A 72089-nucleotide genomic window follows, 5' to 3' on the forward strand; every position below is an offset into this window, starting at 1 on the left:
AAAGATCAAGAAAGGACTAAGAACATGCAAATTCGAAAAATTAAAAGAAAACAAAAGCATGCAAAAGACACCAAACTTAAAATATGAAACTAAACTCAAATAAAAGACTCTAAATCAATAAAAATAAAATATTCCTAATCTAAGCAACAAGATAAACCGTCAGTTGTCCAAACTCGAACAATCCCCGACAACGGCACCAAAAACTTGGTGCACGAAATTGCAATCACACTTTTGCAATTCCGCACAACTAACCAGCAAGTGCACTGGGTCGTCCAAGTAATACCTTACGTGAGTAAGGGGCGATCCCACGGATATTGTCGGCTTGAAGCAAGCTATGGTTATCTTGTAACTCTTAGTCAGGAGATCAATAATTCTCAGGTTTAATTGTGAAAAGTAGAAGAACATGAAATAAATACTTGTTTTGCAGTAATGGAGAACAGGTTGAGGTTTTGGAGATGCTCTATCTTCTGAATCTCTGCTTTCCTACTGTCTTCTTCTTCATTCACGCAAGGCTCCTTCCATGGCAAGCTGTATGTAGGGTTTCACCATTGTCAATGGCTACCTCCCATCCTCTCAGTGAAAATGTTCAACGCGCTCTGTCACAGCACGTCTATTCATCTATCGGTTCTCGATCATGTCGAAATAGAATCCAGTGATTCTTTTGCGTCTGTCACTAACGCCCCACAATCGCGAGTTTGAAGCTCGTCACAGTCATTCAATCCCTGAATCCTACTCAGAATACCACAGACAAGGTTTTGACCTTCCGGATCCTCAAGAATGGCTGCCAATATATTCTAGCTTATACCACGAAGATTCTGGCTAGAGAATCCAAGAGATATCCACTCAATCTAAAGTAGAACGGAGGTGGTTGTCAGTCACACGTTCATAGGTGAGAATGATAATGAGTGTCACAGATCATCACATTCATCAAGTTGAGGAGCAAGTGATATCTTAGAATGGAAACAAGCATGTTTGAATGAAAAAATAGTAGTAATTGTATTAATCCATCAAGACAGAGCAGAGCTCCTCACCCCCAACCATGGGGTTTAGAGACTCATGCCGTAGAAGGTACAATATGAAACGTGTAAAGTGTCATGAGGTACCGATACAAAGTCAAAAGATCCTATTTATAGTGAACTAGTAACCTAGGATATACATAAATGAGTAAATGACGTAAAAATCTACTTCCGGGGTCCACTTGGTGTGTGCTTGGGCTGAGCATTGAAGCTTTCATGTGTAGAGACTTTTCCTGGAGTTAAACGCCAGCTTTTGTGCCACTTTGGGCGTTAAACGCCAGGAATTCTGAAGATGATTTGCAATGCCGGTTTGGGCCATCAAATCTCGGGCAAAGTATGGACTATTATACATTGCTGAAAAGCCCAGGATGTCTACTTTCCAACGCAATTGAGATCTCGCCAATTGGGCTTCTGTAGCTCCAGAAAATACACTTCGAGTGCAGGGAGGTCAGAATCCATCAGCATCTGCAGTCCTTTTTCAGCCTCTGAATCAGATTTTTGCTCAGGTCCCTCAATTTCATCCAGAAATTACCTGAAATCACAGAAAAACACACAAACTCATAGTAAAGCCCAGAAAAGTGAATTTTGAATAAAAACTCATAAAAACATACTAAAAACTAACTAAAATGTACTAAAAACATACTAAAAACAGTGCCAAAAAGCGTATAAATTATCCGCTCATCACAAAGCCTCTATGGTCACCCCACCAAAAACCGTGACCATAGCCCCTATCGTCACCCCTTCTTAAATCGTGACCATAGCCTTATCTATGGTCACGGTTTTCACCGTGGCCATAGCTTATCAATGGTCACCCTTCCTTAAAATCGTGACCATAGCCTTATCTATGGTCACAGTTTTTACCGTGGTCATAGATTATCTATGGTTACCCTATTTTTAAATGGTGACCATAGCCTGTTTTATGCTATGAGATTTAATTTTTTTAAGCATAATCACATCCCAAAATGATGATAATCAGAAAATAAATCTAAAAATGAAAAATTTGATAAATCCAAATCATAAAAGTTTAATTAAAAACTAGATATCCATTACAACACTAATCAAAATAGGGTGTAATTTATCCGTTACATATAATATCGGATATTCTCTTAGCAAAAAGTAAAGAACACATCAAAATAATACATTTAGATAACCAAACTCATTATAAAACCCATCCCATCTTATATTTGTATAGAACATATTTTCTTCACATTATGTCCTCCTGCTAGCAAAAGAAATAAACAAGTTAGAACAGAGAAAAAATGTTTTTGATGATGCAGTACAGTTGAGTAATGAATATGAAACACAAGTTTAATAAGTCAATCAACATGAAAATTTCATTGGTGCACAAAAATTACATTCACACTATGTAATTCCGCACAACTAACCAGCAAGTGCACTGGGTCGTCCAAGTAATACCTTACGTGAGTAAGGGTTGAATCCCACGGAGATTGTTGGGTTGAAGCAAGCTATAGTTATCTTATTATTCTTAGTCAGGATACCAATAGGGTTCTTTAGTTTCAATTGTAAAAACTGAAAGGGCATAAAATAAGTAATTGTTACTCAATAATGGAGAACATATTGGAGTTTTGGAGATGCTTTGTCTTCTGAATCCCTGCAACATAATGCTTTCTTACTTTCAAACATGCAAGGCTCCTTCCATGGCAAGCTGTATGTAGGGTGTCACCGTTGTCAATGGCTACTTCCCATCCTCTCAGTGAAAATGGTCCAAATACTCTGTTACAACACGGCTAATCATCTGTCGGTTCTCGATCATCTCGGAATAGGATCCATTGATCCTTTTACGTCTGTCACTACGCCTAACACTCGTGAGTTTGAAGCTCGTCACAGTCATCCAATCCCTGAATCCTACTCGGAATACCACAGACAAGGTTTAGACTTTTCGGATTCTCAAGGATGCTACCGATGGATTCTAGCTTATACCACGAAGACTCTGATTAAAGAATCCAAGAGGTATTCATTCAATCGAAGGTAGAACGGAGGTGGTTGTCAAGCATGCGTTCATAGGTTGAGAATGGTGATGAGTGTCACGGATCATCACCTTCTTCATATTGAAGTGCGAATGAACATCATAGATAGGAACAAGCGTGTTTGAATAGAAAACAGAAATAATTGCATTAATTCATCGAGACGCTGCAGAGCTCCTCACCCCCAACAATGGAGTTTAGAGACTCATGCCGTCAAAGAGTACAAAGTTCAGATCTAAAACATCATGAGATACAAAATAAGTCTCTAAAAGTTGTTTAAATACTAAACTAGTAACTTAGGTTTACAGAAAATGAGTAAACTAAGATAGATAGTGCAGAAATCCACTTCTGGGGCCCACTTGGTGTGTGCTGGGGCTGAGACTTAAGCTTCTCACGTGCCTGGGCTGTTTCTGGAGTTAAACATCAGGTTGTAGTCTGTTTCTGGCGTTCAACTCCAACTTCCAACCTGTTTCTGGCGTTCAACGCCAGAATGCAACATGGAACTGGCGTTAAACGCCAGTTTACGTCATGTATCTTCGTGCAAAGTATGGACTATTATATATTGCTGGAAAGCCCTGGATGTCTACTTTCCAACCCAATTGAGAGAGCCCCAATTAGACTCCTGTAGCTCCAAAAAATCGATTTCGAGTGCAGGGAGGTCAGAATCCAACAGCATCAGCAGTCCTTTTTCAGCCTGAATCAGATTTTTGCTCAGCTCCCTCAATTTCAGTCAGAAAATACCTGAAATCACAGAAAAATACACAAACTCGTAGTAAAGTTCAGAAATATAAATTTTGCCTAAAAACTAATAAAAATATACTAAAAACTAACTAAAACATACTAAAAACTATATGAAATTACCCCCAAAAAGCATATAAAATATCCGCTCATCACAACACCAAACTTAAACTGTTGCTTGTCCTCAAGCAACTAGATAAATAAAATCGGATAAAAGGAAATCAAGAAGCAATAGTATCTCAGAGTTTTAAGTGAAGCTCAAATTCTAATTAGATGAGCGGGACTAGTAGCTTTTTGCTTCCGAACAGTTTTGGCATCTCACTTTATACTTTGAAATTCAAAATGATTGGCATCCATAGGAACTCAAAATTCAGATAGTATTATTGATTCTCCTAGTTTAGTATGTTGATTCTTGAACACAGCTACTTTATGAGTCTTGGTCGTGGCCCTAAGCACTTTGTTTTCCAGTATTACCACCGGATACATAAATGCCACAGACACATAACTGGGTGAACCTTTTCAGATTGTGACTTAGCTTTGCTAAAGTCCCCAATTAGAGGTGTCCAAAGTTCTTAAGCACACTCTTTTGCCACTCAGTCTCAATATTTTCACTTGGACCTACATGCCACAAGTATATGGTTAGGGACAGCTTGATCTAGCCGCTTAGGCCTGGATTTACTTCCTTGAGCCCTCCTATCCATTGATGCTCAAAGTCTTGGATCCTCTTCACCCTTGCCTTTTGGTTTAAAGGGCTATTGGCTTTTTCTACCTCTTTTGCTTTTTTTTTGTTCACTGCTTTTTCTTGCTTCAAGAATCAATTTCATGATTTTTCAAATCAGCAATAATATTTCTCTTGTTCATCATTCTTTCAGGAGCCAACAATTTTAACATTCATAAAATTCAATATCAAAAATATGCACTGTTCAAGCATTCATTCAGAAGACAAAAAGTATTGCCACCACATATAAATAATTAGAATTTTCCTTATTAAGAACTCGAAAAAAATATTGCCTCTTTATTCTAAAAATCTACTATTTTATTCATGTTTGATGATGATGAGAAAAATAAATTATAACTTAATTGGGGATAAAATCAAAATAGAAATACTAATTACTACTACTCCTATATAGCTTCTAAGGTAACTTCCTAATAAGAATAATTATCACAGAGTTAAAGCTAAGATTAGGACTCAACAACCTTTATTTTGGGAAATGGATGTTTCTCTAGTCTGTGGGGTGCTTGGTCTTTCAAGAGATAGCTTTTGACGTTTTAGTTCCTTCAAGTCACGCCTTTGCTCTTCTTGTTCCCCAAGCAGTTTGCAAAGCATGCTATTTTGATTTTTCTGTTCTTCCTTTAGTTGGTCCATAGCTTCTTGCAACTTGGTGACAGATGCTTCAAGACGCTCCCAGTATTCAATTTGAGGGATTTCTGGGAGGAATTCCTGTGCTTTCCTATTGATGGGGTCGTCCTGCACTTGTTGCCCTTCCATTGACTTTTTGGTGATTGGCCGCTCAACTGAGATATACTCAGTTACTCCCATCTTCACCCCAGCATCTTTACATAGCATAGAGATTAAGCTTGGATAAGCCAATTTGGCATCTTTGGAGTTCTTGTTTGCAATTGTGTAAAGTTCACAAGAAATCAGCTGATGAACTTCCACTTCTTTTTCCAACATAATGCAATGGATCATTACTACTCTTTTGATAGTGACTTCATAGCGGTTGCTAGTGGGCAGTATAGAACGCCCAATGAAGTCCAGCCAGCCTCTGGCAACTGGTTTGAGATCTTCTCTCTTGAGTTTATTTGGGACACCCTTTGTGCTGGTTGTCCACTTCGTTCCAGGGAGGCATATGTCCGCTAGAATTTCATCCAAGCCCTTATTTGTTCTCATTATTCTCCTGTTAAAGGAGTCTGGGTCATTTTTCAGCTGAGGTAGCTTAAAGACCTCCCTGATTTTGTCAGGGTGAATGTGAACAATCTTTCCTCTGACCAGAGTTTGATAGTCATAGAAGGCGGCTCCAGCTAATCTCTGCCTGTCTGTTTGCCACATATTAGAGTAGAATTCCTGAACCATGTTCCTTCCCACCTTTGTTTCAGGATTAGCTAGGATTTCCTAGCTCCTGTTTCGAATTTGCTCTTGGATCTCCGGATATTCATCTTCTTTCAGATCAAATTTAACTTCTGAGATCACTGACCTTAGACCCATTATTTTGTAGTAATGGTTTGAATGTTCTTTGGTTAAGAACTTCCCTTGATTCCAAAGTGGTTTTGGAATATTCTCTTTTTTGCCTCTTGGAGTGGTTTGTTTTCCCTTAGGAGCCATGATCTTAGTGAGTGTTGGCTTAGTGATCACGGATAAACACACTAAACTTAGAGCTTTGCTTGTCCTCAAGCAAAAAAAAGGAAAAGAGAGGGATAGAAGGAGAGCCAATTTCAAATTGTGGAGGAGAGGAGGGAGGCCGAACGTGGATTTAAAGGAAATGGGGTGGGTTTTCAAAAATTTTGAAAAAGATAAGATAGAAGATATGATTTGTAAAAGATAAGTATGATAGAAAAAAGATGTAATTTAAAATTGAAAAGTTATGGAAGATATTTGAAAAAGATAAATTTGAAATTTAAAAAAGATTTGAGATGAATTTGAAAAGATAATTGAGTTTTGAAAAAGATTTGAAAAGAAGTTGGAAAGGATTTGAAAAGGATTTGTGGTTATGAATTAAGATACATTTGATATCTTTGAAAAAGGGTTTGAAAAATTAGGATTAAAAATTTTTGGAATTGAAGTTGAAAGATGAGAGTTTGTAACATATTTATGCAAGAAATCATGAATTGAAACATGAAAAATGGAAAAAATTTGAGTTGAAAACGAATTCACCTCCTCCCCACAATCTTGGCGTTAAACGCCCAAACACTGCATGTTTTGGGCATTTAACGCCCATTTGTAGCTTCTCCTGGGCATTTAACGCCCAGCTATTGCTTCTGGCTGGCGTTAAACGCCAGGAACTCCTTTGTCACTGGGCATTTTTCTGAACGCCCAGGACGCTGTAAATCTGGCGTTAAACGCCCAGAAGATGCTTCTTTCTGGCGTTTAACGCTCAGAAGATGCTTCTTTCTGGCATTTAATGCCCAGATGTCTATCTCCACTGGCGTTGAACGTCCAGTAGATGCTTCTTTTGGGCGTTCAATGCCCAAAATAGCTCTTACTGGCTTTTTCGCATTAGTGAGCATCTTTTTGCTGTTTTATCCTCTGAATCCTTCCGTAACTCTGTATCATTCACTGAAATGTATTATCTAATTTTAAAATTAAAATTACAAATAAAATAAACTCATGACTGGGTTGCCTCCCAGCAATCGCTTCTTTATTGTCTTTAGCTGGACTATTATTGAGCTTTAATCAAGTCTTAGTTTTCAGCATTCTTGCTCAAAATTGCTCTCAAGATAATATTTGACTATCTGTCCATGAACAATGAACTTGTTAGAATCATTATCCTGAAGCTCTGTGTAGCCATATGGTGACACGCTTGTAATCACATATGGTCCTCTCCACCGGGATTTTAATTTCTCGGGGAATAATCTGAGCCTAGAATTAAACAGCAAAAATTTCTGCCCTGGCTCAAAGACTCTGGATGACAGCTTCTTGTCATGCCATCTTTTTACTTTCTCTTTGTAAATTTTTGCATTTTCGAAAGCATTGAGTCTGAATTCCTCTAGCTCATTTAACTGGAGCAATCATTTTTCTCCAGCTAACGTGGCATCAAGGTTTAGGAATCTGGTTGCCTAGTAGGCCTTATGTTCCAGCTCCACTGGCAAGTGACAGGCTTTTCCATACACAAGCTGGTATGGAGAGGACCCTATAGGAGTCTTGAATGCTGTTATGTATGCCCACAAAGGATCATCCAAGCTTCTTGCCCAATCCCTTCTACGATTAAGTTCTCTATTAGAGACTTCAGTTTACCCATTTGTCTGTGGATGATATGGAGTGGCCACCCTGTGGCTAACTCCATATCAAACCAAAGCAGAGTAAAGCTGTTCATTGAAGAAATGAGTGCCCCCATCACTGATTAGTACTCTAGGGATACCAAATCTGCTGAAGATGTATTTCTGGAGGAATTTCAGCACTGTCTTAGTATCATTAGTGGGTGTTGCAATAGCTTCCACCCATTTGGATACATAATCCACTGCCACCAGAATATAAGTGTTTGAGTATGATGGTAGGAAAGGCCCCATGAAGTCAATACCCTATAAATCAAACAGCTCAATCTCCAAGATCCCTTGTTGAGGCATGGCATAACTATGAGGCATATTGCCAGATCTTTGGCAACTGTCACAATTAAGTACAAATACTCGGGAGTCTTTATAGAGAGTAGGCCAGTAGAAGCCACATTGGAGGACTCTTGTGGCTGTTCGCTCACTTCCAAAATGTCCTCCATACTGTAATCCATGGCAGTGCCAGAGGATCTTCTGTGCTTCTTCTTTAGGCACACATCTGCGAATTACTCCATCTGCACATCTCTTGAAGAGATATAGTTCATCCCAAAGATAATACTTTGCATCCGTGATCAATTTCTTTGATTGCTGCCTACTGTACTCTTTGGGTATGAATCTCACTGCCTTGTAGTTTGCAATGTCTGCAAACCATGACACTTCCTGGATAGCAAAGAGGTGCTCATCCGAAAAGTTTTCAGAGATTTCAGTAAGAGGGAGGGACGCCCCTTCTACTGGTTCTATTCGAGACAGATGATCTGCTACTTGGTTCTCTGTTCTTTTTCTGTCTCTTATTTCTATATCAAACTCCTGCAGAAGCAACACCCATCTGATGAGTCTGGGTTTTGAATCCTGCTTTGTGAGTAGATATTTAAGAGCAGCATGGTCAGTGTACACAATCACTTTTGATCCTACTAAATAAGATCTGAACTTGTCAATGGCATAAACCACTGCAAGTAACTCTTTTTCTGTGGTTGTGTAGTTCTTCTGTGCGTTATTTAAAACACAACTGGTATAGTAAATGATGTGCAGAAGCTTGTCATGCCTTTGTCCCAACACTGCACCAATGGCATGGTCACTGGCATCACACATCAGTTCAAATGGTAATGTCCAGTCTGGTGTAGAGATGACTGGTGCTGTGACCAGCTTAGCTTTCAGAGTCTCAAATGCCTGTAGACACTCCTTATCAAAGATAAATGGCGTGTCAGCAACTAGCAGATTACTCAGAGGTTTGGCGATTTTTGAAAAATCTTTTATAAACCTCCTATAGAATCCTGCATGCCCTAGAAAGCTTCTGATTACATTAACATTGGCAGGTGATGGTAATTTTTCAATTACCTCTACCTTAGCTTGATCCATCTTTATTCCCTTTTTCAAAATTTTGTGCCCAAGGACAACTCCTTTAGTCACCATAAAGTGACATTTCTCCCAGTTTAAAACCAGGTTAGTCTCTTGGCACCTCTTTAGAACAAGTGATAGATGGTCAAGACAGGAGCTGAATGAGTCTCCAAATACTGAAAAGTTATCCATGAAGACTTCCAGAAATTTTTCCACCATATCAGAGAAAATAGAGAGCATGCACCTTTGAAAGGTTGCAGGTGCATTGCACAGACCAAATGGCATCCTTCTATATGCAAATACTCCAGATGGACATGTGAATGCTGTTTTCTCTTGATCCTGGGGATCTACTGCAATCTGATTATAACTTGAATATCCATCCAGGAAGCAGTAGTATTCATGACCTGCCAGTCTTTCTAGCATCTGGTCTATGAATGGTAAAGAAAAATGATCCTTTCTGGTGGCTGTATTGAGCTTTCTATAATCAATACACATACGCCACCCTGTAACTATTCTTGTAGGAACCAGTTCATTTTTTTCATTATGAACCACTGTAATGCCACCCTTCTTAGGGACGACTTGGACAGGGCTTACTCAGGGGCTATCAGAAATAGGATAAATAATCCCAGCCTCTAGTAATTTAGTGACCTCCTTCTGCACCACTTCCTTCATGGCTGGATTTAGCCGCCTTTGTGGTTGAACCACTGGCTTAGCGTCACTCTCTAATAGGATCTTGTGCATGCATTTGGCTGGGCTAATGCCCTTAAGATCACTGATGGACCACCCAAGAGCTGTCTTGTGTGTCCTTAGCACTTGAATTAGTGCTTCCTCTTCCTGTGGCTCTAAGGTAGAGCTTATGATTACAGGAAAGGTATCACCTTCTCCCAGAAATACATATTTTAGGGATGGTGGTAAGGGTTTGAGCTCGGGTTTAGGAGGTTTATCCTCTTCCTAAGGGATTTTCAGAGGTCCTATTATTCTCTCTGGTTCCTCCAGATCAGGCTGAGCATCTTTAAAGATATCATCTAGCTCTGATTCGAGACTCTCAGTCATATTGACCTCTTTTACCAGAGAGTCAATAATATCAATGCTCATGCAGTCATTTGGGGTGTCTGGATGCTGCATAGCTTTGACAACATTCAACTTAAACTCGTCCTCATTGACTCTCAGGGTTACTTCCCCTTTTTGGACGTCAATGAGGGTTCGTCCAGTTGCTAGGAAAGGTCTTCCTAGAATGAGAGTTGCACTCTTGTGCTCCTCCATTTCCAGCACCACAAAGTCAGTGGAAAATACAAATGGCCCAACCTTGACAATCATATCTTCAATCACGCCTGATGGGTATTTAATGGAGCCATCAGCAAGTTGGAGACATATCCGGGTTGGTTTGACTTCTTCAGTCAAACCAAGCTTTCTGATAGTGGATGCAGGTATTAGGTTGATACTTACCCCAAGATCACATAAAGCTTGCTTGGTACAAGTGCCCTCTAATGTGCATGGTATCATAAAGCTTCGGGGATCTTTAAGCTTTTTTGGTAAGTTTTTTAGAATGACTGTACTGCATTCTTCAGTGAGGTAAACTTTTTCAGTTTCTCTCAAATCCTTCTTATGACTTAAGATCTCTTTCATTAACTTAGCATAAGAGGGTATTTGCTCAAGTGCCTCTGCAAATGGAATCTTTATTTCAAGAGTCCTGAGATAGTCTGCAAAGTGGGCAAATTACTTATCCTATTCTGCTTGGCAAAGTTTCTGAGGATAAGGCATTTTGGCTTTATATTCCTCAACCTTAGTTGCTGCAGCTTTATTGCCTACAGATGGGGGTTGAGAAGCCTTTTTATAGGGGTTGCTATCAGCACTTGTATGTGTCTGATCCCTCACTGGCGTTTGAATGCCAGGGGTAGATGCTGGAGTGGCATTAGACACCAACTCCTTACCTGTTTTTGGCGTCTGAACGCCAGAACTGAGCTTCCTTTGGGCGTTCAACGCCAACTTCTTGCCTGTTTCTGGCGTTTGAATGCTAGAACTGAGCATGGGTTGGGCGTTTAACGCCAGCCTTTCACCCCTTTCTGGCGTTTGAACGCCAGAATTGTTCCTCTCTGGGCTCTTACTGTCCTCAGAGGGATTTTGGGTAGCAGTTTGTTCATTTTTTGGCTTCCTGCTGCCTTGAGGTGAGGTATTTAATGTTTTCCCACTTCTTAATTGAACTGCTTGGCACTCTTCTGTTATTTGTTTTGATAACTGCTGTTCTGTTTGCTTCAACTGCACTTCCATATTCATATTAGCCATTCTTGTGTTTTGTAGTATCTCCTTGAATTCGGCTAGTTGTTTTGTTAGAAAATCTAATTGCTTATTGAATTCAGTAACTTGTTCTGCAGGACTGAGTTCAGCAGTTACTGTTTTAGCCTCTTCTTTTATGGAAGGTTCACTACTTAGGTACAGATGCTGATTTCTGGCAACTGTATCAATGAGCTCTTAAGCTTCTTCAATTGTCTTTCTCATGTGTATAGATCCACCAGCTGAGTGGTCTAGAGAAATCTGAGCTTTCTCTGTAAGCCCATAATAGAAGATGTCTAACTGCACCCACTCTGAAAATATTTCAGAGGGGCATTTTCTTAGCATCTCTCTGTATCTCTCCCAGGCATCATAAAGAGACTCATTATCTCCTTGTTTAAAGCCTTGGATACTCAGCCTTAGCTGTGTCATCCGTTTTGGAGGGAAATATTGATTCAGGAATTTTTCTGACAGCTGTTTCCATGTACTTATGCTAGCCTTAGGTTGGTTATTTAACCACCTCTTAGCTTGGTCTTTTACAGCAAATAGAAACAGTAATAATCTGTAGACATCCTGATCTACTTCCTTATCATGTACTGTGTCAGCAATTTGTAAAAACTGTGCCAGAAACTCTGTAGGTTCTTCCTGTGGAAGACCGGAATACTGGCAACTTTGCTGCACCATGATAATGAGCTGAGGATTCAACTCAAAACTACTGACTCCGATGGAGGGTATACAGATACTAGTAGGGTTAGCATATGACCCCAAAGTCCTTCTGAACTGTTTATTTCCACTTAGGTCCATGATGGAGAAAGGAAAATGATGTGGATTTATTTTATTTATTTTATTATATAAGAAAAATAATTTTTGAAATAATAAAATGAAATAAAATAAAAACTAAAATAAAAAAGATTTTGAAAATATTTTATGAAGATTTTCGAAAAAGTGAGGAGAGAGAAAGTGGTTAGGATTTTTTTTAAAAAGATGTGATTTTTTTAAAAGGATAAGATTTGAAAAATTTTGAAATTGAAATCTGAATTTTAAAAAAAAAATTCGAAAAATTGCTTAAAAATAGTTAGAAAGGATAATTTTTTTAAATTTTTGAATTTTTATTATGAAAGAGAAAAACACACAAAAGACACAAGACTTAAAATTTTTTAAATCCAATGCTCCTTGTTTTCGAAAATTTTGGAGGGAAAACACCAAGGAACACCAAACTTAAAAATTTTTAAGATCAAAACACAAAGAAGACACAAGAACACTTTGAAGACTCACAAGAACAACAAGAACATGAAGATAGAATACCAAACTTAAAATTTTTAGAAAGCTAAAAATAAATTTTTGAAAACTAAGGAAAAATTAACAAGGAAACACCAAACTTAAAATTTGGCACAAGATTTAATCAAAGAAAAATTATTTTTGAAAAAAAATTTTTAAAAGAAAAATTCAAAGGGGCAACTATTCCCAAGAAAATAGACACATTCAAAAAATGCATGAACTAAACAGAGAAAAACTATTTTTTTTTTAAATTGAAGGAACACAAAAAGCATGCAATTGACACTAAACTTAAATCAAGAAACTGGACTCAAAGAAAAACTAACAATTAATGAAGAAAAATAATATTTTTGAAGAAAAAAATTTTTAAAGGAATAATAAAAGATGCAATTCTAGTGATTCTAAACCAAAAAAGACAAATTTTTCCTAATCTAAGTAACAAAATAAACCGTTAGTTGTTCAAACTCAAACAATCCCCGACAACGGTGCCAAAAACTTGGTGCACGAAAATTACACTCACACTATGTAATTCCGCACAACTAACCAGCAAGTGCACTGGGTCGTCCAAGTAATACCTTACGTGAGTAAGGGTCGAATCCCACGAAGATTGTTGGCTTGAAGCAAGCTATGGTTATCTTATTATTCTTAGTCAAGATACCAATAGGGTTCTTTAGTTTCAATTGTAAAAAGTGAAAGGGCATAAAATAAGTAATTGTTACTCAATAATGGAGAATGTGTTGGAGTTTTGGAGATGCTTTATCTTCTGAATCCCTGCAACATAATGCTTTCTTACTTTCAAACATGCAAGGCTCCTTCCATGGCAAGCTGTATGTAGGGCGTCACCGTTGTCAATGGCTACTTCCCATCCTCTCAGTGAAAATGGTCCAAATGCTCTATCATAGCACGGCTAATCATCTGTTGGTTCTCGATCATGTCAGAATAGGATCCATTGATCCTTTTGCGTCTGTTACTACGCCCAACACTCACGAGTTTGAAGCTCGTCACAGTCATCCAATCTTTGAATCCTACTCGGAATACCACAGACAAGGTTTAGACTTTCCAGATTTTCAAGGATGGTGCCGATGGATTATAGCTTATACCACGAAGACTCTGATTAAAGAATCCAAGAGATATTCATTCAATCGAAGGTAGAACGGAGGTGGTTGTTAGGCACGCGTTCATAGGTTGAGAATGGTGATCAGTGTCACGGATCATCACCTTCTTCATATTGAAGTGCGAATGAACATCTTAGATAGGAAAAAGCATGTTTGAATAGAAAATATAAATAATTGCATTAATTCATCGAGACGCTGTAGAGCTCCTCACCCCCAACAATGGAGTTTAGAGACTCATGCCGTCAAAGAGTATAAAGTTCAGATCTAAAATGTCATGAGGTATAAAATAAGTCTCTAAAAGTTGTTTAAATACTAAACTAGTAACCTAGATTTACAGAAAATGAGTAAACTAAGATAGATAGTACAGAAATCCACTTTTGGGGCCCACTTGGTGTGTGCTGGGAGTGAGACTTAAGCTTCTCACGTGTCTGGGCTGTTTCTGGAGTTAAACGTCAGGTTGTAGCCTGTTTCTGGCGTTCAACTCCAACTTCCAACCTGTTTCTGGCGTTCAACGCCAGAATGCAACTTGGAACTGGCGTTAAACGCCAGTTTATGTCGTTTATCTTCGTGCAAAGTATGGACTATTAAATATTACTGGAAAGCCCTGGATGTCTACTTTCCAACCCAAATGAGAGCGCGCCAATTGGACTTATGTAGCTCCAAAAAATTCATTCCGAGTGCAGGGAGGTCAGAATCCAACAGCATCAGTAATCCTTTTTCAGTTTGAATCAGATTTTTGCTCAACTCCCTCAATTTCAACTAGAAAATACCTGAAATCACAGAAAAACACACAAACTCATAGTAAAGTCCAGAAATATGAATTTTTCCTAAAAACTAATAAAAATATACTAAAAACTAACTAAAACATACTAAAAACTATATGAAATTATCCCCAAAAGCGTATAAAATATCCGCTCATCATTCATTCACTAAATAACAAGGAGCATTTGCTAAGATTTTGAGCCAGATAAAAAAGACATACTAGGTATAATAAAAACTAGCAACCTTTTGTTCACAAACTAGATTCTATTGTAGATTCATTTAAGACCAATAAATCAACAATAAAGTTAACATTAAATTATTTTATATAACAAGTATGATATAAATTTAGTGCTTAGTTCCTTCATTTTGAGATGCCATTTAAAGTTGTTATACACGGTGCCACAACAACTAGTCAACTCATTTTGTCTTTACCAGTCCAAAAAAATTATCCTATATATAAAATAAAACAAAAAATTCAGGAGAATGTAAAGAACATTCAAGAGTAGGTAGACAAAATAATCAATTAACAAATATTAATCCTGAATTAATATAAAATACAAAATAATTTTTATTTTAAACTTCCTAAAAATAATCAGTTTTAAAATGAGACATAATCAAGCATGTTTTGGAAAATATTTGCAATTTAGCAATTGAAGATTTTACATATCAATAACTAAAAATATCTTGAAAAACACATAGCTATTTGAAAAATCAAAGAAAATAGATAAAAACATTTAAAATTTTTACATACTAATCACATAAATAAAGTTGATGCATGACCTCTAAAAAATAAATAAAATTAAAATTCCTAATCTATCATTAAGACAAAAAAATAATGATATCATATCATCTACATGACATTTATAAAGTGACGTGTTTTGATTGAGTGAAATCAAAATGATTTAATAGTCCCCATATATATTTCTTTGGTAAAATTGGAATGAGAAATTTCATGCAAAAATTTACTCTTAGTGCTTAAATTCATCACTGTTACAACTCATTATATGTACCTTTTGTTTAGTGTAAAACCTTGCTATTACCAATTTCAAAAGAAACAAGAAACGCTAACCCTAGGTTAGTTCAAAAAACCCTAAATTCACGGACTAGTTGGCTGTTCATCTTCACACACATGAAATCATCATTAAGTAAATAGAAGAATATAGAATCTTTCACAATATTAATAAAGATGCAAAACCAGCAAAACTGAACGTCTCTGCACACATCAAATGGAAAAAATACATAGAAAAATAAAACACTTATATTTTCCAAAAAACATTATCTGAAAACATGTCAAATCATGCACACATGAATATGAAGAAGAATTAGCAATTTCAATAAAACAAATTAAACAGAAATCTCACAGAGTCAAATTATAAAATAGATTACATGCTCCTTCGTTTGCATTTAATTACAAGATTTTTTGAATTTAGAATTATTCTTGTGTTACTTTATAATTTTCAATTTCATCAATAAAGTTTAATAACAATAAAAACACAACTAGATAAATAAATACCAACCTAGTTAAGCAATTTAGCTACTGTGTCCATCAAAAAGTTCTTGCAGTTGCAGCAGCAGCCATAACCTTCAAAAGCCACTAGAAATATAAAAAAAAAAAAAATTAAAATTCGGTTAGAAGCCAAAACTCAAAATTCGGTTAAAGGCCACCAACATATACTAATAGCTTGAATAGTCATAAGCTCTTATTACTTGGCTTTTGGTACATATTCTATTCATAATCACAATGCCTACAAAAGTTTAATATTTTAAGATTCAACCTTTAATTCCTCTCAAAATCAATTTCAAACAAATACCAACCAAGCCCACCACCATTATAATGTATCTAATAACTAGCTCAACAGCAATCAACCAATAACATCAAGCACTCTCAACAATTATTTATCAACAATTCATAAATCACACATAACCAATCAATCTCATAAAATCAACAAGCTTAATCATATTCAACATCCATATAGTCAATCAATTATTCACAACAATTAAACCTATTTGCAAGTACTCAATAAACCTTGTGAAAATTTTTAAATTAAAACTAATTAAATTAAACCCCCTACCTCGATGAAGCAATCGCATAATTTAACGCAAAAAGCCCTTTTATCCCCAATCGAGGCAGCAACAGCGACAATTCCAACGTAACTGGGACAGAGACAGCGACACCAACTATGATCACACTCGCAGCTACAATTTTGACATTTCCGGCAGAACACAACAGTACTAAAACAAAGATATTGGCTACCGTAATTAAAATAAGAAAATAACATAGAAACAATGCTAAACAGAATAAGAGTGAAAGCGTTACAGGATTTTGAACGGGAGAATCGACGTCAGAATGAAAAGGATGGCGCAACAATTTGTCTGATCTCTGATGACAAGCTTCAACTGTGATAATTCCATCAAACCTAATAGAGTCAAGAACATTAGAAGCAAGCGCATGGTTGTTACAAAGCAAATAAGGTTGAAAGGTGGTGATTATGGTAGCTAGGCACGATTAACTCACCATGAATTCCAGCAGTAATCAGGAATTCCAGCAGCGGCAGAGGAACGGCTCCTCCTCTGTTGCGTCACTTCCTCAGTTGTAACAACCCCGATTTTCGAGTACGTGAGATCTTTTCTGAAAGTACGGATTCCTCCGGAAGATCAGTAAAGGGAACACCTCTGTTATATCATCAAGCATCTCAATCCTCATTATCATTATGTCATCCTTAAGCTAGAACCTCTTTTGGGGCAAACTTGACAACACAATCACGAGGAACCTAGTTTTTGAACCGAATCGGTTAAGAGTTTTGATTCTGTTTTTTGTAAATAGTCTTAGTTTGACGAACCGGACTCAATTCATGAGAGAAGAGAGATAATAGGATAATATTATCATTATATTAGTATTAGAAGCTTCTTGAATGATATTATAAGGTTACCTGGTCTGTTTTAGTTAAAAATAGAAAATCGGTTTAACCAGGTTCACAGTTTACTGGTGCAACTTAGCACCAGCACTCTCTGATGACTTTAGCAATGCTAAGGGCTCATTATACATATTTTATTCTCACAATAAATATGTTACTAGTGTCATTTATGCTAGTAGGTTAGAAAATAATTTTTAGAGATATTTTTACAAGTGCTCCAATACACCTAGTTTTAGTAGTTATACACCTGAGATATTTTAATATTATTTTAATCCACCTCCAAGCCAACCAATCACAACTCACCCTACACCCCCAAGACACTCCAAGGCTGGTCATTTACTCCCTTTGGCCGAAAATAACAAGAGAAAAAAGAGAGAAACTTTCATGAACACTTAATATTCAAAGCTTGATTTCTTCTGAACTAAAACTCAAATCAAAATTCTGATTTCACCAAAATGATCCTCTCTTCTTCCTCTACATAACCATGTAACTTATCAAGGCTAGAAATAAGGTGAGATGGCTGTTCCTTTCCCCTTTCAATTTGATTTTCAAGGAAACATGCTTAAACATGTATTTTCTTGATGTTTTTCCTTAGGAATCATGCTTAACTTGACTTGAGGGCCAAGAAATGTTAATTTCCAGCAAGTCTAAGGTGAGATATCCCTTCCTAACATGTTGAGAGAGATTTGGTTAGTTGAGGGTTTGTGGATTTAAAGTTGTTCTTGATGTGATTTAGGAGGAAAAAGTGCTTTAAGAACACTTCAAAGAGTAACCGGATTTGGAGAGGCAAATCAAGGTAGGATTTGACGAATTTAATCTTGATTGATTGTGTTTGATTTGTGTAATTATGATATGGTTTGGCTGAGCTTGAAATTGATTGTTTATATGAGTGATTCTTGTTGAAAATTTGGTGAAATTTTGATGAAATTTGATGAAATTCAAGCTATGAAATTGTGTTCTTGTGGCTGCTGGAAAACAAAACCCTAACCCTTAAATTGGGGTTCAATTTGTGTTAAAATCATGTAGAAAAGATGGGTTTTATTGGATGCTAATTTATTATGAATTATGGTAAAAATCGGTTGCTGAAAAGACTGAAAAACAGGTAAAAATAGAGAAAGAATATGAAGAATTTACGAAGAACACGAAGAACACTTTGAGTGTGATGAAGAACAATGAAGAACATGCTTTAGATCCTTAAAAGGGAAAGGAAGTAAAATTTTTGGTGTTTAAGGGGTTATTTGGTAATTTCTGAAAGTCAGGATGGTTAAAGTAGAAATATTAAAAGTTATGGATGGTAAAAAGTGAATTTTAAAGGTTGAAAGTAAAAGGTAAGTTAATTTTCGAAAATTAATGATAAAATAATAAATAATAATAAAATATTAAATAATAATATTTAATTAAAAATAATATTTTAATAAAAATAATAAAATAATGCGGAAAAGGCAGTTTTCTGTAAAAGGTTTAGAAAGACAACTTTAAGCGCAGAATCTCATAATTACTTTCATAAAATACTTAGGGGTTGGTAAAAACATATTAGTGAGGCAAAGATAAAGGAAAGATAAAAAGTTACATAAAAGATGAAAACTAAAGAAAATTCTATAAAGTTTTAATGACAGAAAATAGACAGAGATTAGTAAACGAATTAGGGAAACATAGTTAGTCCTTGAGTTGCGACTAGGGTTAAGTATTATATGAAAAATTAAACTATTTCAGTATAGACTTAATGAACCTATACTTGGGGCAGAATAACTATTCATACCGAAATTTACATAAGCTTTAAATACATACGATAAGCAGAGAAATCAGAGTAAAGTAAAGAGATAAAGAGAAAAAGAGTGATATGAATACAGAAGAAAGAGTAATCAGAGAAAAGTAAAGAGATACAGAGAACAGAGTAACCAGAACAGAGTAAAGAGATACAAAGAGAAAAGAGTAATATGATAATGAGAAATGGTTTGAGCCAAGAAATTGTAAAAGTGAAAGATGTAAAGTTTGTATAGTATAATTGAACAGAGAAAGAAAGAGATATTGCATAAGAATGTGAATGTGATGACGAATAATGAGAATGATAATGAATGATGGTAATGAGAATGATTATGTGATGATCTGCTGCGTGAAGGCAGTCAGATAGATAGTGGTTCGACCACAGAACATTTTCCAGTACTACACAGCTATTGAGAGCTATACCTGCAACTGATAACCTGGGATCACTTGCAGAAGATATTAATTCATACACGGCTAGAATGCCGCACCTGTAAGGGAAGGATTGCTTACAGAGGATATGATTTCATACACGGCTGGAATGCCGTCACCTATAAGGCAGAGTCTGCTGATAGAGGATATGACGCATACGTCAGTTTGTGAGAACTGTACCTATGCTGACTGGAAAACCATACCGTTTTAGCTGCTTCGGGTTACATCGGGAGCGGGTAGAAACTGACAAATGAGCTCATTACCTGCGCTAGGGCTAGACATGCATCATACTTGGTTGTGTATTTCCTTTGTTATGATTGTGGTATGAATGTATGCTTTCATTGTTTGTATTCTATTCTCTGTGTTTGTGTTGTATTTTCTTGTATTCTTCTGCTTGTGTTCAGTTTTCTATTTTCTCTATTTCCTCTATTTATCTTCATATTCTATTTACTGCTTTTTGTATTTTTGCTATTCGTTTGCAAAACAACATATAATTAATGAACTTAACTAATAACCCCGACCCTACTAAGAACTCCCCAGTTCTTACCGCTTCTCTCTCCCTTCCCCCTTCAGATAGAAGCATGAGTACCCTTTCGTAGTTTGATAACAATCGTTCCCAAAAAAGATTCTGCCCTAGGTAGTCTTCTGAGTCTATGGTGAATCTCATTTTCTATTTATATGTATATACTGTGAGACCAGCCAATGTCTGTACCCCATTTGTACGTGAACTTTAACCTAAATCATGTGTACGAGACTCCTGTTGTGTGGCTACTTGATGAGGTACCAGAGAGACGTCATATGGCAATGTCTCATTGTGCAGAGGAGTAACAAATGATGTTCTACCTTTTGATGATGTTCCACCTGACTTAAGTTTTGAAGACTTAGAACGTACTTTCCCTCACTTTAGTAGTTTAGAGGGACTAGGTGAGTATAGAGTCTAGACTAGCCTGGGTGCTAGCTTAGGGACTTCTTGAACAGGTCAGGGCCTGAGATGTTGTATGTATATATATGTATATAGTTATTATCTAGTTATATCTAGAGGTGTTCTAACTAACAGTCTATACTCTAATAAAGGCTAAATCACTGAATGTTGTCTACTACTTGTGATGTATTTATGTGTGGTTGTATATAACTGTTTTATCTGTTATTATTTGTGAATTAATTATAAATGATTCTGTTTAATAATTCAAACATTTTAAAAAAAAAGTACCTCACAAACTAACTACATTTTTAACAATGAATCCGGCTCATATAATAAATAATAGATAATAAATAGGATGACAAATTGGTAGCACTCTGTTTCCGGTGTGTCCTAGGTGTACGGAAAATTGGGTCATTACAATTTGGTATCAGAGCAGTTCGTTCCCAATAGAGCCTTGGGAGTGGACTGACTATGCTTCATTGCATACTCTGTTGTGTGTCTCATGCGTATAGGATATCCTAGTGATATATGTTGCATGATTGTTTCTGTGTCTTCATTTTGGAAATATTCACACTTGACTTGAAGTGTTAAGACTGATCACCTTAACAATGATTGTTTGGGGTGAACAGGACCACAATGGGTTCATAGAGACGAGGCGTACGGGAAGGAATTCCTAATGTTAACTACGAGGGGGAACAGGAAACGTTTATGGCTAACATGAACAACGTGGCTGAAGCAGTGCGTGAAGCTGTGGTAGTAGCGGCTAGGGTTGTTGAACATCTTGGTGTGAGAAACGGGAATGAGAATGAATACAGAGAAGATAATGGGAATGATGAGAATAACTTAGGGCATCCTGAAAGACCTATGACCCTTGCGACCTTTCTGAAAGTTAACCCGCCTAAGTTCAAGGGTACACTCGTCGCGACTGACACTGATAACTGGTTTCGAGGTATTGAATGATCACTGAGAGTGCAGCATGTTCTAGAAGGACAACACGTGGAGTTTGCTACTTATATACTCGAGGGAGAAGCTGAGTACTGGTGGCAGGGGATACAGCGACTGCTACAACGTAATGAAGGTGACATTCCTTGGGATATTTTTAAAGATGAATTCTACAAGAAATATTTCCCAAGAGCAGTGTGTGATGCTAAAGAGATAGAGCTTATGCAGATGAGGCAAGGGGATATGACTGTTTCTGAGTATGCTCATAATTTTGATGACTTGTGTCGTTTCTCTAAGATTTGTCAAGGGAATCCTGTTGACTTTGAAGAATGGAAGTGCTTGAAGTTTGAAGGAGGCCTTCGTGATGATCTGATGAGTTCAATAGTTCCGCTGGAGATACGTAATTTTGCTGAATTAGTTAACAAGAGAAAGTTAGTGGAAGAATGTATTAAGAAAGTGACTGTGGCCAAGGTGAGTCGCCAAGAATTTCCACCAAGGCGTCTTAGCAATCGTCAGGCAGCTGAGAGAAGGGTGCATTTTAAAGCACGTGGTATACGACAGCATAAGAACTTACAAGTTCGTAACATTACTGATTACCGTACGGGTAATAATGGAGGTAAAGTAAGGCAAGGCAATGGTAAACGAGCCCATCAGGCTTACATAAACACTGCATGTAAGCAATGCAGAAAAGAGCATGATAACAGGTCTTGCCAGTTTGGATCACCTAACTGCTATGCTTGTGGAAAACTTGGACATATTGCCAAGGATTGTCCGAAGGGATTACTCGAAATTCAGTCAGAACCCAGCAATAAGGACGAGAGTTTGCCATCACTATTGATGATGTTGTGCAATCAAACGCCCTCATTCATGGTCAGTGTTATGTCAAGAATCAATTTCTAACTGTACTGTATGATTCGGGTGCATCACATTCTTTATTTCTCTAACTGTTGCTCACAAGTTAGGATTATATTTCTTTAAATTGAATTTTCACTTGATTGTTCATTCACCTGCATCCCAAAATACTTTGACCAGTTTAGTGTACCTGCAAGTACCACTTGCTATTAGGAATAGGACTTTTATGCATGATCTAATCTGTTTGCCTCTATGTGGTTTAGAAGCTATTCTAGGATTAGATTGGTTATCTAAGTATCATGTTTTCCTTGATTGCTTTGAAAGAACTGCTGTTATTCCATCTGACAGTCTACATATTAAACCATTTTTATCCCACACCTTATATCTGAATTCTGTAAGAGTTACCTTAAACGGGAGTGATTGTAAGGGGTACGTTCTGTTGGCGGCTAGCTCGAATGATAGTGAATTAAGCCTAGAACAGATCTGAGTGGTGAAGGAATTTCCTGATATTTTCCCAGATGACATACCTGAGCTTTCCCCTCAGTGAGAGATAGAGTTCAGCATTGATCTAGTACCTGGAACCGGACCAATATCTATAGCACCATATCGGATGTCACCACTAGAACTTGCAGAGTTGAAGAAGTAGTTGGATGAGCTACTTGAAAAGAAGTTTATTCATCCCAGTGTGTCACCATGGGGAGCTCCGATATTATTAGTAAAAAACGGTGGAATAAGTCTCTGCGTGGATTACCGACGGTTAAATAAAGTTACTATCAAGAACAAGTATCAACTTCCAGGGATTGATGATTTGATGGATCAGTTGAAAGGTGCAACTGTGTTCTCAAAGAGAGATTTGCGATCGGGTCATCACCAAATTCGAATAAGCGAGCTAGATATACCAAAGACGATATTCAAGACTTAGAAATGATGATGATGCTGAGACGTATGGGAGTAGAAGAACCAAAAGCTGTGAGGTAGGATCGTAGTAGCCTGTGGAGGTACATGAACAGAATGTGTGTGCCTAACTCTGGAGAATTGCGACAAAAGATTCTTACTAAAGCTCACCAAAGTAGATTTTCTATGCATCCTAGAGTGACAAAGATGTATCAAGATTTGAAACGAATGTTCTGGTGGCTGGGCTTAAAGAAAGAGGTAGTTGGTTATGCCTCAAAATGTTTAACCTGCCAGAAGATGAAGGTGAAACATCAGAAGCTGTCAGAAATCCTGCAACCCGTAGAAATACCACAATGGAAATGGTAGCAGATCACTATGGATTTTATCACGAGATTGCCAAGAACCTCAACAGAACGTGATGCCATTTGGGTGATTGTGGACAGGTTGACAAAATCGGCGTGTTTCTTTCCGATTCTAGTTGACTATACTTTTAGAAAGGCTGGAACGAATATATATTCAAGAAATCGTATGACTGCACGGGATACCTTCATAAATTGTCTCAGATCGAGTTTTGAGATTTACTACTAGATTCTGGGGAGCTTTTCAGAAAGCGTTGGGAACATAATTGCACACGAGTACAACGTACCATCCTCATATAGACGGACAATCAGAGCAGACAATCTAGACGTTAGAAGACATGTTACGATCATGTATGATAGACAACCAAAGCAGCTGGGATAAGTATTTGCTGTTGGTCGAATTCGTCTACAACAACAGTTACCAATAAAGTATTGGGATGGCACCATATGAAGCTCTCTACAGAAGAAGATGTCGGACACCATTGTGTTGAAATGACAATGGAGAAGCTAGTGTCTTAGGTCCAGACTTAGTGTAAGAAACTACTGAGAAGACATAGGAGATTCCTCGGATGATCCGGACAGCACAAAGCCGTCAAAAGAGCTATGCCGATAATAGATGTAGACCCTTAAATTTTAGTGAGGGAAACCATGTCTTTTTAAAAGTAACTTCGATTATTGGAATAGGTACAGCCCTTAAGACTAAAAAGCATAACCCACGATACATAGAACCTTTCCAAATACTTAAAAGAGTCGGTCTAGTAGCTTATCAAATAGCACATCCTCCTTATTTATCAAACCTTCATGATGTTTTTCATGTCTCGTAACTTAAGAAATATGTTCCCGATGAGAGTCACGTTTTACAACCAGAAATAGTACAGTTACGAAATGATTTGTCATATTAAGCATCACCAGTTCAGATCGTAGGAAGAAGTGATAAGCAGCTGAGAGGTAAGACTATTCGCTTGGTCAATGTAGCTTGGAGTCAAAGAGAAGAAGAAGATGACACTTGGGAATTGGAAGATAAAATAAAAGCTGATTACCCGCATCTATTCCTAGGTAACTGAAATTTTGAGGGCAAAGTTTTCTTTTAGGAGGGTAGAATGTAACAACCCCAATTTTCGAGTACGTGAGATCTTTTCTGAAAGTACGGATTCCTCCGAAAGATCAGTAAAGGGAACACCTCTGTTATATCATCACGCATCTCAATCCTCATTATCATTATGTCATCCTTAAGCTAGAACCTCTTTTGGGGCAAACTTGACAACACAAATACGAGGAACCTAGTTTTTGAACCGTATCGGTTAGGAGTTTTGATTCTATTTTTCGTAAATAGTCTCAGTTTAACGAACCAGACTCAATTCATGAGAGAAGAGAGATAATAGGATAATATTATCATTATATTAGTATTAGAAGCTTCTTGAATGATATTATAAGGTTACCTGGTCTGTTTTAGTTAAAAACAAGAAATCAGTTTAACTGGGTTCACAGTTTACTGGTGCTGCTTAGCACCAGCACTCTCTGACGACTTTAGCAATGCTAAGGCCTCATTATACATGTTTTATTCTCAAAATAAATATGTTACTAGTGTCATTTATGCTAGTAGCTCAGAAAATAATTTTTAGAGATGTTTTTACAAGTGTTCTGATACACCTAGTTTTAGTAGTTATACACCTGAGATATTTTAATATTATTTTAATCCACCTCCAAGCCAACCAATCACAACTCACCCTACACACCCCAAGACACTCCAAGGCTGGTCATTTACTCCCTTTGGCCGAAAATAACAAGAGAGAAAAGAGAGAAACTTTCATGAACACTTAATCTTCAAAGTTTGATTTCTTCTAAACTAAAACTCAAATCGAAATTCCGATTTTACCAAAATGATCCTCTCTTCTTCCTCTACATAGAAATGTAACTTGTCAAGGCTGGAAATAAGGTGAGATGACTATTTCTTTCCCCTTTCAATTCGGTTTTCAAGAAAACATGCTTAAACATGTGTTTTCTTGATGTTCTTCCTTAAGAATCATGCTTAACTTGACTTGAGGGCCAAGAAACGTTAATTTCCAGCAAGTCTAAGGTGATATATCCCTTCCTAATGTGCTGAGAGAGATTTGGTCTGTTGAGGGTTTGTGGATTTAAAGTTGTTCTTGATGTGATTTAGGAGGAAAAAGTGCTTTAAGAACACTCCAAAGAGTAACCGGATTTGGAGCAGCAAATCAAGGTAGGGTTTGACGAATTTAATCTTGATTGATTGTGTTTGAGTTGTGTAATTATGATATGGTTTGGCTGAGCTTGAAATTGATTGTTTATATGAGTGATTCTTGTTGAAAATTTGATGAAATTTTGATGAAATTTGATGAAATTCAAGCTATGAACTTGTGTTCTTGTGGCTGCTGGAAAACGAAACCCTAACCCTTAAATTGGGGTTCAATTTGTGTTAAAATCATGTAGAAAATATGGGTTTTATTGGATGCTAATTTATTATGAATTATGGTAAAAATCGGTTGCTGAAAAGACTAAAAAATGGGTAAAAATAGAGAAAGAATCTGAAGAATTTACGAAGAACACGAAGAACACTTTGAGTGTGATGAAGAACAATGAAGAACATGCTTTAGATCCTTAAAAGGGAAAGGAAGTAAAATTTTTGGTGTTTAAGGGGTTATTTGGTAATTTCTGAAAGTCAGGGTGGTTAAAGTAGAAATTTTAAAAGTTACGGGTGGTAAAAAGTGAATTTTAAAGGTTGAAAATAAAAGGTAAATTAATTTTCGAAAATTAATGATAAAATAATAAATAATAATAAAATATTAAATAATAATATTTAATTAAAAATAATATTTTAATAAAAATAATAAAATAATGCGAAAAAGGCATTTTCTGTAAAAGCTTTAGAGAGACAACTTTAAGCGCAGAATCTCATAATTACCTTCATAAAATACTTAGGGAGTGGTAGAAACATATTAGTGAGGCAAAGATAAAGGAAAGATAAAAAGTTAAATAAAAGATGAAAACTAAAGAAAAGTCTATAAAGTTTTAATGACAGAAAATAGACAGAGATTAGTAAACGAACTAGGGAAACATAGTTAGTCCTTGAGTTGCGACTAGGGTTAGGTATTATATGAAAAGTTAAACTGTTTCAGTATAGACTTAATAAACCTATACTTGGGGCAGAATAACTATTCATACCGAAATTTACATAAGCTTTAAATACATACGATAAGCAGAGAAATCAGACAGAAGAAAGAGTAATCAGAGAAAAGTAAAGAGATACTGAGAACAGAGTAACCAGAACAGAGTAAAGAGATACAAAGAGAAAAGAGTAATATGATAATGAGAAATGGTTTGAGCCAAGAAATTGTAAAAGTGAAAGATGTAAAGTTTGTATAGTATAATTGAACAGAGAAAGAAAGAGATATTGCATAAGAATGTGAATGTGATGACAAATAATGAGAATGATAATGAATGATGGTAATGAGAATGATTATGTGATGATCTGCTGCGTGAAGGCAATCAGATAGATAGTGGTTCGACCACAGAACGTTTTCCAGTACTACATAGCTATTGAGAGCTATACCTGCAACTGATAACCTGGGATCACTTGCAGAGGATATTAATTCATACACGGCTAGAATGCCGCACCTGTAAGGCAGGGATTGCTTACAGAGGATATGATTTCATACACAGCTGGAATGCCGTCACCTGTAAGGCAGAGTCTGCTTACAAAGGATATGACGCATACGTCAGTTTGTGAGAACTGTACCTATACTGACTGAAAAACCATACCCGTTTTAGCTACTTCGGTTTACGTCGAGAGCGGGTAGAAACTGACAAAAGAGCTCATTACCTGCGCTAGGACTAGACATGCATCATACTTGGTTGCATTTCTTTTGTTATGATTATGGTATGAACGTATGCTTTCCTTGTTTGTATTCTATTCTCTGTGTTTGTGTTGTATTTTCTTGTATTCTTCTGTTTGTGTTCTGTTTTCTATTTTCTCTATTTCCTCTATTTATCTTCATCTTCTATTTACTGCTTTTTGTATTTTTCTATTCATTTGCAAAACAACATATAATTAATGAACTTAACTAATAACCCCGACCCTACTAAGAACTCCCCAGTTCTTACCCCTTCTCTCTCCCTTCCCCCTTTAGATGGAAGCATGAGTACCCTTCCGTAGTTCACTGACGATCGTTTCCAAAAAAGATTCTGCCCTAGGTAGTCTTCTGAGTCTAGGGTGAATCTCGTTTTCTATTTATATGTATATACTGTGAGACCAGCCAATGTATGCACCCCGTTTGTACGTGAACTTTAATCTAAATTCTGTGTACAAGACTCATGTTGTGTGGCTACTTGATGAGGTACCAGAGAGATGTCATATGGCAATGTCTCGTTGTGCAGAGGAGTAACAAATGATGTTCTACCTTTTGATGATGCTCCACCTGACTTGAGTTTTGAAGACTTAGAACGTACTTTCCCTCGCTTTAGTAGTTTAGAGGGACTAGGTGAGTATAGATTCTACACTAGCCTAGGTGCCAGCTTAGGGACTTCTTGAACAGGTCAGAGCCTGGGATGTTGTATGTATATATATGTATATAGTTATTATCTAGCTATATCTAGGGGTGTTCTAACTAACAATCTATACTCTAATAAAGGCTAAATCACCGAATGTTGTCTACTACTTGTGATGTATTTATGTGTGGTTGTATATAACTATTTTATCTGTTATTTTTTGTGAATTGATTATAAATGATTCTGTTTATTAATACAAACATTTTCAAAAAAAGTACCTCACAAACTAACTATGTTTTTAACAATGAATCAGGCTCATATAATAAATAATAGATAATAAATAGGATAACAAATTGGTAGCACTCAGTTTTCGGTGTGTCCTAGGCATATTGAAAATTGGGTTGTTACATGACACGTGTTGCTTCCTTCCTTTCTGCGGTAGCATCAAGGGCGACCTCCTCTCCCTGTTTGGTTCCTCCCAACGATGGTGGCGGCTTCCATCAACGGCAGCGGCAGCGACGGCGGCAACGAAGATGAGCTCCTCTTCCTCGCGTCGCGTCTGTCTCCCTCAACGCCTTTGCAAAGCAAATCTCTCTCTCCTCTGGTGCCTCAACGACAACGGCGACGACGGTAAGGACCCAGCCCCGTCGTCCCCTCCTCTCTTCCCCTCTTCTCCCTCGAGTTCCCCCTTCTCACTTCTCTGTTTTCCCTTTCTCCCTCACTTACTGAGTGTTGTGTGCGTGTGTTTAGGGATTTATGATAGTAAATTGGAAAATTTGGGATATTAGGGTTTTTATTAGAAATTTTTAGGACTAAGGTAAAATATACACGAATAATATAACAATTTTACAAAATATTTGAGATAAAATAATAGTTTAGAATTTAAATATAATACTGTGAAGATTATTTTCAGAACACATAAAATTTCATTTATCAAGATATCATTGAGTTCAAATAATTATTTCTAATTTAAATTATAAAGTAAACATACTAATCACATTTTATAAAATACGGTTAAACTCGAAATATCAATTACCTAAATTAAATTATACAACCTTTCTTTATTTTTTCATCATAACTTTAATTTCAATTTATATAAAATAACTAATTAAAATAAAAATTGTACATAAATATTAATTGACTTAAGTCTAAAGTATTTACAAAAATCCATTTAATCATTCCTAATAAATTAATCTCTAAGAACTCAATTTAATAAAATAAACCATAATTTATTCATAATAGAAATTTCTTAAATTTAATTATATAACACTTCCGTTATTAAGTTATTAAATTATTTTTTTATATTATTAAGTTTTAATTCCTTTTTTAATTTAAAATTAATAGTATTCAACTTAGTTTTTTATTTATAAAATTAAATTTAAAATTTTAATATTTAAAATAAATTATATAAAATTATTATTATTTTTTAATTATTAAAATTTTTAAATTTCGAAAAGATAAAATATTTAAAATTATAAAAAATACATAAAAATCTTAAAGAACTAGAGATAAAAAATACTTTAGGAACATGCCAAGTTATCAAAAAATGATTTTTTTAAAGTATGTATATATTATATTATATTATGTTAACTATTTTACTAAATTTTACTTTATATTAAAATATTTAAAAATATTAAAGTAATCAAATAATTTTTGTATTCAAGTTTAATTAAATTATAGGACTAAATTATATTCTCTTTCCTCACACATATACTACATATTCTCATCCTCCTATTTTTTTCATTTTATTCTTGCACATCTTTTTTTTCTTTCACTCATTTTTTCTTTGTGCATCTCATTTTTTTTCCTCATATGTTTTCTTCTTCTTTTCCTTCTTTTCTTACACATTTTTGCAACTTTCTAAATTTTTTTCTTCCTTTTTTCTTTTTTTTTTTGCTAGAATATATCAAAATCAATTAGCATTTATTAGAATTATTTAGCATATCTAAATATTTATTATAGGATATTATGTCTTTATTATTTCGATTTCTTAGCACCTACAAATACCTTTTTATATTGTATCATTATATACAATTTGAATAAACACAAACCTTTTTTACTGGTTTTTTTATCCCTTTCTAACATTTTTAATTTTATGGAAATGAAAGAAGAAAAATAAAGAAATAAAACTGAAAAAAATTTAAGAAAAAAAAAAAGAAAAAATGAATAAAAAATACACAAATTTTCATGATGAAGACATAAAATTTTGCATATAACATAGAAATTTATGCGTTTATGCAGTAAAAATTTATATCCTTTGTAGTTAAGAATTTGTGTATTCTTTATTTGGAGGCCACTCAGATAAAGACTGCTAAAACGTCTTTTTTTAAAGATATTTTTATGCTGTGTTTTAATTGGTTTCTGTATAATTTATTCGGTGCTCCTCATCACATATTATTAAATTTCTCAAAAAATTTTCTTTCCAAAAACAATAAAAAATATTTAATTTGGACTAAAACAAAAACGGTAATTGATTAACTATTAAATTTTTTTAAAAGATTATTTACATAAAAATATATATCACATTCATCAATATATATATATATATATATATATATATATATATATATATATAAAACAAGCTCTTAAAATTTTTATAAAAAAAAATAATTAATTTTTATTCGTATAATATATAAAATAATTACTATATTATTATTATATTATAGATTAAAATTTACTAATTTAAATTTTGTTTTTATTTTTAATATAAGTATTAGAAATAAATAAATTTTTTATAACAAGAAGATGTAATGTAATAAAATATATATAATATTAATTAGTTTTTAAAAAATTCTGAAAGGTTGGTTTTTTCTAATAAAGTGTTATTAAAAAATTAACATATAAAAACTAATTTCAACCAATATGATATAATAGGTTATTAAATATATTTAATACAAAACACATTGAATATAAATTTTTGTTGAGTTTGAATTTTAAATAATTTTTAATTGAATTTCAAATATTTTTATTTTAAAGAGTTAGAATATTTTAACATCATATTTTTCGTATCTTTTTAATTGAGTCTTTGATTTTTTAAATTATAAACCTTATTTATAATTAAGAGTAATGTTTTAACACCACCAATTAGTCACACATATAAACATATAAGAACAATTCTATTGTTATAATTATAATCTCACTTTATAAGCAATACAATACAATGAAACTATATATAAGTACTATAACTAAATTTTATCTACATCTATAGTCATATTTCATAAATAATATAATTAAATTATATTTATGTTTATAATTAAAATATGAATAAAAATACAAAAAATTATCAGGATGGTTAATTTTTTTCGTTCATAATTTTTTTTATCAGTTTTGTTGTGAAAAGTTTAATTATTTTAATAATTAATTATTTTTAAAAAAAGATAATTGAATAACACAAAAAAGTCTTATTAAGAGTAATTTATTTATATATGTCTAAAATATAATTGAATAATTATATACGATAAAAAATTAATATTATTAAAAAATAAAATTAAAATTTATTTTAAAATTAAAAATAAATTTTATTTAAAAATAAAATTAAAAATCATAATTTTTTTCTTTTTTCCAAAATTTATCTACGAGTAATTCTATAAATATTTTATGATGAATAAAAATATTAAATTCGTACTAAAATTTATTCTAATAAAATTTATTTTTATTCTACTAAACGTTAAATAAACTATTGAAAAGAATTTTGTTTCCTCCATTAGAAAAGAATGATAAACTTCCATACTTCTATTATGTTATGGCAATAATTTGGCCGGTTATTTTTTAATAATAATAATAATAATAATAATAATAATAATAATAATAAAACAAGTATATCATAGTAAAAAAGGAAGCACGTCACCAAATAATTTATCATCCGAATTATATATGAATGAAATTGATAATATGAGAGCTAACACTACAAAAATCGATACCAAGGTTAGGGACTTACAAAACCTTTCTTAAGATCATAGAAAAAAAAACGTTTATATTTGTGTGATATATAAAACAATTATCATATTATTATTATTATTACATTATAATATATATATATATATATATATATATATATATATATATATAATTTTTTAGTTATTATAATTTTTTTTCACTTCCTCTTAGATAAAAATATAATCATTATAATTTTTTAGTTATTATTGCTAGGGGTGTTTACAGATGGGATATGGCTGAAATTTCGATCCAATCCGCACTAAACTCATTAGATCAAATTCGATACTCACAATTTTTATATTTGACAAATACTAATTATATAGTATACATAAATATCTAATTTAATTTAATTTTTATTTTTTCTATTTTTAAAATTAATTATATTTTAATTATATACCATTATTAATATAAATATAAATTTCACTAAAAATTTATTAATTTACTTGATCTATTTTATTGCTAGTATTGTGATTAAGGTTATTTGTTTTGATGTTAGTGTTAAAATCTTCTGATATTATAGTTAGATGATAGGCTTTGTGAATTAATTATTTTTTATTGTGTCAAAATAAGATACTATTGTAGTATTAAAATTTTATGATTTTTTTATATTAGTTATTTTTAGAAGTTGAGACTTGATTTTTCATAAAATGTTAGTGAAGATATGTATTTCAAATTTTAATTTTAAGTTTTTAACTATTTTATATTTTATATTTATGTGAGACCGGTTTTATCAGTTCAACCAATGATTTATCAGTTGAACCAATAAACCAGTGAACCAGTAGCTTGACCGGTTCGATTACTGGTTCGGTTCTAACAACTATGTTTCAATCTACTTTCAAAAATTTTGATTTACTCAATTTAGTCTCCCAACTTAATAGTTATGACTCACATTGATTCCTAATCTTATTTTTGTCATTGTCTCACAAAATCGTTAACGACATACTGAGATGGACTAACGACTGCTACATTATACATTCTAGCGATTATTTGATGTGACAATTGAAATTTTTTTACTTTATTTTTTTTCAACTAAACACTTAAGACCCTAATATGAGTCACGGATACCTAAGTTAAAAAATCAAACTAAGTAAATTGAAACTTTAAAAATCAGATTAAAGCTCGAATATAACTTCAAAATAAAACTTTAACTTATGTAGTGATTAATTTAAATGAGAATCAAATAAATCAAAATTCAACATAATTTTTAACAATGTTTTCAAATTCGAAATTTCTATACCAAAATTAACTAGGATTTTTCTTTGAATTAAAAATTTAATGAAATAGTGACTTTAATTATCTTAACCAATGTCCTAATTAATTACTTTTATGTCTTAAAAAAATTGTATATGAGAAGAAAATAATTAATTTGTCTACTTTAATAAATAGTTATTTTACTAAAATGAAAGAAACTATTTTTTTTAGAATTTTTTAAGAACTAATTAATATTATATATATTTTGTTACACTACATTTAGTTATAAAAATTTTATTTATTTCTAATGCTTATATTAAAAATAAAAAAATTAAATTAGTGAATCTTAATCTATAATATAATAACAATATAGTAATTATTTTATATATTGTACGAATATAAATTAATTATTTTTTTATTTATAAAAATTTTAAGAGGCTTGAGCTTGTTATATATATTTTTTGATGAATGTGATATATTTTTTTATATAAATAATCTTTTAAAAAAATCTAATAGTTAATCTATTACCTTTTTTGTTTTGGTCTAAATTAAATGTTTTTTATTATTTTTGGAAAGAAAATCTTTTGAGAAATTTAATAATATGTGATGAGGAACACCGAATAAATTATACAGAAACCAATTAAAATACAACATGAAAATATCTTTAAAAAAAAGACGTTTTAGGCGTCTTTATCTGAGTGACCTCCTTTTTATCTTGTCTATATAACTTCTGTGTTTAACTTTACAAATTTGGGTATTTTTTGTTATTAAAATTTTTGTGTTTTTTATTTTATTTTAATTTAAACATAATTTTTATAACAAAGTTTGAAAAAAACACAACTTTTTACAAAAAAAAATACAAGAATTATGTATCATTTATGTTTTTTTTCCCTCTTCTTTGGCGTTAAACACAAATATTTTTATGATAAATACATAAATTTTGAAAAAAATATAAAAATAAAATAAAAAAATTCTGGATTTATTATGTTTATTAACATAATTCTAAATTTAGTTTAGGTATGACATATATTAGGTTGAGTTCTTTTATTTTACTAAATTTCTATATTTGTGTAGTAAAAATTCTTGTGTTATATGGTTAAAAATTTTTGTATTTTTACTTTGTCTACATATCTATTATCTGTTCACCTTTACAAATTTTTGTATTTTTTTTTACTGAAATTTTTGTACTTTTCATTTTTTTTAAATTTGAGTGACAAAATTTAATTTTTACGTAAAAATTTAAAAACAAACACATAATTCTTTTAAGTAAATCACAAATATTTGTATGTTATATATGTTTTGATTTTTTTTTTCTCTCTCTTTGGGGATAATTAGAGGAATATTTTTTACAAGCACGACTTATCAACTATAAACGCAAATCTTTTTAACGAAAAGATAGAAATTTAGAAAAGAACCACATAGGAATATTTGAAGAAATCACATAAGTTTTGTACGTGTTTTTGTATTTTACTAAAATATAATTTTATGTTTAGTTTTAACAATATATATTTCGAAAGTTACTTGAAATTGAGTTACTTTTTGGGCCAAGATGTAAGGTCTAAGTTCTCTATATAGCAGTGTCCGATTTCCTTTAGCACTGAGGTGCCGTCATCCGCAGGGACGGATACATGGGAGGGCAAGTGGAGGCCTGGCCCCAGCTTTTTTTTTTTTTAAAAAAAAAGTAGTAGTCAGAAGCCCAACCCAACCCAAATAAAACATAATAGTTTTTAAAATTTTTTAAATCCCTAAAACTAATTCTTTTTTTTCACGTTTTCTATTCTTTCCTAATCCTCTTGTTTCCTCACGAGTCACACGGCATCTTCAGTGGGTCATGTCACTGCCATTGCCCAGTCTCTAGTGAAGTTCTCAATCATATTCATATTCATATTCATATTCATATCAATTAAAGCCAGGCTGCAAGGTATTTATTTTATTTTTCACTTCTTTTATATAATTACATAAAATTATTAGTTAACAAAGTACATTTTTTTATTATGAAATAATATAATTTTATTTTTTTATATTTATATAAACAAATTGTTGACCTAATTTTAAGATTTATTCTCTCTTATTTTTTATTTTATTTTTTAATAAAATTGATAGTGATTTAATGAAAAATTTATTATTATTAATGTTTAATTAATAAAATATACTTAGACTTTGTTTATTCATGTAAGTATATAATTATTTGAGTTCTTTTTTTTCAGGTAAAAAGAAACTAGAACATTTTACGATGAAAAAGCAAAGTAAAATTGATGCAATTTTTAAGAAAAAAGTTACTAATAATGTTGGAGTTCAAACAAGTCAACCCTCTAATCTTATTTCACAAGAAGGTCAAGTAAGTGAGCTCTCTAATCTTACTCAAAATACACATCAACATGAAACCAAAGTATCAAAATTAGAAAGAGATGTTGATATCTCTTTACTAGAAAGGGATCCAGGAAAGCGACGTCCAATTTGGCAGTATAATGTCAATGAACGTGATAAGATTCGTAGAGCATACATAATAGCTGGGCCATACCAACCAACAATATTAGCTATTTAGCTTCTGGTAATAACAATCACCGCCGATATTTTCAATCTTCTTGGTTTAAGAAATTTTCAAGTTGGTTAGAATATTCACCAGAAAAAGATGCTGCTTATTGTTTGCCTTGCTACTTGTCTGGAAAATATTATGGTGCTCGCAATGATGGAAAAAAATGAATTTTCAGAGTTAGGATTTAGTAATTGGAAGAAAGTAAACAATGGGGTAAATTGTGCATTTGTATATCACGAGGGTTCTATTGTAACACCCTACCATACATAGACTTATGCTTAAGTCATAAGTCAGAGATGGCAAGGTATTACGACCTCTAAAATAAAAATTTAGTACGTATAGTAGTATGAATGATTGATTATAACTAGGAGCCTTTGTAGAAAAAGGGGTAAACAAAAATCGCAACTCAAAAGCGCAACACTCCGATCGATAACGTAACGAACAAGGGTAACCAACGCGAGATTATATATATACAAAGGAGTGTCAAAAACAGGAATATCAAGACTCAAAATCCGGCTGCGAAGATAACCGGTCCGAGCATAGCAATATATACATATGATAAAATAAGGAAAACCCCAAAGGAAACCCAAAGGGACACAAATACATAAAACCTATTCTTCAAAATCTCCCATAAGAGGAGTCATCACAGTTTGTATTATTTAATGGAGATAAAAGTATCTAAGCGAAACATATAAACCAAAACATAGTCCCGAGAACAAAGAATCTTCGCAAATCTAGAAGTCTCCAGCATGCCTCAGCGGGAAACCTCACGTCCTGCATCTGAAAACCACAAAATCCGCATGGGTGAGAACCAGAGGTCCCCAGCATGGTAACAGCTTCCACATATATAATACATAATAATAGAGGAAAGCCAAAGGCAATCCTAGAACTTCCTCCAGATAATATCAAAGCTTATAAACAAGCTAAACCATATAAGGGCATCTGACTAAAAATTCTTCAGTCTAACTAATACTTCCCTTTCCAATTCCTTCAAACCTCCCAACCACCAGCAGGAGTATATTATAGCAAACACAGTTATATCAGACAAAGAATATACAAATAGGAGCAGTTAAGATATTTAGACAATTAGCAAGTAATATGCAGTCAAATAGGCAATCTCAAACAATTCACATAGTATGCATATGATGAATGCCTGTCCCTAGTGGCCGATGATATCATCTTGTCGGTTATAGAGCCAACCCGACAAGTCCTGGTCGCTAACCATTGGACTGTCCCTCTGTCGCGCATCCCCAACTCGAGTTATACTCGTTATAAACTTGATCATAAACATGATCCATATCCATCACCCTCACTGGTGAATATTTCGGGGGCGAGCTCATCCGGGTCTTTCACAGTGCCCGGCCACACTTACGACATAGGGTCAACAGAGTCTCGAGCCTCCACCTGGAGCACGTGGTGGCTAGCCACTGCTTTCTCCCAGGGATCTCGTGCCTCTGATAGTGGAAGTGCAAATCTCAATTATCAATAATTCAGCATAAACAGGCATGAATTCTCATCCATGGATCAACATCCATATCAGCCATCCGGCTCATGGTTCAGTCCAGAACCAGCCAATATTCATATCATACACAGCCTTTCCGGCTCACGGTTAAATCCATAAACAGCCATCCGGCTCACGGTTAAATCCATAACCAGTCGTTTCATTAACAATTATAGCCTTTCGGCCCATGGCATAACAATCACTTCCACCACCATCCTTCGCATCTCACATAATCATCTTGATCCTCATTGATCATTCATTTTTCCCTTGCTTCACTCGCAAGTTACCTCATTCACTAGCCCCTTTTTAATAGCTAGACATGTCATAATGATTTAAGACATAAATGGTGAGATCGGAGGCTTAGAAGTATGAGATTTGGCTTTTAAAACTCAAAAATCAACTTTGGGATGAAAACAGGGCCACGCGTACGCGCATTCCACGCGCACGCGTGGATGGCCTCCAAAAACTCATCGACGCGTAAGCGTCATGCACGCTAACGCGTGGATTACAAACTTGCCAATCGACGCGAACGCGTCAACCACGCATACGCGCGGGTGTTCTCGTGCCCCAGGCACAACACCGGCACAGTTCTGGCATAACTCTCTGTAAAATGGCTGGGCATTGGGTGCAGCACAATCGGCGTGCCCGCGCACATCACGCGCACGCGTGGATGGCACTTTTCGGAAGAACGGCGCGTACGCGCCAGGTGCGCCCACGCGCAAGGGGTCATTCTGCTAAAAATTTTCTAAGTTAAAAGCTGCAGAATTCACAGGTTTAAACCCCAATCTTCCAACGGACATAACTTCCTCATTTTAAATCGTTTTTCACCCGTTCTTTGAACGGCATGGACATCCCGGATCCAATTTCATTTCTAAACAGATTTGGTACAAAACGGAGATCCGTAGTCCAAGTTATGTCCCGCCAAAGTGTGCCCAAAAACCATATTTTCATACAAAACCACAAGGTGCCAATTTCAAAACAAGCCATTTCCAACTCTTTTCAAAACCAATCAAAACATGCCAAGTTCATCCCTTTTCTTTGAAATCAATCAAAATATATCAAATTCAACATCAAGCCTCCTCAACTCACACATTGACACATTACCACAAATTACCAAAATCACTATCTCATCATTTTACCCCACTTCACCCAAGTGGCTCAAACTCAAACACATTGACATATCATATACTATTCCTCATGCCAATTCTCAACAACACCAATTCCAATAAATCATTATTGTACACAATCAACATCATACTCACCATCAACATGGTTCAACCCACAATTCAACCATAACCAATCATCAAGCATATATCACAACATGCATATTTCTCATACATCATACCACCAAGGCATCAATAATCATCATCACATATATGACCACATCATATATCTCAATCATTCAACAACATCAATAATTCAATGCCTATCTTAGGGCCTCTAGCCTAAGTATTTCCTACCACATTACATATTAGATACGGGAAACCGAAACCATACCTTAGCCGACTTTCCCAAGCTCCACCGGAGCACTTCCAAACCACTTATCCACAAGCTCTCAAGGCCTCAACACCTCCAAGAACAGATTTTTCACCACCAAACCCTTTCCAAGCTTTTCAAAGTCACCAATCAAGCTCCAATATCCACACATACACAACCTAAGCCACAACCATCATACCCATACACAACATCTCAAAACCCAAACATCATAGAACAACAAAATTACACTAGGGTTGAGAATCTTACCACACCCAAGGTCCAAGGAGACAAGATTAACCTTCTCCTTCAAGAGAGTTGGGTCCTATAACATCAAAGAACCCAAAATCTCAACATTTTACCCATGAAACTCGAAAATAAGGGCTGGAATTTCGAACAGAAACACGTGGCTTACCTCAAGATTAGTTGTATGGGTTTTGTAGAGCTCTCCGCGGTGAACGCGTGGCCGCAAACGGAGCGGCAATCGAAGCTCTAGATCAAAAGTTATGGTGGTTTGAAGATCAAGTGAGAGAAAGAACTTGAGAGAGTGTTCTTCTCCCCCCTTCCCTCTAATTCAGCGTGTTTGTGTGTGTAATGACGAGAGAGAGTGCTGAAAACTAGGGTTTTTGTTAAGTTATGTTGGGCCAAGGGCCCACTTTGGGTCCGGTTGGCCCGGTTTGGCCCGTTCGGTCCAATCTTGGTCCGAATTCTATAAAATTGGTACCGAAATTCTCGTCTCAGTCTCCTCTATCACGTTTAGCCATAAAAATCACATTTTAGGCTTTCTAGAATAAATTCTCATTTATGGGTTAATTAGCCGTTAATTAACCGGGTTTTACATTCTACCCACCTAATTGGGAATTTTGCCCACAAAATTCAATTGCAATTACCTGAGAATAAATGCGGATAATCCGTTCGCATCTCCGACTCAAGTTACCAAGTGTGTTCCTCAACACCGCCTCGACTCCATGCCACTTTGACTAAGGAAACATCTTTTCCATGCAACCGTTTAATACTAGTATCGTCAATTCTGACCGGAGCCACTGGAAGCGTCAAATCTTCCCTTAACTGAACCGATTCAGGTTCCAACACATGGCTAGCATCAGGAGTGTACTTCCGAAGCTGCGACACGTGAAACACGTCATGCAGGTTCGAAAGATAAGGTGGTAGAGCCATTCGATACGCCACCGGTCCAATCCTCTCTAGGATCTGAAATGGACCAATGTATCGAGGATTCAACTTCTTTGTCTTAATCGCCCTACCTACTCCTGTAGTCGGAGTAACCTTAAGGAAGACATGGTCTCCTTCCTCAAATTCTAAGGGCTTTCGCCTTTGATCGGCGTAACTCTTTTGACGACTCTACGCCGTGAGCATCCTATCTCGGATTTTCTTGACTTGTTCGGTGGTCTCAGCTATCATTTCCGACCCCAACAAGCTTTTCTCTCCAGCTTCATACCAACATAGCGGAGATTGACATTTCCTCCCATACAAGGCCTCATACGGAGCCATTCCGATGCTTGCATGATAACTATTATTGTATGCAAACTCCACTAATGGCATATACCGATCCCAACTCGCCGGTTGGTCCAAAACACAAGCTCTCAACATATCCTCTAGTGTTTGGATCGTCCTCTCAGATTGACCATATGTTTGAGGATGGTAAGCCGTGCTCAAGCTTAATCGGGTTCCAAAAGCCTTCTGAAATGCACCCCAAAACCTTGAAGTGAAACGAGGATCTCTATCAGAGATTATAGTAGCAGGTACACCATGAAGTCTCACAATCTCCTTTATGTATAACCGTGCTAGCTCCTCAAGGGTGTAAGTCATACGAATGGGCAAAAAGTGAGCTGACTTCGTCAGTCGGTCCACAATCACCCAAATAGCATCAAAACCAGCCCTAGTCCTTGGCAATCCTGACACAAAGTCCATTGCAATACTTTCCCACTTCCATTGTGGAATCTCTAAAGGTTGCAACATACCGGCAGGCTTTTGATGTTCAATCTTTACCTTTTGACAAGTTAAGCACTTTGAAACATATTCCGCCACATCATTCTTCATACCCGGCCACCAAAACATCGCCTTCAAATCATGGTACATCTTAGTACTTCCCGGGTGAATGGAGAATCCGCTTTTGTGTGCCTCCTTTAAGATATCTTGCCTCAAAGTGCCAACATCCAGCACAATGATCCTACCCTTGAATCTCCATAACCCATCTTTTTCTTCCGACACTCTCCACTGTTTTCCTTGCTCAATGGCCGGTAACACTTTCCATAACGCTTCATCATCTTGATGAGTGGTGGACGAAATTGTGATCACATGTTATTTGTTTATAAAGGATGTTTACTCTTAGGGCACTGTTTATTTTCTTCACAATTCCGTTCAACTAACCAGCAAGTGTACTGGGTCGTCCAAGTAATAACCTTACGTGAGTAAGGGTCGAATCCACAGAGATTGTTGGTATGAAGCAAGCTATGGTCACCTTGTAAATCTCAGTCAGGAGGATTAAAGGTTTATGGGTTTGAAAATATAAAATAAAAAGAAAATACATAATAAAAGGGATAGAATACTTATGCAGATTCATTGGTAGGAATTTCAGATAAGCGGAATGGAGATGCTGTAGAGCTCTCGGACGCCTGCTCTCCCACTGCTTCTACTCAATCCTTCTTACTCCTTTCCATGGCAAGTTTTGTATAGGGGTTCACCATCAACTGTGGCTACTTTCATCCTCACGGGGAAATATCCTATGCGGCTGTCACTCGCATAGCTAACCAGTCTGGAGGCATCACCCATGGTTGATAGCTACATCCCATCCTCGCAGTGAAAGCTAATGCTCACGCACTCTGTCACAGTACGGCCAATCACCGGTTGGTTCCCTCCCCTACTGGAATAGAATCCCTCTTTTGCGTCTGTCACTAACGCCCAGCAGGTTACAGGTTTGAAGCACGTCACAGTCATTCATTACCGGAATCCTACTCGGAACACCACAGACAAGGTTGGACTTTCCGGATTCCCAGGATCCTACTCGGAACACCACAGACAAGGTTGGACTTTCCGGATCCTCATAAATGCCGCCATCTATCTAGCTTATACCACGAAGATTCTGTTGGGGAATCTAAGAGATACACATTCAAGCTCTGTTGCATGTAGAACGGAAGTGGTTGTCAATCACGCGCGTTCATGAGTGAGAATGATAATGAGGGTTATCTGACTCATTAGATTCATCATGTTCTTGGGTACGAATGAATATCTTGGAATAAGAATAAGAGAGAATTGAATAAAAGAAAATAGAACTTCATTAATCCTTGAGGTACAGCAGAGCTCCACACCCTCAATCTATGGTGTGCAGAAACTCCACCGTTGAAAATACATAAGTGAAAGAGGTTCAGGCATGGCCGAATGGCCAGCCCCCCTAAACGTGATCAATGATCTCCTAAGATGAAGAATAAAACAAAACTGAGACCAAAGATGTCTAATACAATAGATAAATGTCCTATATATACTAGACTAGCTACTAGGGTTTACATGAGTAAGTAATTGATGCATAAATCCACTTCCGGGGCCCACTTGGTGTGTGCTTGGGCTGAGCTTGATCATTCCACGAGCTGAGGCTTCTCTTAGAGTTGAATTTCGAGTTATGATGCGTTTTGGGCATTCAACTCCGGATCATGACGTTTTTCTGGCGTTTAACTCCAGAAAGGAGCGTGTACTTGGCGTTCAACGCCAAGTTGCGTCGTCATTCTTCGAATAAAGTATGGACTATTATATATTGCTGGAAAGCCCTGGATGTCTACTTTCCAACGCCGTTGAGAGCGCGCCATTTAGAGTTCTGTAGCTCCAGAAAATCCATTTCGAGTGCAGGGAGGTCAGAATCCAACAGCATCAGCAGTCCTTTTGTCAGCCTTTTTCAGAGTTTTGCTCAAATCCCTCAATTTCAGTCAGAATTTACCTGAAATCACAGAAAAACACACAAACTCATAGTAAAGTCCAGAAATGTGAATTTAATATAAAAACTAATGAAAACATCCCTAAAAGTAGCTTAAACTTACTAAAAACTATGTAAAAACAATGCCAAAAAGCGTATAAATTATCCGCTCATCACAACACCAAACTTAAATTGTTGCTTGTCCCCAAGCAACTGAAAATCAAATAGGATAAAAAGAAGAGAATATACTATAAATTCCAAAATATCAATGAATATTAATTTAATTACATGAGCGGGACTTGTAGCTTTTTGCTTCTGAACAGTTTTGGCATCTCACTTTTTCCTTTGTAGTTTAGAGGTATTGGCGCCTCTGGGGGAACTTAGAATTTGGGATAGTGTTATTGACTTTCTTAGTTAAGCATGTTGATTCTTGAACACAGCTACTTATGAGTCTTGGCTGTGGCCCTAAGCATTTTGTCTTCCAGTATTACCACCGAATACACAAATGCCACAGACACATAACTGGGTGAACCTTTTCAGATTGTGACTTAGCTTTGCTAAAGTCCCCAGTTAGTGGTGTCCAGAGCTCTTAAGCACACTCTTTAGCTTTAGATCACGACTTTAACCATTCAGTCTCAAGCTTTTCACTTGGACCTTCATGACACAAGCACATGGTTAGGGACAGCTTGATTTAGCCGCTTAGGCCTGGATTTATTTTCCTTGGGCCCTCCTATCCAGTGATGCTCAAAGCCTTGGATCCTTGCTTTAGAATTTTCGCCACTTTTTTTTTTTGCTGCTTTTTCTTGCTTCAAGAATCAATTTCATGATGTTTTTCAGATCATCAATAACATTTCTCTTTGTTCATCATTCTTTCAAGAACCAACAATTTTAAACACTCATAAACAACAAGATCAAAAGACATATGCACTGTTCATTCATTCATTCAGAAAACAAAAGCATTGTCACCACATCAATATAATTAAACTAAATTCAATAATAATTTCGAAAATTATGTACTTCTTGTTCTTTTGAATTAAAACAGTTTTCTTTTAAGAGAGGTGAAGGACTAATGGATTTTATTTATAGCTTTAAGGCATGGTTACATACTAATGATCATGAAGTAGAGACACAAAAACATAGATAAACACAATAATTAAAAACCGAAAACAGAAAGAAATAAAGAACAAGGAATGAATCCACCTCTAGTGGCGTCTTCTTCTTGAAGGACCAATGGTGTTCTTCAACTCTTCTATGTCCCTTCCTTGCCTTTGTTGCTCCTCCCTCATTGCTCTTTGATCTTCTCTTATTTCTTGGAGAATGATGGAGTGTTCATGATGTTCCACCCTTAGTTGTTCCACATTATGGCTCAAATCTTCCAAGGAGGTATTAAGTTGCTCCCAATAGTTGTTGGGAGGAAAGTGCATTTCTTGAGGCATCTCAGGAATTTGTTGATGATGAGCTTCCTCATGCACTTCTTGAGGACCGTGGGGTGCTTCCCTTGCTTGCTCCATCCTTTTCTTGGTGATGGGCTTGTCTTCTTCAATTGAGACATCTCCTTCTATGATAACTCCAGCTGAGTAACATAGATGACATATAAGGTGGGGGAAGGCTAGCCGTGCCATGTATGAAGGCTTGTCAGCTATTTTGTAAAGTTCATTGGAGATGACTTCATGAACTTCCACTTCCTCTCCAATCATGATGCTATGAATCATGATGGCCCGATCCACAGTAACTTCAGATCGGTTGCTTGTAGGGATGATGGATCTTTGAATGAATTCCAACCATCCTCTAGCTACAGGCTTGAGGTCCAGTCTTCTTAGTTGGACTGGCTTGCCTTTGGAGTCTATTCTCCATTGGGCGTCTTCCACACAAATGTCCCTAAGGACTTGGTCTAACCTTTGGTTAAAGTTGACCCTTCTTGTGTAGGGGCGTTCATCACCTTGCATCATGGGTAAGTGAAACGCCAACCTCACATTTTCCGGACTGAAATCCAAGTATTTCCCCCTAACCATTGTTAGATAATTCTTTGGGCTTGGGTTCATACTTTGGTCATGGTTCCTAGTGATCCATGCATTGGCATAGAACTCTTGAACCATTAAGATCCCAACTTGTTGCATGGGGTTGGCTAGGACTTCCCAACCTCTTCTTTGAATCTCAAGTCGGATTTCCGGATACTCATTTTTCTTGAGTTTGAAAGGGACCTCAGGGATCACCTTCTTCTTTGCCACAACATCATAGAAGTGGTCTTGATGGCTCTTGGAGATGAATCTCTCCTTCTCCCATGACTCGGAAGTGGAAGCTTTTGCTTTCCCTTTTCCTTTTCTTGAGGAGGCTCCGGTCTTGGGTGCCATTGATGGTGAATGAAAAATAAAAAGCTTAGGCTTTTTACCACACCAAACTTAAAATTTGCTCGTCCTCGAGCAAAAAAAAAGAAAAGAAGAGTAGAAGAAGAAGAAGAGAATATGGAAAGAGAGGAAGAAGAGTGGGTTCGGCTATAGGAGAGAAGAAGGGGTTTGTGTTGTGTGAAAATGAAGAAGAAAGGAAAGGTATTTATAGGGAGAGGGGTGGTTGGGTTTCGGCCATTTTGGGTGGGAAAGGGTGGGAAATTGAATTTGAATGTAATGGAGGTAGGTGGGGTTTATGGGGAAGAGGGGTTGATGTGAATGGTGAATGGGGTAATTGGGAAGAGGAATTGAGGTGATAGGTGAAGGTTTTTGGGAAGTGTGACATTGAGAATGAGATTTGGATTAGAAGAGTGTGATTAGGATTAAAAGAAAAGGTAGGTGGGGATCCTGTGGGGTCCACAGATCCTGAGGTGGGGATCCTGTGGGATCCACAGATCCTGAGGTGAAAACAAATACCATTCCTTCACCATATTGGCATGTAACATGCCTTCATGCATCATTCTGGCGTTCAAACGCCCATTGGTGCATGTTCTGGGCGTTAAACGCCCATGTAATGCATGTTTCTGGCGTTGAACGCCAGTTTCATGCTTGGTTCTGGCGTTCAGCGCCAGATTGTCCTCTGTGTGCGCATCCTGGCATTTAACGCCAGGTTGTTGCTTGTTTTGGGCATTCAACGCCAGAAAGATGCTCTGTTCTGGCGTTGAACGCCAGAAAGATGCTTCTTCTGGGCGTTGAACGCCAGCCCGTGCGTCCTCCAGGGTGAAAAATTTTTTCTTCTGTTTTTGACTCTGTTTTTAATTTTTTTTGATTTTTTTCGTGACTCCTCATGATCATGTACCTAATAAAACACAAATATAACAAAGAAACAAAATAAAATAAAATTAGATAAATAAAATTGGGTTGCCTCCCAACAAGCGCTTCTTTAATGTCAATAGCTTGACAGTGGCTCTCATGGAGCCACAAGGTGATCAGGTCAATTTAAGTGTGGTATTCCCAACACCAAACTTAGAGTTTGGATATGGGGTTTGAACACCAAACTTAGAGTTTGGTTGTGGCCTCACAACACCAAACTTAGAGTTTGACTGTGAAGGCTCTTCTTGACTCTGAACTGAGAGAAGCTCTTCATGCTTACTCTCTTTTGTCACAGAGGGATGGCCATGTGCCTGAAACACAAGGTAGTCCCCATTCAATTGAAGGACTAACTCACCTCTGTTGACATCTATCACAGCTCCTGCTGTGGCTAGGAAAGGTCTTCCTAGGATGATGCACTCATCATCTTCCTTCCTAGTGTCTAGGATTATGAAGTCAGTAGGGATGTAAAGGCCTTCAACCTTTACTAGCACGTCCTCTACTATTCCATATGCTTGCCTCACTGACTTATCTGCCAATTGTAATGAGAACAAGGCAGGTTGTACCTCAATGATCCCCAGCTTCTCCATTACAGAGAGTGGCATAAGGTTTATCCCTGACCCCAGATCACATAGAGCTTTTTCAAAGCTCATGGTGCCTATGGTGCAAGGTATTAGAAACTTGCCAGGATCTTGTTTCTTTTGAGGTAGAGTTCTCTGAATCCAAGTATCTAGTTCACTAATGAGCAAGGGAGGTTCACTTTCCCAAGTCTCATTACCAAACAGCTTGGCATTCAGCTTCATGATAGCTCCTAAATATAGAGCAGCTTGCTCTCCAGTCACATCTTCATCCTCTTCAGAGGATGAATATTCTTCAGAGCTCATGAATGGCAGAAGGAGGTTCAATGGAATCTCTATGATCTCTGTATGAGCCTCAGATTCCTTTGGATCCTTAATAGGAAACTCCTTCATGCTTGAGGGACGTCCCAGGAGGTCTTCCTCACTAGGATTTTCGTCCTCCTCCTCCCTAGTGCATTCGGCCATTTTGATTAAATCAATGGCCTTGCACTCTCCTTTTGGATTTTCTTCTGTATTACTTGGGAGAGTACTGGGAGGAGTTTCAATAACTTTCTTACTCAGCTGGCCCACTTGTGCCTCCAAATTTCTAATGGAGGATCTTGTTTCATTCATGAAACTAAAAGTGGCCTTTGACAGATCAGAGACTATATTGGCTAAATTAGAATTGTTTTGTTCAGAATTCTCTGTCTGTTGCTGAGAAGATGATGGATATGGCTTACTATTATTCAGCCTGTTGCGTCCACCATTATTAAAACCTTGTTGAGGTTTTTGTTGATCCTTCCAGGAGAAATTTGGATGATTTCTCCATGATGAGTTATAGGTGTTTCCATAAGGTTCACCTAAGTAATTAACCTCTGCCATGGCAGGGTTCTCAGGATCATAAGCTTCTTCAGAAGCTGCCTCTCTATTACTGTTGGATGCATATTGCAATCCATTCAGATTTTGAGAGATCATGTTGACCTGTTGAGTCAACACTTTGTTCTGAGCCAATATGGCATTCAGAGCATCAATTTTAAGAACTCCTTTCTTCTGAGGTACCCCATTGTTCACGGAATTCCTCTCAGAAGTATACATGAACTGGTTGTTTGCAACCATGTCAATGAGTTCTTGAGCCTCTCCAGGCGTTTTCTTCAGGTGAATAGATCCACCTGCAGAATGGTCCAATGACATTTTTGAAAATTCAGAGAGACCATAATAGAATATATCTAATATGGTCCACTCTGAAAACATGTCAGATGGACATCTCTTGGTCAGCTGCTTATATCTTTCCCAAGCTTCATAGAGGGATTCACCATCTTTTTGTTTGAAGGTTTGAACATCCACTCTCAGCTTGCTCAACTTTTGAGGAGGAAAGAACTTATCTAAGAATGCAGTGACAAGCTTATCCCATGAGTCCAGGCTATCCTTGGGTTGAGAATCCAACCACACTCTAGCTCTGTCTCTTACAGCAAAAGGGAAAAGCATGAGTCTGTAGACTTCAGGATCAACTCCATTCGTCTTTACAGTCTCACAGATCTGCAAGAATTCAGTTAAAAATTGATGAGGATCTTCAGATGGAAGTCCATAAAACTTGCAGTTTTGTTGCATTAAAGCAACTAGTTGAGGCTTAAGCTCAAAGTTATTGGCTCCAATGGCAGGAATGGAGATGCTTCTTCCATCAAACTTAGATGTTGGCTTTGTGAAGTCACCAAGCATTCTCCTTGCATTATTATTATTATTTCCGTCTGCCATCTCTTTCTCTTGTTCGAAATTTTCAAGAAGGGTTCTTCTGGATTGTTGTAATTTTAGCTTCTTTTAATTTTCTCTTCAGAGTCCTTTCAGGTTCTGGATCAATTTCAACAAGAGTTCCTTTATCCCTGTTCCTGCTCATATGAAAGAGAAGAAAACAAGAAAAGAAAGAGGAATCCTCTATGTCACAGTATAGAGATTCCTTTATGTTAGTAGAAAAAGAAGGGGTATAAGAAAGAAGAAGGGGGTTCGGTTTTTGGATGAAGAGAGGTGAAGAGAAGTGTTAGTAATTAATTAATTAAATAGAAGAAGAAAAGAGAAGAGAGTTTTCGAAAATAATTTTTGAAAAAGGGTTAGTGATTTTCGAAAATTAGAGATAAAATGTAATTAAAATTAAAACATGAAACAATTAATTAATTAAAAGGAATTTTTTTGAAAAAGGGAGAGACATTTTCGAAAAAAAAGAGAGGGAAAAGTAGTTAGGTGGTTTTGAAAAAGATAAGAAACAAACAAGAAGTTAGTTAGTTGATTGAAAAAGATTTGAAATCAAAATTTGAAAAAGATAAAAAGATAGTAAGTTAGATGAGATATTTTTGAAATCAAATTTTGAAAAAGATAAAATTTAAGAGATAAAAAGATTTTTAAGAAAAAGATATTTTGAAAAAGATTAAAAATTTTTTTTTTAAAATTACTTAGCTAACAAGAAACTATAAGATAAGATTCTAGAACTTAAAGATTGAACCTTTCTTAACAAGAAAGTAACAAACTTCAAATTTTTGAACCAATCACATTAATTGTTAGCTAATTTTCGAAAATTACATATAAAGATAAGAAAAAGATTTTGAAAAGATAAGATTTTTAAAATTTAAATTTTGACTTGACTTGTAAGAAACAACTAATTTTGAAAATTTTTGACTAAGTCAACCCCAAAATTTCGAAAATTTGGAGGGAAATAAGGAAAAGATATTTTTTTGATTTTTGAATTTTTAATTATGAAAGAGAAAAACAACAAAAATACTCAATGCATGAAATTTTTAGATCAAAACAATAAATGCATGCAAGAATGCTATGAATGTCAAGATGAACACCAAGAACACTTTGAAGATCATGATGAACATCAAGAACATAATTTTGAAAAATTTTTGATGCAAAGAAAACATGTAAGACACCAAACTTAGAAATCTTTAATGCATGGAAAATATGAATGCAAAAATGCACATGAAAAACAACAAACAACACAAAACAAGAAATCATCAAGATCAAACAAGAGGACTTATCAAGAACAACTTGAAGATCATGAAGAACACTATGAATGCATGGGATTTTCGAAAAATGCAAAAAAAAATTTTTAAAGCATGCAATTGACACCAAACTTAAAAATTGACTCAAGACTCAAACAAGAAACACAAAATATTTTTGATTTTTATGATTTTCTAATTTTTTTGGATTTTTATTAATATTTTTCAAAAATATTTTTGAAGAAAAACGAAAAATAAAAGAAAAATTTTGAAAAAGATTTTTGAAAAGAAAATTTACCTAATCTGAGCAACAAGATGAACCGTCAGTTGTCCATACTCGAACAATCCCCGGCAACGGCGCCAAAAACTTGGTGGACGAAATTGTGATCACATGTTATTTGTTTATAAAGGATGTTTACTCTTAGGGCACTGTTTATTTTCTTCACAACTCCGTTCAACTAACCAGCAAGTGTACTGGGTCGTCCAAGTAATAACCTTACGTGAGTAAGGGTCGAATCCACAGAGATTGTTGGTATGAAGCAAGCTATGGTCATCTTGTAAATCTCAGTCAGGAGGATTAAAGGTTTATGGGTTTGAAAATATAAAATAAAAAGAAAATACATAATAAAAGGGATAGAATACTTATGCAGATTCATTGGTAGGAATTTCAGATAAGCGGAATGGAGATGCTGTAGAGCTCTCGGACGCCTGCTCTCCCACTGCTTCTACTCAATCCTTCTTACTCCTTTCCATGGCAAGTTTTGTATAGGGGTTCACCATCAACTGTGGCTACTTTCATCCTCACGGGGAAATATCCTATGCGGCTGTCACTCGCATAGCTAACCAGTCTGGAGGCATAACCCATGGTTGATAGCTACATCCCATCCTCGCAGTGAAAGCTAATGCTCACGCACTCTGTCACAGTACGGCCAATCACCGGTTGGTTCCCTCCCCTACTGGAATAGAATCCCTCTTTTGCGTCTGTCACTAACGCCCAGCAGGTTACAGGTTTGAAGCACGTCACAGTCATTCATTACCGGAATCCTACTCGGAACACCACAGACAAGGTTGGACTTTCCGGATTCCCAGGATCCTACTCGGAACACCACAGACAAGGTTGGACTTTCCGGATCCTCATAAATGCCGCCATCTATCTAGCTTATACCACGAAGATTCTTTTGGGGAATCTAAGAGATACACATTCAAGCTCTGTTGCATGTAGAACGGAAGTGGTTGTCAATCACGCGCGTTCATGAGTGAGAATGATAATGAGGGTTATCTGACTCATTAGATTCATCATGTTCTTGGGTACGAATGAATATCTTGGAATAAGAATAAGAGAGAATTGAATAAAAGAAAATAGAACTTCATTAATCCTTGAGGTACAGCAGAGCTCCACACCTTTAATCTATGGTGTGCAGAAACTCCACCGTTGAAAATACATAAGTGAAAGAGGTTCAGGCATGGCCGAATGGCCAGCCCCCCTAAACGTGATCAATGATCTCCTAAGATGAAGAATAAAACAAAACTGAGACCAAAGATGTCTAATACAATAGATAAATGTCCTATATATACTAGACTAGCTACTAGGGTTTACATGAGTAAGTAATTGATGCATAAATCCACTTCCGGGGCCCACTTGGTGTGTGCTTGGGCTGAGCTTGATCATTCCACGAGCTGAGGCTTCTCTTGGAGTTGAATTTCGAGTTATGATGCGTTTTGGGCGTTCAACTCCGGATCATGACGTTTTTCTGGCGTTTAACTCCAGAAAGGAGCGTGTACTTGGCGTTCAACGCCAAGTTGCGTCGTCATTCTTCGAATAAAGTATGGACTATTATATATTGCTGGAAAGCCCTGGATGTCTACTTTCCAACGCCGTTGAGAGCGCGCCATTTAGAGTTCTGTAGCTCCAGAAAATCCATTTCGAGTGCAGGGAGGTCAGAATCCAACAGCATCAGCAGTCCTTTTGTCAGCCTTTTTCAGAGTTTTGCTCAAATCCCTCAATTTCAGTTAGAATTTACCTGAAATCACAGAAAAACACACAAACTCATAGTAAAGTCCAGAAATGTGAATTTAACATAAAAACTAATGAAAACATCCCTAAAAGTAGCTTAAACTTACTAAAAACTATGTAAAAACAATGCCAAAAAGCGTATAAATTATCCGCTCATCAATGAGCCTTTAGGAGTTCGGACTTAAAGTCACTTGAGATTTCTAATCGGCTCAAACATAAAGTTCTGGATACTTCTCGAGCACCAATTTTTAGACTCTCGAATCCCTTGAGTAACTTCTCCTCTTGAAGCATCATCCAAGCCACATATAATGACTTCCGACTTAACGCATCTGCCACTACGTTTGCCTTTCCCAGATGGTAATGTAACTCAAAGTCGTAGTCCTTCAACAACTCCATCCACCTCCTCTGCCTCATATTAAGCTCTTTCTGATCAAAGAGATACTTCAAGCTCTTATGATCAGAGAAAACTTGGAACTTAACCCCATAGAGATAATGCCTCCACACCTTCAAGGCAAACACAACCGCAACGAGTTCCAAATCGTGCGTAGGGTAACTAACTTCATGAGGTCTCAACTGTCGTGAGGCATACGCCACCACATTACGATGCTGCATCAGCACGCACCCTAGACCCTTCAATGAGGCATCACAATACACCTCAAATGGCTCATTCGGCTCGGGTAGCACTAACACAGGTGCAGTGGTCAACTTTTCCTTCAATGTCTGAAAGCTCTCCTCGCACTCAGGAGTCCAAACAAACGGAGTGTCTTTGCGGGTTAACTTTGTCATTGGCAAGGCTATCTGTGAAAAGCCCTTGATAAACCTTCGGTAATAGCCAGCTAAACCCAGAAAACTTCTTATCTCTGTTACGGTGGTTGGTTGTTTCCAATCCATCACCGCCTCCACCTTAGTTGGATCTACGGCTATTCCCTTCTTACTCACCACATGGCCCAAAATCTTCACCTCACTCTTCCAAAACTCACACTTAGACAGTTTTGCATAGAGTTTCTTCTCCTTTAGAATCTGCAACACGGTCCTCAAGTGTTCCGCATGTTCTTCTTCAGTCTTGGAATAAATTAGTATGTCATCGATGAAGACAACAACGAATTTATCCAGAAACGGACGGAAAACTCTATTCATGTAATCCATGAATATCGCAGGAGCGTTCGTCAACCCAAAGGACATCACAGTGTACTCGTAATGACCATAACGAGTCCTGAAAGCGGTCTTAGGGATATCCTCGCCCCTCACCCTTATCTGGTGATAACCGGATCGTAAATCAATCTTGGAGAAAACTCCAGCTCCTTGTAACTGATCCATGAGATCATCGATTCTCGGCAATGGGTACTTATTCTTTATTGTAACCTTGTTCAACTGCCTGTAATCCACACAGAGCCGCATACTCCCATCTTTCTTCTTTACTAGTAGCACTGGAGCACCCCACGGAGAGACACTTGGCCGTATAAAATTCTTTCCCAACAAATCCTCTAACTGAGACTTTAGCTTGTTCATCTCTAACGGTGACATCCTATAAGGAGCACTTGAGATTGGTCCCGCCCCGGGCACCAATTCAATAGCAAACTCAACCTCTCGGTTAGGTGGAAACTCATCAATATCATCGGGAAACACTTCCAGAAACTCACACACAACCGGAATCTGTTCCAACCTTTGATCATCTCCCGAAACGCCCGCAGTTAACAACAGGATACCCTGACATTCGATTCCAGAACAGTTCACCATCATTGAATTCAAGTAATAATTATTCACCACGACCGGCCCTTTTGTATCTTCCGGCATAAAGTACACCGACTTTGTAGAATAGTCTAGCAGAACATGGTTCTTAGATAACCAGTCCAATCCCAAGATAAGATCAAGACCGATCATCGGCAAGCAGACTAAATTATGAACAAAATCACGCTGTTTGAACCTAAAGGAAACTTCCGGGCATCCTAGCCTAGTTACCGTGGCTTCATGGGTAGCATTGTACACTCTTAGATCATAACCTAAGGTTACAATCTTCAAGCCTAACTCATGGGCTTTCTAAAATGCAATGAATGAATGTGATGCTCCCGAATCAAATAAAGCATTTAAAGTTTGACCAGCCATTTCACAGTTACCTCTAATAAGTGTCTCGGATCCCTCGGCACCTATAGCTGAAGTGGTGAACACTCGACCAGTCTGTTGTGCCTTTCCAGCACCTTGTTTCTGCCTTTCCGGACAACTTGCGGCTTTATGCCCCGCCTTTCCACAATTGTAGCACAAACCCCATCCGGCCTTGCATGGTACTTCTGGATGGTGATTTCCACACCTAGTACAAGCTTGATCATTCTGAGGTTGCTTCCCAAACTTCTTCCCTTGGAAATTGTTGTTGTTGGGCCTCTTGAAAGAGCTTCCCCTCTTGAAAGACGGACCTCTAGGTGCAAAGCTCTTCCCTCAGTTCTGTGGGAATGATCCTTTGTGACTCCCTTTCTCAGCGGTTGCCCTTTTCACACACTCTTCAGCAACCCTACACTTGTTCACCAATTCGGAGAAAGTCCTAATCTCCATTGGCCCTACTGAACTGAAGATATCACTCCGGAGTCCTCCTTCATACTTAACACACTTCCATTCCTCATATTCCACCGGAGTTCCTTGGCACATACGAGAGAACCTGAACAGCTCCTCAAACTTGTCAGTATACTCTGATATGGACATAGTACCCTGCTTCAGCTATAACAATTCAAGTTCCTTAGCCGTCCTAGCAGAAGTCGGAAAGTACTTCTTATAGAACTCTTCTTGAAAGACATTCCAGGTGATATAGTCATCACCCTGCTGCAGAAGACGTCGGATGCCTTGCCACCAATGCGACGCTTCACCGGTGAGCATATAGGTGGCAAACTCGACACGCTGTCCTTCAGGTACCACTTGTGCTTGTAATACTCGCTCTATAGCCTGAAACCATGTATCAGCCTCAGTCGGGCTAGTAGTTCCCTTGAACCTAGGCGGATTAACCTTCAAAAGGTTTGCCAAGGTCATCGGGCCCTGAACTCCACCTCCATCATTACCATGGTTGTTCATCTGTTGACCAAGAGCCTCAGTAGTGGCTTGCATAGCAGCAGCCATATTCTCCAACGCAGTCATAAAGTTCACCGGGTCATTAGGGTTATTCTCCGGTGCACGAGCATTCGTACGACCTCTCACACTACCTCTACCGCGTCCACGAGGCACCATCTGGTTCCTATACACACCCAACAATCGATATTAAGTTGATCAGTCTCAATATCGGAAGTCTAGTGCTTCAAAGTCCCAAATGCATGCTCATGAACGTTTATGCCAATTATATCAAGCAGATATACTAATAGCACATAACACACACACAGAGAATGCACAGAAACATAGTCAGTCCATCCCTCAGGCTCTATAGGAACGAACTGCTCTGATATCATAATGTAACACCCTACCATACAGAGACTTATGCTTAAGTCATAAGTCAGAGATGGCAAGGTATTACGACCTCTAAAATAAAAATTTAGTACGTATAGTAGTATGAATGATTGATTATAACTAGGAGCCTTTGTAGAAAAAGGGGTAAACAAAAATCGCAACTCAAAAGCGCAACACTCCGATCGATAACGTAACGAACAAGGGTAACCAATGCGAGATTATATATATACAAAGGAGTGTCAAAAACAGGAATATCAAGACTCAAAATCCGGCTGCGAAGATAACCGGTCCGAGCATAGCAATATATACATATGATAAAATAAGGAAAACCCCAAAGGAAACCCAAAGGGACACAAATACATAAAACCTATTCTCCAAAATCTCCCATAAGAGGAGTCATCACAGTTTGTATTATTTAATGGAGATAAAAGTATCTAAGCGAAACATATAAACCAAAACATAGTCCCGAGAACAAAGAATCTTCGCAAATCTAGAAGTCTCCAGCATGCCTCAGCGGGAAACCTCACGTCCTGCATTTGAAAACCACAAAATCCGCATGGGTGAGAACCAGAGGTCCCCAGCATGGTAACAGCTTCCACATATATAATACATAATAATAGAGGAAAGCCAAAGGCAATCCTAGAACTTCCTCCAGATAATATCAAAGCTTATAAACAAGCTAAACCATATAAGGGCATCTGACTAAAAATTCTTCAGTCTAACTAATACTTCCCTTTCCAATTCCTTCAAACCTCCCAACCACCAGCAGGAGTATATTATAGCAAACACAGTTATATCAGACAAAGAATATACAAATAGGAGCAATTAAGACATTTAGACAATTAGCAAGTAATATGCAGTCAAATAGGCAATCTCAAACAATTCACATAGTATGCATATGATGAATGTCTGTCCCTAGTGGCCGATGATATCATCTTGTCGGTTATAGAGCCAACCCGACAAGTCCTGGTCGCTAACCATTAGACTGTCCCTCTGTCGCGCATCCCCAACTCGAGTTATACTCGTTATAAACTTGATCATAAACATGATCCATATCCATCACCCTCACTGGTGAATATTTCGGGGGCGAGCTCATCCGGGTCTTTCACAGTGCCCGGCCACACTTACGACATAGGGTCAACAGAGTCTCGAGCCTCTACCTGGAGCACGTGGTGGCTAGCCACTGCTTTCTCCTAGGGATCTCGTGCCTCTGATAGTGGAAGTGCAAATCTCAATTATCAATAATTCAGCATAAACATGCATGAATTCTCATCCATGGATCAACATCCATATCAGCCATCCGGCTCATGGTTCAGTCCAGAACCAGCCAATATTCATATCATACACAGCCTTTCTGGCTCACGGTTAAATCCATAACCAGCCATCCGGCTCACGGTTAAATCTATAACCAGCCGTTTCATTAACAATTATAGCCTTTCGGCCCATGGCATAACAATCACTTCCACCACCATCCTCCGCATCTCACATAATCATCTTGATCCTCATTGATCATTCATTTTTCCCTTGCTTCACTCGCAAGTTACCTCATTCACTAGCCCCTTTTTAATAGCTAGACATGTCATAATGATTTAAGACATAAATGGTGAGATCGGAGGCTTAGAAGTATGAGATTTGGCTTTTAAAACTCAAAATTAACTTTGGGATGAAAACAGGGCCACGCGTACGCGCACTCCACGCGCACGCGTGGATGGCCTCCAAAAACTCATCGACGCGTAAGCGTCATGCACGCTAACGCGTGGATTACAAACTTGCCAATCGACGCGAACGCGTCAACCACGCGTACGCGCGGGTGTTCTCGTGCCCCAGGCACAACACCGGCACAGTTCTGGCATAACTCTCTGTAAAATGGCTGGGCATTTGGTGCAGCACAATCGGCGTGCCCGCGCACATCACGCGCACGCGTGGATGGCACTTTTCGGAAGAACGGCGCGTACGCGCCAAGTGCGCCCACGCGCAAGGGGTCATTCTGCTAAAAATTTTCTAAGTTAAAAGCTGCAGAATTCACAGGTTTAAACCCCAATCTTCCAACGGACATAACTTCCTCATTTTAAATCGTTTTTCACCCGTTCTTTGAACGGCATGGACATCCCGGATCCAATTTCATTTCTAAACAGATTTGGTACAAAACGGAGATCCGTAGTCCAAGTTATGTCCCGCCAAAGTGTGCCCAAAAACCATATTTTCATACAAAACCACAAGGTGCCAATTTCAAAACAAGCCATTTCCAACTCTTTTCAAAACCAATCAAAACATGCCAAGTTCATCCCTTTTCTTTGAAATCAATCAAATATATCAAATTCAACATCAAGCCTCCTCAACTCACACATTGACACATTACCACAAATTACCAAAATCACTATCTCATCATTTTACCCCACTTCACCCAAGTGGCTCAAACTCAAACACATTGACATATCATATACTATTCCTCATGCCAATTCTCAACAACACCAATTCCAATAAATCATTATTGTACACAATCAACATCATACTCACCATCAACATGGTTCAACCCACAATTCAACCATAACCAATCATCAAGCATATATCACAACATGCATATTTCTCATACATCATACCACCAAGGCATCAATAATCATCATCACATATATGACCACATCATATATCTCAATCATTCAACAACATCAATAATTCAATGCCTATCTTAGGGCCTCTAGCCTAAGTATTTCCTACCACATTACATATTAGATACGGGAAACCGAAACCATACCTTAGCCGACTTTCCCAAGCTCCACCGGAGCACTTCCAAACCACTTATCCACAAGCTCTCAAGGCCTCAACACCTCCAAGAACAGATTTTTCACCACCAAACCCTTTCCAAGCTTTTCAAAGTCACCAATCAAGCTCCAATATCCACACATACACAACCTAAGCCACAACCATCATACCCATACACAACATCTCAAAACCCAAACATCATAGAACAACAAAATTACACTAGGGTTGAGAATCTTACCACACCCAAGGTCCAAGGAGACAAGATTAACCTTCTCCTTCAAGAGAGTTGGGTCCTATAACATCAAAGAACCCAAAATCTCAACATTTTACCCATGAAACTCGAAAATAAGGGCTGGAATTTCGAACAGAAACACGTGGCTTACCTCAAGATTAGTTGTATGGGTTTTGTAGAGCTCTCTGCAGTGAACGCGTGGCCGCAAACGGAGCGGCAATCGGAGCTCTAGATCAAAAGTTATGGAGGTTTGAAGATCAAGTGAGAGAAAGAACTTGAGAGAGTGTTCTTCTCCCCCCTTCCCTCTAATTCAGCGTGTTTGTGTGTGTAATGAGGAGAGAGAGTGCTGAAAACTAGGGTTTTGGTTAAGTTATGTTGGGCCAAGGGCTCACTTTGGGTCCGGTTGGCCTGGTTTGGCCCGTTCGGTCCAATCTTGGTCCGAATTCTATAAAATTGGTACCAAAATTCTCGTCTCAGTCTCCTCTATCACGTTTAGCCATAAAAATCACATTTTAGGCTTTCTAGAATAAATTCTCATTTATGGATTAATTAGCCGTTAATTAACCGGGTTTTACATCTATTCCTGATTCTCCCCATAATTTATGTGTGAAATCTTGTGATGATTTATTGGCTCAATCTAAGCATATAAGCAAAGTTCTTGATAGGCATAGTGATGAAACTATTGCAAATGACCGTTTAAGGTTGAAGACATCTATTAATGCTATTCGATGACTTGCATTTCAAGCATGTGTATTTAGAGGCGATGATGAAAGTCCTGGATTTTTGAATAGGAGAAATTTTATTGAGTTAATTAAGCTTTTAGCTTCCTGTAATCAGAATGTTAATAATGTTGTCCTTGAAAATACTCCTGAAAATACTCAATATATATCTCCCGGTATTCAAAAAGATATATTGCATATCTTTGCTAGAAAAGTGCGTGCAACAATTTGAGAAGAAACTAGTGATTCTAAATTTTGTATAATTATTGATGAAGCAAGAGATGAGTCAAAGTGAGAACAAATGTCTGTGATTTTGAGATTTGTAGACAAGCACGGCTGTGTTCAAGAAAGATTTTTTGATCTTATACATGTTTCTGATACATGTTCTTTGACATTAAAAATAGAAATTTCATCAGTTTTTTCTCGTCATAATCTTGATGTCCAAAATCTTAGGGGACAAGGGTACGATGGAGCTAGTAATATGCGTGGTGAATGGAATGAATTGCAAACTCTATTTTTGAAAGATTACCTTTTTGCTTATTACATTCATTGTCTTGCTCATCGATTACAACTAGCACTTGTTTCTGCAGCCAAAGAAGTTTGTTATGTTCATCAATTCTTTTCAAAACTTACACTAATTGTAAATGTTGTGACTGTTTCTCCTAAACGTCATGATTAGTTAAGGGTTGCTCAAGCAAATAATGTTGCTAACTTAATTGTCAATAATCAAATTGTGACAGGTAGTGGACTTAATCAAATTGGTACTTTGCAAAGAGGTGGAGATACTAGATGGGGGTCTCATTTGAATTCTGTAGGTAGCTTGCTATGCATGTTTGATACTACTTGTGAAGTTCTTGAAAAAAGCACCGAAGAAGGTAATTTCTCCACTCGTGGTGATGCTAGTGTTGCTTATGATGCTATCACATCCTTTGAATTTGTCTTTGTTTTGCATTTGATGAGAAATATTTTGGAAGTTAGTCATGATCTTTGTCAAGCTTTGCAACGAGAAAATCAACATATTGAATGCTTTAACTCTGGAAGATGAATTGCTTGCTAATTATCTTTTGATTTATATTGAGAAGAAGATTGCTAAAAGATTTGACACAGATTATATTATCGATGAATTATATGATATGAAGAATTGACGTGTACCATTTCGTTAGTAAAAGGTGCACATTTTTTTGTACTTTAAATATATATTCTCTATCAATATATTTTTGTAATGCATCTTACACTATAATTTATTTGCATATATATTTTTATATTATATATATTATTGGCCCCCATGATAACATTTTTGGATCCGTCCTGGCCATCTGTGTTCCTTGTGACGAGGTGAGGGTGGTACCTGCAAAAGACTCCGATACCTAAGTCAGCAAGGGTTTAAACAGGATTTTAGTAGATTAGGTCATGAATATACTTGAGACTTGTCAGTATATTTATAATAGAAAAGATAAACCACCTTTAGAGTAGTTCCACCTTTAGTGGTGGATAATCGTATTCCCTTTTTTAGGAAGGTTAAGATCCCCTTTTAGATAAATAGGAGATATTTTTTGGGACTTAGCTACTTATTCGAATATATAGAATTGAACTTCCTTCGTCGCGGCTAATCTCATAGAGGTCGGATAAGTATAGAAGAAGAAGCCTCTTTTACTTGGTGAACTCTTATTTTTTTTAGTCTATATATATATACTTCTTCTACTTGGTGAACTCTTATTTTTTTTAGTCATATATATATATATGTGTGTGTGTGTGTGCGCGTGTGTGTGTGTTTTGTTTTGTCTATGTAACTATTCTATATGTAACTTCACTAATTTCTAGGCTTAGTTCTCACAAACTTTTGCGTGTTATTGTTATTGAAGTTTCCATGTTTTTCATTTTTTATTTTTAGTTTTAAGGGAAAAATTTCTTCTAACAAAAATTTCGTGAAAGCACAAAATTTTTTGGATAAAAATACATAAATTTTATATTTTATATTTTATAATTTTTTTCTTTTTTTAGAAGTTGACGAATTAAGATTAATTCTTAACAATTACTATATTTGTGCTTAGTAACAAAAATAGTACTTTTTAATCCTCAACTTTAACTAACACTTTTAATTTTTGAATTCTCTCTCTTTTATTAGTTAATTGTCTTAATCATTTCTAGTTTAATTTAGTTGCTTCTTAGTATAGTTATCATTTTAATTATTGTCTTTTTATCTCATACTTTCTTAGTTAGTTCTTTACTTTGCCCATTTATTATACTTTCTTACAATTTAGTTACTGATTATCTTTTTAATTTCTAATCAATTTAAATTTTTGTAATTGTAACAAAATTTCAATTTCTCATAACCAATGATTGTGTACTCTATTGTGATTCTAGGGGAGGATGTCTTGGAATTTAACTCTCAGTTATTGTTTTGAATTTCGACATTTTGAACTAAACTTTTATAGTGTTGAATCCTGGTTTAGAATTATTTACAATGAATTTTGAGCTTTTTCAATTTTAAATTTTTAAGTCAGTTATTAGCACTAATCAGCTCACCAAGGAGGCCTAACCCAACGTACATGACTTCTGAACAACTAAGATAGTCTTATGTATGCAACCTAAACTCCACTGCCAAAATTTACATAATCCTGCCTCTCTTGTGTGTGGCCTTTCGGTGCCGTTGATGATTGGATTTTTGATGGTTTAGAATTTCACAAATGAATTCTCGTTGCAAGTATAGTTCCTAAACCAAACAATAATCTTTTCATACAAAAAGTTGTTTGTCACAAGTACAAACCCCTAAATTTATAAACCGAAGTATTGAAACCTCGGGTTGTTCTCCCTAGGAATTACAATAAATGTCTTGTTATTGGTTGTGAGTTATTTTGGGGTTTTGATATGAAGCAAGAAAGATAAATGGCAAGGAAGTAAACTAAGGCCTAAAAAGGTCTTGGCAAGGGTTGGTGGTCAAGGATCTCTATCCTAATCACTAACCATAATATGAGAATTGGCAAGGATTAATCTCATTAAATCATCCTCTAACTAGTAGTAAAGGAAAGTCAAATGAGCTATATCAATCCTAGTCCATAAGTCCTAACTCTCCACTAATCCAATTAGTGAGAACTAGAGTCAATGGCTCCCAATCATCAATTACTTGGACATTAGTAACTCAAGAGGTCCTAAGTTACCTTTCCAAGCCAAGAGTATAGAATTCTACTCTAAAATCCAACCAAGCATTTCATCAAACACTTAGAAGGCATAAAAGGAAAGCATAGTAAAATTGCAAGAAAAGTAAATCTACACTACTCAATAGCAAGGAATTAAACAACAACAAATCAAATGAACACAATTATTATGAATTATCTCTAATTGAATTGAAAGAGAATAGGAGGAACAAAAGTAGATCTACAACAAAGTATAAGAATAACATAAAGGAAATTACAACAAAAGGATAGAGGAAGATGAATGTAACAACAAAGAATTGAAAGATAGAATTAGAAGAAAGCAAAGATAAAAACCTAGATCTAAGAACTAAACCTAATCCTAATCCTAATCCTAGAGAGAAGTGAGAGCTTCTCTCTCTAGAAACTAACTCTAACTACTAAAACTAAGCTAAACTAAACTAATGGTAACTAACTTATAAAATATGAAAAGTTCCCCCATTCCCCCTTCAATCCTTGGCTTAAATAGCATCAGAAATGAGTTGGATTGGGCCTACAAGGCTTCTAAAATTGCTGGCCACGTGTTGCATTAAGTGGGTCATGTGCCACCATCGGCGCGTCCGCGTACCGTGCGCGTGCGCGCCCCTATGCGCGATGCAACTATGGCAAATCTTATATCGTTTTGAAGCCCCGGATGTTAGCTTTCCAACCCAACTAGAACCGCATCAATTGGACCTCTGTAGCTCAAGTTATGGTCAATTAAGTGCGAAGAGGTCGGCTTGACAGCTTTCCGGTTCTTTCATTTCTTCATGAGTTCTCCAACTTTTCATGCTTTCTTTCTTCATTCCCTTGATCCAATCTTTGCCTCCTAAACCTTAAATCATTTAACAAACATATCAAGACATCTAATGGAGTCAAGGTGAATTAAAGTTATTTATTTTAAGAACTAAAAAGCATGTTTTCACTCTTGAGCACAATTAAGGGAGAAGTTACAAAACCATGCTATTTCATTAAATAAATGTGGGTAAAAGGTCATAAAATCCCTTAAATGAAGCATAAGATAAACCCTACAAATGGGGTTTATCAACCTCGCCACACTTAAACCAAGCATGTCCTCATGCTTAAACCAAGAATGAAGTAAGGGTATGGCATTTATTCAATGGAAACTAACTAAATGCAATCTACCTATATGCAACTATCTAAATGAATGCAATTGCTTGGTCAAAATAAATCAATTCCCAAGAAGCATATATGCACAAGGTCTAAAGGTATTAACAACCATGGCAAACCACAATTGAATTGAGCTATTAAATATTTTTACAAACTTGCATGAAAATTGACACTTATGGGTGGAAACATGTAATTGAGCAATCGAACCCTCACCGGTAGTGTTTGCACTCTATTCGCTCAAATGTTTAGGGTTGATTCACTCAATTCTCCCCTAATCATGCTTTCTAAGATTTGTTCTTCTTCTAACAATCAACATATATTTCATGCATGCATACATCTATCATGAGGTCTTTTCTTTAGGTTGTAATGGGGTTAGGGTCAAGGTAGGATGGATATTTGGTCAAGTGAGTTTGAAGTTTGAATCTTTGATAAGCTTAGACTTCCCACCTAACCTATTACATCCTATACAATTAAGTTCTAACCTAACTACCCATTTCTCACTTTTTCGCATGCTCATGTATCCCTTTTCGTTTCAAAACACATATGCATTGATTTTATTAAGCTACACTTTGCTTTGGGGCATTTTGTCCCCTTTTTTTTATTTCTTTCTTTTTCTTCTTTTTATTTCTTTTTTTTCTATATTTTTTTTCTTTTCCATATTATTTTTTTTTCTTTTTCTTTTCTTTTTCTCATTTTTTTATATACAAGAGCATCAATGCATAAGGTTTTACATTTGATCAATACATGAGTATGTACCCAATGCCCAATATTTACACTAATAATACAAAACTACCCTTTTATTCACCCAATATCCCAAGGTTCCCACACTTGAATGATACTCACACACACTAGCCTAAGCTAATCAAAGATCCAAATAAGGACAATTATTGTTTTTCGTTTTAAGGCTTGTAATGTGCTAAAATAAGAACAAGTGGGTTAAGCGTAGGCTCAAATTGGCTAACAATGGAAGATAAAAGGTAAGCCTATTTGGGTAAGTGAGCTAATGAAATGATGGCCTCAATCATATAAATACATGAATACACAAAATAATGGACACAAAGAATCAAACAATTCATTACAATCATAGAAAGAGAATAATGCACACAAGAAGGAAAATAAGTGGTTATAAGATGTAACCACACCATTAGGCTCGAATCTCGCAAGCTTGTATTCTTAGCTCAAAAACCATGTTCCACAATATATATATATATATATATATATATATATATATATATATATATGTGATTCAAGCAAGTTCTATGAAAAGTTTTCACTCAAATCAATTGGTGCCCTATAGATAGAAATCTTGAAAATTTTCATTATTTGACTAAGCTTATTGTGTATATATATGCAAAAAAATGCAACAAAAATCCTAAAAACCTAAAATGAAATACAAAAGTGTTGGGATTAGAAATTTGTCACCCAAAATCACCGACCGGTCGGACAACCTCCCCACACTCAAAAGTTTGCACCGTCCTCGGTGCACTCAAAGATGAGCAAGGGGGTACGGCGACTCTCCGGATTGCTACGTGTTCTTAGTCTTGCTTCCGTTATTGCTTGTGGTGCATTCATCATGAAAGACAAAAATATAACACCATAAGATGAGACAATACAAAAGCAAGGAAGCATACATTGTTGGAGTGAGGTAAATCACTAGAATTGAGTGAGTGAATTAGTGTGATATTAAGAAATATTAGGTGTGTGAATTCTAAATTGTGCGGTTTAGAACACACATTAGCATAAAAGCTATGTCACAAAAGAAGCATGCACTTTACTCATTCTAGTATGCTTGAGATGCTTTAAGTGAACTTGTAAGGTAAAACAAGCATTAAAGAAGCATGAAAGCATTCAAGCCAAACATATATGGATGCATATGATCATGAAATACAATGCACTAAGGTAAATGCTCAACATCATCCATCAAGAGGTTGCTTAAGCACAAAATAAGGCTCAAATCACATGGTAGCCAAATCATGTAATTCAAGAAGAGTTACAAGCTCGAAGGCAATTCTCATCACTTGGTATTCTTAAAAGGTAAGCATGAAGAACTCAAAACCAAGTAGCAAAATATAACCTCAATCATAGAATCCAACAAAGATTATCTAAAAACATTCATGCTAAAATAGCATTTAGGCAATAAAGGCAGTAATGTATAGTAAACAAAGTCAATAATCCAACACTCATAATGAAAAGAGAGAAAATAAAATAAAAACTAAACTAAAACTAACTAATCAACTAACCAACTAACTAATTAACTAACTAAAATAAATGGTTATCCATGGTGTTTGGAAGTGTTGGATGAGGGGTAGGAGAAGGGAAGAAGGAAGGAGAAGGAAAGAAATGGAAAGAGGGGGAGAAAAGAAATGTAGTGAATGGAAGAAAGGGCATCCACGCGCACGCACGCATGGTGCGCGCGCGCGGGTGGTGGAACAGAGAGAGGGGCGCGGACGCGTACAGTACGCGTCTGCGTGGGTGGCTAGTCAGGCCGGCGGCTCAATGTTGGCCCAGAGTTGGCACAACTCTTTGGTAAAATTACCAGGGGCGCAGGTGGCCTAATCCACACCCGCGCGGCATGTGTGCTTGCGCGTGCATTGCGAATTCAGCATGATGGGCGCGTACGCGCCAGGTGCGCGTACGCGCGGATGGTGTTGGGCCTGGGGCTCAACGTTCGCACAGTGAAGGCCTAACTCTCGGGTTTGTTGGCTGGGAGTGGAACTTCTGCATCTACGCGCGCGCGCCATAAATGCGTGCGCGTAAGTGGTCGAAAATGCTTGAAGTGCGCGTACGCGCCATGTACGCGTGCGCGCGGATGGTGCTCTGTTTTTCAAAAAGTTTTGCTATGTTTTTGCACCAATCCAAGTATTCCAAACCTCCAAACAGCTACCAAAACACCCTAAAACCTTATTTAACATTCTAAACTACCAATTAAACTCAAAACTCAACACAACATGAAAGTAAACTAATTCTATTAGTATGTACAAAAGAGAAAAAAATGAAAAGAATTTACCATGGTTGGGTGTCTCCCACCTAGCACTTTTGTTTATTGTCCTTAAGTTGGACTTATAGGGAGCTCTTCTCAAGGTGGCTTGTGCTTGTACTCATCTTGGAACTTCCACCAATGCTTGGACTTCCAATAAGCTCCATCATTTAAGATCAATATCTCCAAGCTTTGATGGAGTTCTTCACAAACTATGGGCTCCTAATGTTGATCCTCATGTGTTCCCGGATCCCATATTTTGTCTTCACACCCATCTCCAAGTTGATTATCATTAATCCATGTGGGTGGTGAGCAAGGTGAATTCTCAACAAAGTGACCAAACATCCTTCTAGACCCATGTACTCTTGTTATACACCAATCTTTGCTATCAAGCTTTGGACATGTGACCATAATGAACCTAGAATGATGCTTCCAACCACTAACCATCTCCTTTTTACTCTTAAAGCCACAAATATATCTAAGTTGACCATCCGTCTCAAGCAAACCATATTCAAGGGGAATAACAAAGCTTAAGTATAAGGAATTTACCCACTTGAATGAGAGAATGGATGGTGGTGGCTTGGGGAGAGGTGTCTCCAATGTGCTTGCAAGCTCTACTCCCTTGTTTGCTTCCTTGTCAATCTCCACCTCTTCATAAACTTCTTCATTCTCAATCATTTGTTCATCAACTTCATCTAACTCTTTTCCATCACTCAAGTCATAAATGGGAGGTTGAGAGAAATCTACCTCCACATCACTTTCAAATTCATTAGGAGAAGGTTCTTCAAATTCAAAGGATTCTTCACCAAGAAGATTGGATGCATGATCTTTATCACCACGGGAACTCAACTCTTGCTCCATTCCTTCTAAGTCTTCATATGGAATATGCCTTGGAGGTTGTGCACATTCCTCCTCAACATCAACTTCAATCTTCTTGGAGGGGTTTTGTTCAACTCTAGGTTCCCATGGAGGTTCCGCATCTCCTAAGTCTTCAACCACTTCTTCCTTTTCTTCAATGGTCATAGGTTTCTCCAATTGTTCTAACACAAAGTAGCATTCCTCCTTTTCCACCGGAGTTTCCAATCTCTCCTTCATGCTATGCTCTTTAATTGATTTTCCACATGTGACCATGGGAGTGCTTTGAGTGCTCAAGCATTGGGAGGCTAAAATGCTTACTACCTTGGCCAAGGTAGCCATGAATTCTAGTGTCTCCCTTTGCATTTCTCCTTGCCCTTGAAGTATAAGGCTAAGGATTTCATCCATTGAAGATTGGAGTGGATAAGAAGGTTCATTGTCTTGGAGAAAGGGTTCATTGTAGGAAGGTGGTTCTTCTTGGTAAGGTGGTGGTGTGTATTGAGTTGATTCTTGGGAGTAGCAATCTTGGAATTGTGGTTCCATATATGGTTCATATGGTTCAAAAGGTGGTTGGTGTGGTGGATAAGGATTAGAGTCATATGGAGGTATTTGGTGAAAAGAGGCTTGTGAGTATAGTTGATGATCATGTTGATGATATGATTCATAGGCATATGGTGGTGGTTCTTGAAAGTCACAAGGAGATTCACCATAGCCATTGGATTGGTATGCATCATAGAATGACTCTTCTTCATAGTGCATTGGTGGAGGTTGTTGCCATGAAGATTGATCATATGCATATGGTTCCTCCCACCTTTGGTTGTCCCATCCTTGATGCATGTTGTCATTGAAATTCACATCTCCTACAACATAGTTGTAATCATACTCATATCCAAAATGAGAATTCATGATGAAAAGAGAAAGTAAAATTCAAAAGCTAATAGAAATTAAGAGAAACAAAATTCTACAACTAGCAAATAAAGCAAAAGGCAATATATTCACAATATTCACATATATACAATAACCAATAACATAACACCATTGCAATTCCCCGGCAACGGCGCCATTTTTGATGATTGGATTTTTGATGGTTTAGAATTTCACAAGTGAATTCTCGTTGCAAGTATAGTTCCTAAACCAAACAATAATCTTTTCATACAAAAAGTTGTTTGTCACAAGTACAAACCCCTAAATTTATAAACCGAAGTATTGAAACCTCGGGTCGTTCTCCCTAGGAATTACAATAAAGTGTCTTGTTATTGGTTGTGAGTTATTTTGGGGTTTTAATATGAAGCATGAAAGATAAATGGCAAGGAAGTAAACTAAGGCCTAAAAAGGTCTTGGCAAGGGTTGGTGGTCAAGGATCTCTATCCTAATCACTAACCACAATATGAGAATTGGCAAGGATTAATCTCATTAAATCATCCTCTAACTAGTAGTAAAGGAAAGTTAAATGAGCTATATCAATCCTAGTCCATAAGTCCTAACTCTCCACTAATCCAATTAGTGAGAACTAGAGTCAATGGCTCCCAATCATCAATTACTTGGACATTAGTAACTCAAGAGGTCCTAAGTTACCTTTCCAAGCCAAGAGTATAGAATTCTACTCTAAAATCCAACCAAGCATTTCATCAAACACTTGGAAGGCATAAAAGGAAAGCATAGTAAAATTGCAAGAAAAGTAAATCTACACTACTCAATTGCAAGGAATTACACAACAACAAATCAAATGAACACAATTATTATGAATTACCTCTAATTGAATTGAAAGAGAATAGGAGGAACAAAAGTAGATCTACAACAAAGTATAAGAACAACATAAAGGAAATTACAACAAAAGAATAGAGGAAGATGAATGTAACAACAAAGAATTGAAAGATAGAAGTAGAAGAAAGCAAAGATTAACCTAGATCTAAGAACTAAACCTAATCCTAATCCTAATCCTAGAGAGAAGTGAGAGCTTCTCTCTCTAGAAACTAACTCTAACTACTAAAACTAAGCTAAACTAAACTAATGGTAACTAACTTATAAAATATGAAAAGTCCCTCCATTCCCCCTTCAATCCTTGGCTTAAATAGCATCAGAAATGAGCTGGATTGGACCCACAAGACTTCTAAAATCGCTGGCCACATGTTGCATTAAGTGGGTCATGTGCCACCATCGGCGTGTCCGTGTATCGTGCACGTGCGCGCCCCTATGCGCGATGGAACTATGGCAAATCTTATATCGTTTCGAAGCCCCGGATGTTAGCTTTCCAACCCAACTAGAACCGCATCAATTGGACCTCTGTAGCTCAAGTTATGATCAATTAAGTGCGAAGAGGTTGGCTTGACAGCTTTTCGGTTCTTTCATTTCTTCATGAGTTCTCCAACTTTTCATGCTTTCTTTCTTCATTCCCTTGATCCAATCTTTGCCTCCTAAACCTTAAATCACTTAACAAACATATCAAGGCATCTAATGGAATCAAGGTGAATTAAAGTTCTTTATTTTAAGACCTAAAAAGCATGTTTTCACTCTTGAGCACAATTAAGGGAGAAGTTACAAAACCATGGTATTTCATTGAATAAATGTGGGTAAAAAGTCATAAAATCCCTTAAATGAAGCATAAGATAAACCCTACAAATGGGGTTTATCAGTCGTGCATATCCCCTCACATACATGGTGTTGAGTTTAAAAAAAATAATAAATTAACTGATGACGAATAAACATTATTATTGGGTTAAAAGTCTAATTTTGTGTGTGATTAATTTGTTTATTATGCAAAAGATTATTGGAATCATATAAGACCCAATAACAACATAACAAAGCTCTAAAATAGTTCAGGCCCATAAGCACTCATTCACCAACTAATGGCCTAAGAATTGTTGCATATTACTATCCAAGAAGGAAAGAAGCAATACATTTTCATCTGAACCAAGCTTGTGATCGAACCCAATTTCTCTCCTCTCCTTTCTTTCATCTACGTGAAACACTCCAAAATGGAAGCAAGAAAGAGGAAGTCTGATTAGGGTTCAAATCAAAGAAGAAAAAGTGGATTACCAAATTTAAGCAAGTCAAAATCTAGGGTACATAAATCTAAGATCAAATCAAGAGGTAAATCAGAAAATCTTTTTCATCTTGGTGCTTTATTGATAATGTGTTAAAAATGCTATTCTCTTTCAAGCACCGAACTGAAAAATTGAAGAAAGTAGAGGCTATGAAACTCTGCTACAAATCAAAGGTCAAGAATCAAACCTGGAGCCAAAGTTTTAATATATGGCAGAAATCCTTGAAGAAGATTGAAAAAGGATAAAAGAGAAGCAGCAAGGTTTGTTTGCACGTTTGCTTTAATCACCAATGCTGTCATCTACGTTGCTGCTACTGCTTCTATGATATTTGGGAAAGAAGAAAGTCAACTGTTCAACCCAAAGGTTCAACCTTTGGAAGATTTACTCCTCAATTAAAGGGGTAAACGGTCAGAGATTGATTCTAGGAGTGAGCATACTATTTTGGTTTTCATAACTTACAAGCTATCCCTTTCTTCTCCTTTAGAATTTTACATTGAATTTTCTATACTTTATAGTTCATTTTTTCTTTGTTTCTTTTCAATGAAAAAGACATTAAGTGAGAAATTAGTAAAATTGGTGTTTGTAATCTTGTGAAAGATAGTTAAAATTCTTTTATTGTTTTGGGAGAGAGTGAATGTAGGTCACATTGCACGTGGTGGCTGAACCAGGATACATGGCTGTGTGATTTTCTTTTTTCTACCCTTCTTCTGTTTCACTTTGTTATGAGACAAAATAATTTTATCTCCTGTATTATATATATCTCAGAAGTCACAACTATTCAAAAGTGACATTTGCTCTATTCCTGAATGCATCATGAAGAGACAATAAAATTGTCTCCTAGATTTTAAATTGACAAACACTTCAGCAACTAAAGTCTTATTCAAATTCAAAAGAAGGAAAAAAATTAAAAAAAGAAGCTATAGATTTAATCCCCATTCTCTAGGTCATTCTAAAACCTTCACATTGTTACTTACTTGTTCATCGCCACTTCACTATTCATAGGTTTATAGAACTCCGATTTCTGCATACTGGTCACGTTCTGTGTACATGGAGATCTACTTTCTACTTTCAGCCCTGTAATTTCAATGTTCAACCAATCAACTTCTAATAATCATACCTTTTTTACAAAATTTATTTAGTCTCTGTTCTTCAAAGACATAATACTAGATGTAATGAACTCCTCAACAAAATAAACCTCGCCTCTATTGGAATTTTGAACTCCAAGTTTTGGCTGTCCAAAATTGGGCAAAATTCTGCATTTTCTATAGAATTTTATTCATTTCTTTTCTTTTTTACTTTTCACTTTTCTTTCCTTCTCAACTTCAACAACAGAATCAACTTAGACTTCAATATATTATATATTATTTATCTAAGAACCAACACATACCATAATGAAAAATAAACTTCACCGTATTAACTCACTACTAAGCTTAATCCACACCATAATCATCGAAAAAAAAACAATTTTCTCAAACTCGAATTTAGAGTTTTCTAGCGAACAGCAACAAATGAAAAAGAATGTTTTCTCAATTTTTGCTGTATGAAACCCAAAGCTTAGGGCTCCCAAAACTTGAACTAAAGCTCCTTATAAGAACCAAAATCACAAATCTTAGTTTTGGGGAAGACCTAACTTGAAAATAAAAGAAAAATAACAAAATAGGTGTTTTGTGTAATTCATGCTGATAAAATTTATATGGTTGCCCAGTAGGATGTAAGAGAAACATTTTAATTAGAACTGTTACGGCCTGGCCCAAGCCACTTGTGGGTCAACCCGACCCACTGATGACCCGACCCGAACGGTCGGGCATGTACAACTCACTACGCGATCCGGACACACGTCCTTGACAGCTCTCCACTACAACTGTGAGGAAGCTTCGAGGAAGGTGGGCCTGTCCTTGCAGGGCCCACCTCTGACACGGTATAAATGGGGAAGGACCTGTCCTTCCCCCAAGGTACATCACACACTACCTTACCCCCTTTTCGCCTGCACATTCGACTGACTTGAGCGTCGAAGTGTCATTGCAGGTGGCACCCCCCTTCGTCGAGAGCTCAGAACGTCAGCTCCCCGTCTCGCCCACACGACCCATTCCATATCACGCCCCAGCTATCCACACGAGGATCACCCCGAACCGTTCGGTACCCGACCTACCGAACATTGGCGCCGTCTGTGGGGATGTTCTCGTGAATGGATATCGTGCCAGGTCCAGGGGATCACGGCCGCGCAGCAGCCCCCGAGGGGGCGACCTCCGTTGCCTCCCCCCGCGAATGATTAAGGTCCCCTCCACGACGAACCGAGCTACGTTCGAGAGCTCAAGAGAGGCGCCCCTTCGGAGGAACTGGTAGCGACAA

This window comes from Arachis stenosperma, chromosome 7 (assembly GCF_014773155.1).
Source record: "Arachis stenosperma cultivar V10309 chromosome 7, arast.V10309.gnm1.PFL2, whole genome shotgun sequence".
NCBI lineage: Eukaryota > Viridiplantae > Streptophyta > Magnoliopsida > Fabales > Fabaceae > Arachis > Arachis stenosperma.